This window comes from Apium graveolens, chromosome 2 (assembly GCF_009905375.1).
Source record: "Apium graveolens cultivar Ventura chromosome 2, ASM990537v1, whole genome shotgun sequence".
Lineage (NCBI taxonomy): Eukaryota > Viridiplantae > Streptophyta > Magnoliopsida > Apiales > Apiaceae > Apium > Apium graveolens.
In genome coordinates this window covers 52,565,251-52,637,339 of record NC_133648.1, presented here as the reverse complement: position 1 = coordinate 52,637,339, position 72,089 = coordinate 52,565,251, and the positions used below count along the sequence as shown (strand labels likewise).

Below are 72,089 nucleotides of genomic sequence, written 5' to 3'. Positions count from 1 at the left end.
ACACAATCACACTAATACGCACACAAAAATACACAGAGCACACATATATATATAGGTATATATATATATATGCATACCAACTGAACAAAACAAAACCAAGCCAAACTGGAGTACAGTGGCGGCTCACCGGAAAAACAGGCCGAAAAACCGAGAAGAACAGGCGAACAAGAACCGAGGAAGGAGGAGGGAGAAACGAAAGAAACAAAGAAGAAGTTTGAGAGAGAGAGCCAGAGATTTCAAAATAAATCCCAATTAGTTTTAAAATATCAGATTTATCCCGGAGTACATAGAAACATAATTTTCGAAATTTTAAAACAATTTTTTAAGGTGCACTTTATACCCGATTTTTAATAATTAAACGAAACAACGCGCAGGTGAAATTAATCCCAAAAATTTCCAAAATAATTTTAAAATTACCAGAATATTATAAACTTAGTAAAATATGAATTCCATGATTTTTGAAGAATTCTGGAATTAAATATGGAATTTATAAATAAACACACTCCGAAAATTATTTAAAGATAAATAATTAGTGAAATATTGATTTTTCAATTTTATAAAATCCTAAAAATAATTATTGAAATTATAAAATTATAAAACCGATGTCAGAGGCAATCCAAATATTTATGGAATTAAAACTGTAATAAAATCACTTTTACAAGCATAACAAAACCACATATCTCGATAGTAAATCACAAAAATTCATACCATATATCAATAGATCACAGATAATTAGTAAAAATCAACACACTGCTGCCAAAAATCAATAGACACATTTTATTTAATTAATTATTCAATTATTACACTTTTAAATATTATAAATAAAAAGAAAATACACGAGTCGTTATATCACCAAATGGTGTATTTCTATATATCAAGACTCATAAATTATCAAGGTACAAAATAACATCTTGATAGTTACTCATTAAGTGAATGGCTCAAACTGGTAGAACCTCTAAGAGGAACTGAAATTATTAAAGAACTTGAGTATCTTGTCAGACTCAAAGATCCGATTAGAAAACAACCAGTTTATGAGAAATTCAGATGATCATGTAAACTCAACTCTATATGTGACTGCAAGAGTATATAAAATTTCTACTTTGTAAATTTGTCAATTTTATTTTTAATTTTAGCTTGGGATTAGTCTTGTTATCAGGCATGAATTTGTGACAAGTAATCTTCTCACAAATTGGGGAGATTGTTGTGCAAAACATGCATGTACATAACAAGACAAAGTCACCTTGACAATCCTAATGATAAGTTGTATGATAATCTCATTGTATTATATAATTGTATTTCTTGAGTCTGTAAAAATGCTAAGTAGATTACACTGGAGGATTTTTTTCATGGACAACCATCAAGCTAAAGAATAAACTCTGAAAGAAGATAAATCCTAATAATGCCTCATAGAGAAGTGTAGAAGCTTGGAGTTGAATAATGTTGTTCTAGGAAAAATATTTTTAAGTCGGATATCGACAAGTCACAGATCAAGGAATATAGAAAAGTATGTCGAGAAGTCTAAAATGGCTTGTAGAGAAGTCCAAAGAGATATCGACAAGTCAATCTACATGTAGAGAACTGGAGATATCGACAAGTCAAAAGCTTATGTAGAGAACTGGAGATATCGACAAGTCAAAAGCTCATGTAGAGAACTAGAGATATCGACAAGTCAAAAGATTATGTAGAAAACTGGAGATATCGACAAGTCAAAAACTCATGTAGAGAATTAGAGATGTCGACAAGTCAAAAGCTTTTGTAAAGAACTGGAGATTTCGACAAGTTAAAAAGCTTATAGAGAACTGGAGACCTTGACAAGTCAAAAACCTATGTAGAGAACTGGAGATATCGATAAGCCATTTTACTTATCGATATGAGACATCTCTACACAACAAAAGAGATCTCGACAAGCAACTTCAGAATTCAGAATGTAGACAACTTGAAGATTAAATATTATCAGTCAACAAATAATTCTATCACCGAATTAGAAAGCCTACAAATGCAGCTTAAAGAATAGAAAATCAAGGACCAAGATGAACTGGACAAAGGAGAGTCACATATCTAGTAGATTATGCACAGCTATGCTGCACTAGTAATAGAAATAAACAAAAGAGTTTTAGAAAATGTGTTAGTCTATTTTAGTGCAAGTTTTGTTAACCGTGCATGTTGATCTATAAAACATGTCACGAGTCCTTGTTTAGTTGTAATAAATAGATCTAGAAAATCTTGTAATTCTCTCAAGAGAAGTATCCGAGTTCTTATTTTCAAGAAGACATATTTGTAGCAAGACAAATTTGATTTAATACAAATCAAATAATTTTTTGATAAATTGTTTGTGTGTTTAAATTTAGTATTTTACCACTACAAATTCATCTAGTTGTTTAGTTCCACAAGCCACAAACACTCACAGTTCATAAAGAAAGCAAGAAAACACATTCACCCCCCTCCCTCTATGTTGCACTTCATACCTAACATTCCTTGACAATCATGTTTATGGAAACATATATCTAATACATCATTTCATGTGTCAGGAAACAATAATCCAACATATCATTTCCTTGATATTGGATTTTAACAGAAAATTATGTGGCAGGGATCAGTTACGCAATACATCATTAAGATTAAAAAAGAAAAATTACTCAATTTGCATATTATTTTCGCGGAACAAATTGTATCTTTAGTCATTTCACAAAAATTTTATGAAAAGATTCATTATTACGCATCGTTTGGTTCATTGAGCCCAACACATTAACTCAGAGTTCCTTGAATTTTTCAGAGTTCACACATTTATTTAGATGTATTTGCATTGAAGTTAAGTATTTTAGAGTTCCAATGTCTTTCTAATTACTAAAAAACACCAACACCGTAACTCGATTATCTAGTTCAAGCATAGTTTTTATAAGTTATATAGTTGTTGTCAAGTGTTATTCTCTAATTAATACTACAAAATCATAGATCAAATACTAGAATTATGAAATATATCTTTAAATCTGAACCAAAATTTTATTAAATTCAATTTTTGGTTAGAATATGTTATTTATAATAAAAAAAATATTAGATTCAAAGCAAGTGTTATATTATTTTAACTTTCTTTTTTAAAATCTATTCTTGTCATCATATTTCATATGTAAACTAGCTCTATAGCGTGCGAGACACGAGCATACTCTAAAATATTACATAATTTTTTATTAATTTTTATTTTTATTTGATGTATTAGAAATTCAAGTTAGTGATAAATGTTTCGAGATTACACACTTATTTTTGTGTTATATTTATAGAAAGTTCCAGCATGACTATATTATTGTCGACTTACCAGAAATAATTTAATACTACATAACATGTTATTTGTGTTGTATAAGTTCCTTGCGCTTTGTGGATATGAATTTAATTCAAGATACGCGCATGGCGCAAATGCGATTATATTAGTGTCAATTTGTCACTAAATATTTGATACTACGTGATATGTTTCTTTGTACTGTGTTAGGTCCCAATATGTTTGTAGAAGGGGGGGTTGAATACAAACTTTACCGTTTAATTAAATTTAATGCGGAATAAAAAAGTGAAACAAAATTCAAGTTAAATAAAACTATTATTAAACTTGAAAGGTGTTACAACAACGGTGTCGTTTACAAGAGATTAATCCCAAATAAATTATCACAAATCTAGAATAAATTCGACATGAACTTTTTCTATTTTTGCAATAAAAAGATCAAATTCTATAAGCAATTTGAGATTAAGTTCTAGGGATTTTGATCCGCTAGATAGTTACACAAGAACAAGAGAATGATTTCTAGTGGTTTAGATTTAACTTTAATTGCTAGAAATTAATAATCTGATTTGCGGCAGTTGAGAGATGAAATGCTTAGAGTAAAGCTTCTGCTGCTAATGTTCTTGGTTAGTTGAAGATAATTAATGATCTGCTGCTCCTGTCTTTAATAATTCAACCAACATAACTGAATTGAACTGGCAAGACAATCTAAGAATTGGCATGACTTTCGGCGAGACAATCATTTGAACTAGCAAGATAATTTCATAGCTAATAGAACTATCGGTGTGACAATCTGATTGAACTAACATGAATTTCGGTGAGACAATCACTTGAACTAGCAAGACAATTCTATAGCTGATAGAACTTTCGGTATGACAATCTGATTGAACTATCATGACTTTCGGTATGACAATCTGATTGTCATACTAGTTCAATTGGTTGTCATGCTGAATTAATATTGAATATAAATTCAAAATCAATTATGAAAATTCATAATATTAATTCAAAATTAATTAATCAATTAATCCAATTAATAAATAAATTAATCTTTATAGATATAATTTATTTTCTTAATTAAATTATATGACTTAATTAATTAATAGAGAATTAATACTACTCTTGAATATCAACCATTCTTCTGAAAATCTTCTGAAAATTACTGAAAATATGAATCAATTCCACCACTTTATTGTTGACACTCGATGTACTGTCCGGTTCATGAGTGACTAACTTCCGTGACGTTTCTTCATGTCTTGACTTTGATAACTTGATTTTCTTCAGATTAAATCCCTGTAATTATTTGATACCCTGACAAGATCTCTGTCACTTGATTAAATCCACAATCTTGATTTATATCACCGAGGCTTGATCAATTTCTTGAACTTCTTCCAGTGAAGTAATTCATCAAGTTTGTGGATGAACATTGTTTCTTAATCCTTTGACAAATGTTACTTTGAGAGATCTCTTTGACGGTAGATCCAATATTTACTTGTTACATTATTATTTGAGTTGAGTTAAATCCTCGAATAAACAAATAGGCTATGACATATGACTTTCAATCTCCCCCTATTTGTTTGTTAGACAATAACAACAAATACCTAGAGGATAACTCAACTAACAAATAAGAAAAATATGTAAACAGAAATGCAAAGTAAGTAGCAGAATAGTTCTGGATTATATTTAACATTTTCCAGATTCCAAATAGATGTTCCTCTAGACTGAATATATCTTCAAGTAGTTTCATCTTCATTTCCTTGGTTCTTCAAATCTCTGCCTGATAATACTTTTCAGTCTTGAAGTAATTATCAGCAGCTTCTTTTGTACAACCACATTTCCTGTTGAGAAGCGCATATCACTCTTGCCTCTCCCCCTATGAGAATCAACTGCTTAAAGGAGATCACCTTCATTTACCACATCTCCCGTATAATAGGATCCGCAGATAAAAACCAATGGTACTCCCCTTTTGGAAAATAGCTTATTCCCTTATAAGAATAGTGATGAACAAAACCACTTCTTCTGATCACTAGGAAATCACCCTGTGTTTACCACCTCTCCCGAACAACAGGATCCGTAGTTACAAACAACAATGGTGTGGTGTAGTGTACATATGCTTTACCTTTTTCCTCCTCCCTGCTATTTCTCCCCCTTAGTTGAGGAATCCTCCAAACTATTACTTAAGCTTTTATCTCCCCCTTAGAGAAGGAATGTATGTCGTTGTCTGAAGGAGTTCTCATATTTCACTTGGTTGGAAAAGAAATAACAAGTAGTTTCTCTTTCTTCCTCACTGTGAGTGTGTGATTCTGTTTAGTGTACCTCACATGTGTTTCACTCTTCTCTCCACTCGTGTTTACACTCATTCTCACAAGTGTATCACTCCTCTCATAGCTCCAAAATTCAGCTGTACCTGCAAGGAAAATCACCTTAGCCATCCTTAAGGAGGTCACAGGTGGTGCAATGGAAGTTCGTAAATCCCCATCCTTGTTAAACTCGTCAGATGAATCTGAGTTATAATCTACAAGTTGCTAGTTTCCCTTTTTGGGTCCCAGATTTGAACTATGGGAAGGTAAACAATGATCCAACGAATTTAGCATAAAGATCAAAGTTCCCTTCTAATGTCTGTGAAGACATTTCCTTGTGACTCATCAGGTAATATCTGAATCATTGTCAACAAGTTGTCGATCTGCGCCTATGTCAGATTCACTATCCGCAGATGCATCCAGGGGATTTAAGCCTGGGGAGGTAGACACTGACCACTGACATATGGCTATTGGATCATTATCCTCTCCTAACACCTATAAAGGCAATAGGTCCATTAAAGAACCTTGAACAATCGAATCTGGCCTTAAAATGATCGAAACTCTTGTTTCCGTCAACTCCTCTTTTGTGTGTGTAACATTTCCTTGTGCATCAAGAATTGTTTATGTTTGAGGTGGTGACACTACATCGGATACCCTGGCTGACATGCAAATTTCAATAGACGCACCCTGTTGAGAGTGAATCTAGTAACTATTTTTGTGCCTTTTCAGCCATTACATCTTTTTGAGAAGATGTATGGGGGCTAGCAGTTGTCTCGGTTTAAATACTACTTATCTTTGTAGGAGACAGAGCTGCTGGGTTGACTTCAGAACCTTCCTTATGTGGTGCACCAAGGTACTATCTCCCTCACGCTCATTCATACTTCATTTTAGTGGTAAGAGAGTGTTGGTTGGTTATGTTCTGTGTTTATCTTTACAGTCTGGGATAGAAGTTGTGGGTTTTCAACCTCACGACTGTCAATGAAAGAAGGCCATTGGAGGCTGAACCTGTATCACAGAACATACGGCAATAGAGATAAAATGTACTTAAGACCTATAATGAATGAAAATTATACATTTAATCTTTTGAGAGAAATAATGTATAATAATGATTTCAAAAGATTTTAATGATAATAAGAAATCACTAATGTAGAAGGAAGTTTGATTTTCTCTTAAAACTGTTCGAGTGCACAAGTCTGTTTTTATGCCTAAAAAGATAAATGATTTGATAAGACACAGACTGATGACCTAACAGTATTAAGAAGAGAAAGAAAGATTTTGTCTTTCAATATGAATGAGTTTTTGTTAAAGCATTGATCACTTAAGGTAAAGTCTAAGTAATTCTCATTCATGTCAAAAGCTCCATAATCTATCTTAATAAAATTATAATCAACAACATTGTTTGTTAAAAATAATATTAATAAGAATGACTATGTTGCTGATTTCAAATTATAGTGAATCTTTTAGATATAGCAACTCATATAAATTTACTAGAACTTAAAATCTCACAATTATCTACAACAAAATATTAACAATATATCATTGACTGATACTTGTCAAGTACTTTAGATACCAATAATTATGTTGCATCCTATTTAAAATATTAAAATAAGATATCAATGAATTAAATACCAATTATCTATCAAAAAGATATCAGCATTCAATTTCATATATCATACAATTGTTAACTCCTAACAATTGTAATAAAAAAAACTTAATAACATAGAAATGCAAAATACTTAACTAATATTTACAAATCCAGAAAATACATATAAAAACTTATATTAATATAGCAAAAATACAGAAAATATTTACAAATTAAAAATTAAAATACTCAGAAATAACTATATTTTAGTCCAAAAATAGATTTCTTTTGAATTTTAGCAAATAAACTTCATAGAAAAATATTTTTAGAGAAATAAAATATTCTGAGATATTAAAATTGACATGTTGGATTGATAAATAAGATAAGATAATAAAATTACATAGAATAAGCAAGAAATATGGTATAAATGATAAAATAAATTTGTGAATGAATTTTTCATACATGAAAAATTCATTTGAAAATTCATTCAAGAACAGATCTCAAATATTAACTAGTTTAATCACTAAAACTATTCGACATACCCAATTTACCAACTAATCTGATAAATGTGGATTCATCAAGAGATTTAGTGAAAATATCTGTTATTTGTTCTTCTGTTGGAACAAAAAATATTTCAACAGTAGCATTCATGACATGCTCTCTGATAAAATGATACCTGATGTTGATGCGCTTGGTCCTCGTGTGTTGCACAGGGTGGTTGGTGATGGTTATTGCACTTGTATTGTCACTTAGAATAGGAATTTTGTTCAATACAGAGCCATAGTCCCGTAGCTGGTTCCTAATCCACAAGATCTGAGCACAGCAGCTTCCAGCAGCAATATATTCAGCCTCGGCCATTGAGTTGGAAACTGTTTGTTGTTTCTTGTTGTACCATGAGACTAGCCTGCTACCTAGGAATTGACAACTTCCTGAGGTGCTTTTCCTATCAACAACACTTCCTGCATAATCTGAATCTGTATATCCAACAAGGTTAAAACCAGATTCTTTAGGGTACCAAATACCTATATTTGGTGTTCCCTTAAGATATCTCAAGATTCATTTTACAGCAACGAGATGAATATCTCTAGGATCCACTTGGAACCTTGCACATAAGCATGTAGCATACATAATATTTGGTCTACTTGCAGTAAGATAGAGTAATGAGCCAATCATACCTCTATAGCTTGTGACATCTACCTTAATGGAGTTTTCACATGGTCCAAGCTTGACAGATGTAGATGACGGAGTCCTTGCTGATGCAGAATCCTCTAGATTGTACTTTTTGAGGAGTTCCTTGAGATACTTGGATTGACAAATAAATATTCCATCTAATCTTTGATTTACTTGTAATCCGAGAAAGAACTTCAGCTCTCCCATCATGCTCATTTCAAATTTGTTGTGCATTAACTTAGCAAATCTCTTACAGAGACTATCGTTAGTAGACCCAAATATTATATCATCCACATAGACTTGGACTAATATAGTATCATTCTTATGTTTTTTAGAAAAGAGAGTTTTGTCTATGACACCTCTAATGAATCCATTTTCAATAATAAATTCAGAAAGAGTGTCATACCATTTTCTCGGAGACTGTTTGAGACCATAGATAGCCTTGAAAAGAAAGTAGACAAAATCCAAATGATCTGGATCTTCAAAACCAGGAGGTTGCTCTACATATACCTCTTCATCGAGCTTTCCATTCAGAAAGGCATTCTTGACATCCATTTGATAAACTTTAAAGTTCGAGAATGCTGTGAATGCCAGAAATATCCTGATGGCCTCAAGTCTAGCCACTAGAGCATAGGTTTCATCATAATCAATGCCTTCAGCTTGAGAATACCCTTTAGCTACTGATAAGTGGCATTTTATACCACTTAGAACATCTTATAATGGCTCGAATTGATGTCTTAAAATCAAGTATTTTGTGTATTTGATGCATTTTTCTAGTGTTTGTGCATTTCAGGGTATAACTTGCGTTTTTGGGGAGATTTTATTAGGAATAAGCCTAGGGGAGTGTTTGGCATTGGACGTGGGAAGTTAGGAGCAGAACGCAGCAGAAAACGGGAGCAGAATAATAATTTTTCCAGTAAGCAGCTGGGCGCCCGCTCAGGAAAGGTGGGCGGCCGCTCAGGAAACTGGGCGCCCGATCAGGATTGCTAGGCGGCCGCTCAAGGGCGTAATTTTTTATACTGATTTTTTACAGTCCTTATTCTGTTGGACTTCTAAAATCTGAGATGGCTGGGTCTTGTGGGCTTTTATATAAGTAGTTTTCAGAGACGTTTCACATAATTGTGGTATCAATCAAGGAGCAAGGAGAGAAGGAAGAAGACCGTTTTAGCACATCATAACGAAGAAGAGGAAGCATACATTTTCTTGTGATTCTTTTATTCGTTGTATTAGTGGATGCTAGTTTTCTTTACTTTGAACCTTATTACTCTTGTGACGTACTCTAGTTTTAATAAGTATTTTTATTAGTTTATCTTGTGTATTATTATCATGTTTTCATATGAACCCATGGTGACGATGAGTTCTATCATGGGCTAATCGTGATCATGGGGTCGTAACGGATTTACTATGGAATTCTTTAGTTAGTTGTTTAATACCTTAGTGTGTGATGATTGTATGATATCTAGCATATATTGTGCTTATTCATCTTATGTGTGTCGCGAACATATAAGATAGGGTGTTAATCTCTTGTGAAGCGATGGTGGATCTTGAGGTTTAGAACTTGCCATACTAGCATAGGTTCATGTATGTGTATGCATGATTAGTGGGTAACTCTAACCGTTTTACTTGCCCTGTGTAATCATAAGGAATAACTTGTGCTTAAATCATTATGTTGTCAAATTCTGTAGACATATAGGGTCTCAACATAATTGATGCATATTCAACTTCTATCTTAATTGTAGATGTTTGGTAGAATGGTATTAGACAACGAAAGTTGGTTTTTATCAGTTTCGTGTTATTCGATTAATATCATCATCATTTCATGCTAAGGGTAATAACGATAACTATTGAAGGAAGTAGTAATGAAGTTATGATCTCATGTGTGTTTAATATTGTTAATTCAAGTGTTAATTAAGTGTTTAATTCTCGTAGTTAATTATAGTTAATAATTAGTTAATCAAATCAAAGTGTTATTGTCTTGACATTGAGAAGTAATTATACATTGGTGAGTAAGTGTTAATTGAACATAATTAGTCTGAGTCCATGTGGGAATGAACTAGAATTTATTCTATATTACTTACGAACGCGTATACTTGCGTGAATTATTAGCGCGTGTTTTGTGCCTAACAAGTTTTTGGCGCCGCTGCCGGGGACTCGGCATATTTGTTTAGTTTATGTACTCCCCATCAGTGGTCATTAGGACTCATTGATTAAGACGTGTTACTTATTATTTCCGATTGTGTTTCAGGTACTTTAGCGAGCGTTTATGCAAACATGTTCTCATACTCGCAAGAGGACTTTAGATACGACTGAGGAGACAGACTCAGTTCTTGATATTCCGGAGAAGATAGATTTTGAAGATTCGGATAAAGAGAGTGAGCAGAAAGAACCAATAATCATGGGTGATCGTATAGTTCCGGCAAATCCAGCTCTTATGGAATTTTCTCGGCCTAAAGTTGATGACATTTAGTCAAGCATCCTTCATCCGGCTATTCAGGATAACACTTTTGAAATTAAGTCGGGCACTATTCAGTTGGTGCAGAATTCTGTTTCTTTCGGAGGTGCTGCGACTGAAGACCCCAACATGCACATCAGGAATTTTGTCGAGATCTGTAGTACTTTCAAATATAATGGTGTGACTGATGAGGCTATAAAGCTGAGGCTTTTCCCATTCTCTCTGAGGAATAAAGCTAAGGACTGGTTACATTCTGAACCAGCTGGGTCCATCACTACTTGGCAAGATCTTGCGCAAAAGTTTCTAGTGAAGTTCTATCCAATGGCGAAGACTGCAGCTATGAGGAGTGCTCTTACTCAGTTTGCGCAGCAACCAACAGAATCTATGTGCGAAGCTTGGGAGCGCTACAAGGAGATGTTGAGAAAGTGTCCACATCATGGTATGCCTGACTGGATGGTGATCACTGAATTCTATAATGGTTTGGGGGCCCAATCTCGGCCCATGCTCGATGCAGTAGCTGGAGGCGCCTTGTAGGCCAAAAGCTATACTGAGGCTTATAATCTTATTGAAACTATGGCTGCAAATGAGCATCAAAACCCAACTCAAAGGATGATGCCTGGGAAGGTAGTAGGTATTCTGGAAGTTGATGCAACTACAGCTATTGCAGTGCAGCTCCAAGCGCTGTCTTTGAAGGTCGATTCTTTAGCCACTTATGGAGTCAATCATATAGCTATGGTATGTGAGCTTTGTGCAGGCTCTCATGCTACGAATCAGTGTTCTCTTGTGAATGAATCTGTTCAGTATGTGAACAATTATCAGTGACCGCAGCAGCCTGTGCCAACTACTTATCATCCTAACAATAAAAATCATCCCAATTTCAGCTGGAGCAATAATCAGAATGCTGTTCAGCAACCATATCAGCAGCCTATCTGTAAACAGTTTAATCCACCGGGATTCCAGCAACCACAGCATTACACTCAAAGGCAATCATATCCTCAACAAGGAGGTGCTGCTCCACCTTCTAGTGCTGATTTCGAGGAGCTCAAGCTGTTGTGCAAAAGTCAGGCTGTTTCTATCAAGACCTTGGAAAATCAAATCAGACAAATAGCCAATGCAGTGCTCAATCATCAACCTAGCACACTTCCCAGCAATACTGAAGTGCCAGGCAGGAAGGAAGATAAAGAGCAAGTCAAGGCTATTACCTTAAGGTCTGGAAAAGTTGCTGATCCTGAAAAAGTGAAAGACGGAGAAGCTGAAGTTGTTGATGAAGAAGAGAAGTAAAAGGAGAAAGCGGCAGAACCAAGGAAGACTACTGTTGAACACATTCTGCCTGAGGGTAATACAGGGGAGAAACAGCTCTATCCTCCACCACCTTTCCCTAAGAGATTGCAACAACAAAAGCTGGATAAGCAGTTCGGTAAGTTTCTGGAGGTGTTCAAGAAACTTCACATCAACATACCTTTCGCTGAGGCTCTGGAGCAAACGCCTAGTTATGCAAAATTCATGAAGAGTATTCTTTCAAGGAAGGTGAAACTGGATGACCTTGAGACCGTTGCTCTAACGGAAGAGTGTAGTGTTGTGCTGCAACAAAAATTGCCTCCAAAGCTTAAAGATCCGGGTAGCTTCACCATTCCTTGCACCATTGGCAAGTTGTTTTTTGATAAATGCCTGTGCGATTTGGGAGAAAGCATCAATCTGATGCCATTGTCTATCTTCAAAAAGTTGAATTTGCCTGATCCAAAGCCCACCTACATGTCTCTACAATTGGCTGATCGTTCTATTACATATCCACGAGGCATAGTGGAGGATGTGTTAGTAAAGGTGGATAAGCTCTTCTTCCCTGTAGACTTTGTCATTTTGGATTTCGAGGAAGATAAGAAGATTCTCATAATCTTGGGAAGACCTTTCTTGGCTACAGGCCGTACCTTGATAGATGTGCAGAAAGGTGAACTTACTATGAGGGTGCAGGATCAGGATGTGACATTCAATGTATTCAAGGCGATGAAATTCCCTACAGAAGACGAGGAGTGCTTAAAGGTGGATTTGATTGATTATGCGGTAACTTTAGAACTTGATCATATGCTAGTGTCTGATGCCTTAGAGAAAGCCTTAGTGGGGGAGTTTGACAGTGATGATGAGGATGGCAATGAGCAACTACAATATCTAAATGCTTCTCCTTGGAGGCGAAAGCTAGACATGCCATTTGAATCTCTTGGTACTTCTGATCTCAAGAATGGTGAAGGAAAGCTCAAACCATCTATTGAGGAAGCACCTACTTTGGAGCTTAAACCATTGCCTGAACACTTGAGGTATTCTTTTTTAGGTGATGCATCTACTTTACCTGTTATTATTGCGTCTGACCTTTCAGGTAGTGAAGAGGACAAGCTCTTGAGGATCTTGAGAGAATTCAAATCGGCTATCGGATGGACTATAGCAGATATCAAAGGGATCATCCCTTCGTACTGCATGCATAAAATTCTGCTAGAGGAAGGTAGTAAGCCGACTGTTGAGCAACAAAGACGACTTAATCCTATCATGAAAGAAGTGGTGAAGAAAGAAATTCTGAAGTGGCTGGATGCAGGAATCATATATCCTATTTTTGGCAGTTCTTGGGTGAGCCCCGTGCAATGTGTACCTAAGAAAGGAGGTATAACTGTGGTAGCAAATGAGAAGAATGAGCTCATCCCCACTCGAACAGTCACAGGATGTAGGGTATGCATGGATTACAGAGAGTTGAACCAAGCCACGAGAAAGGATTACTTCCCTCTTCCATTTATTGATCAGATGCTTGATAGGTTGGCCGGTCATGAGTATTATTTTCTTCTGGATGGCTATTCGGGGTATAATCATATTTGCATTGTACCAGAAGACCAAGAAAAGACTACTTTCACTTGTCCATTTGGCACCTTTGCTTTTCGCAGTGTATAGTTTGGCTTATGTGGTGCACCTGCCACTTTTCAGAGATGTATGATGGCTATATTCTCTGATATGATTGGAAACAATGTCGAAGTGTTCATGGATGACTTATTCGTCTTTGGATATTCGTATGATGAATGTTTGAATAATCTTCGTTCGGTGCTCAAAAGGTGTGTGAAAACTAATTTGGTGCTCAACTGGGAAAAATGTCACTTTATGGTGCGTGAAGGAATTATTCTTGGGCATAAAGTCTCTAGCAAGGGTCTTGAGGTGGACAAATCCAAGGTGGGAGTCATTGAAAATCTTCCACCACCTATTTCTGTGAAGGGAATCCGTAGTTTTCTTGGTCATGCGGGCTTCTATCGGCGTTTCATCAAGGACTTCTCGAAGATATCTAAACCGTTGTGCAACTTGCTCGAGAAAGATGTGCCTTTCAATTTTGATAATGAATGATTGGCGGCATTCGAGACTCTCAAGAAGAGTTTGATAACTGCACCAGTTATTACGGCACCTGATTGGACAGAACCTTTTGAGATGATGTGTGATGCGAGTGATTATGCAGTGGGAGCAGTTCTTGGGCAGCGCAAGAATAATCTTTTTCATTTGGTCTACTATACGAGTAAGACTCTAAATGGAGCTCAAATGAACTACACCACTACTGAGAAGGAGCTCTTGGCTATATTCTTTGGGTTCGAAAAATTTCGATCTTATCTGCTTGGGACAAAGGTGACAGTATTCACTGATCATGCTGCCATTCGCTATTTGGTCTCTAAGAAGGATTCGAAGCCTAGACTTATTCGTTGGGTGCTCTTGCTACAGGAATTTGAGTTAGAGATCAAGGATCGAAAATGTACTGAGAATCAAGTAGTTGACCATCTCTCTAGATTGGAGACTCCGGATTCTACTTCACATGATACGACATTGATCAACAAATCTTTTCCAGATGAGCAGTTGTTCACAGTTCAGGAGGAAGAGCCATGGTTCGCAGATATTTTGAACTATCTTGTCAGCAATATAATGCCTCCTAATATGAATGCAGCTCAAAAGAAGAAGTTTCTGCATGAGGTGAAGTGGTACATGTGGGATGAACTGTATTTGTTTAGACAAGGAGCTGACCAGATCATCAGGAGATGTATCCCATTCTGTGAGACGGAAGGGATATTACGAGACTACCATTCCACAGTTTATGGTGGACATTATGGTGGTGAAAAGACAGTAGCTCGTATTCTGCAAGCAAGTTTTCTCTGGCCTACTTTTTTTAAGGATGCACATCAGTTCGTTTTAATGTATGATCGTTGCCAAAGAGTGGAGAATCTTACGAGGAAGGATGAGATGCCGGTAAATGTGATGCTTGAAGTCGAGGTCTTTGATGTTTGGGGAATCGATTTCATGGGACCATTTGTCTTGTCCTGCAATAATCAATACATCTTGCTGGCAGTCGATTATGTCTCAAAATGGGTAGAAGTCAAGGCTCTACCAACGAATGATGCAAAGGTAGTGTTGAATTTTCTTTATAAGCAGATTTTTACAAGGTTTGGAATGCCACGAGTAATCATAAGTGATGAAGGGTCGCATTTCTGCAATCGTAAGTTCACTTCTATGATGCAGCGCTACAATGTGAATCATCGTGTTGCTGCTGCCTATCATCCGCAAATGAATGGTCAAGCTGAAGTGTCTAATAGAGAGATCAAGTGCATTCTAGAGAAAGTTGTTTGTCCGTCAAGGAAGGATTGGTCTTTAAAGCTCGATGAAGCTGTTTGGGCTTATAGAATAGCATACAAGACTCCACTTGGGATGTCTCCGTTTCAACTTGTTTATGGTAAGGGGTGTCATTTACCTGCGGAGCTTGAACATAAGGCTTATTGGGCGTTGAAGAAGTTGAACCTTGATCTAGATGCAGCTGGGAAGAAGCGAATGCTTCAGTTAAATGAACTTGATGAATTTCGACTTCAAGCGTATGAGAACAACAAAATGTACAAGGAAAAAGTAAAAAGGTGGCACGACAGGAAGCTATTACCTAAGTCATTTGTGCCGGGGCAACAAGTTCTTTTATTCAATTCTCGTCTCCGACTTTTGCCTGGAAAGTTGAAATCAAGGTGGTCTGGACCTTTTATTGTCAAAACTGTGTTTCCACATGGGGCGGTAGAGATTTTTGAGGATGATCTGGGTCAAGCATCCAAGGTTAATGGTCAGAGATTGAAGCATTACTATGGGGACACGGAAAACCGGGAAGTGGTTAGTGTCGTTTTATTGTCAACTTGATCGAAGTACTCTACGTCAAGCTAATGACGTAAAAGAAGCGCTTCTTGGGAGGCAACCCAAGAATTGTGACTATAGGGACCCTTAGAAGTTAACCACCTATCCAAAACCATAAAAAATCATAAAAATTTGGGCAAGAAAATTTTTTTCCAGAGACCCCCTGGGCGCCCGCTCAGCCTTGTTGGGCGACCGCTTTCTTTTCCCATAACCCACGTTTTATCTCCCAAAAACCCCACTCCTGCTCAAATTTTAACCCTAATTCCTACCCTATATATACATACAATTCCTCCATATACATTCTCATATACTTTCAACCTTAAAATGCTCTCCTATACTCAAAACACAACTCTTAAACACTTTTTCTCAGTTTTAATGGCACCTAAGAGATCCCGAACTATTGATAGCAGCAGCACCGTTCCTACTGCTGATTCTTCGAGGGGAACTACTGCGAGACCTCGTTTGTTGGATAGGGCTGCTGAGGAGGAGTATACTAGGCTTCTGGCTAAGCCAATTTTGAAGGAGAGGGGATTTTTACCATCGGGGAGGGATGGTGAGTTGTTGCCGATGATTGCGGAGAAGGGGTGGATTTCTTTTTGTGAGTCGTCGGAGGCGGTTCCAATAAGTGTGGTTCGTGAGTTTTATGCGAACGCAAAGGCGGACAAGAATGGGTTTACTGTAGTTCATGGGCTTACAGTTGATTATCAGCCCGCGGCGATTCGTCATGTGATTGGACAGCGACAGTGGAAGCCCACGAAGGAGAATTGGAATGAGAAGACCCCCGAGGACTTTGATTTGGATTTGATTTATGCTACTCTCTGTCAACCGGGCACGGTATGGAGGTTCAAGACTGGATCTAACGAGTATCATTCTTTTCTAGCGATTGCGATGAATAGGTATGCCCGTGCATGGAATGCCTTTATTTGTGCTAATATTTTGCCTACTTCATATGCACATGAGGTTACAGTTGAGCGAGCAAGGTTGTTATGGGGGATCTTGAATGAGGAGTACTATGTGGACCTTGGTGAGTTCATCTACCAAGGGATTCTGAAGTTTTTGAGGGGAGCTAGGCACATGAACATCCTTTATGCATCTACTGTCACGAAGCTGTGCCGAGCAGTGGGAGTTCATTGGCCTTCTCACGAGCAGTTGCAGATACCGGCCGCTCCTATTGACTCAGCAACTCTGAATACGATGCAGGAGTGGACGGGTGGAGAGCCCGAAGAGCATGGTTTGGGATATCATCTTCCAGGAGGACGTCCAGCAGCTGGTGCTACCATGGCTAGGCCTAGTCAGGGTCGTGATGAGGCAGGCTCTTCTAGAGCTCAGGAAGGTGCTGGGATGGCTGATACCCAGTATAGGAGGCTGTCGAGGAGGATGGATGCGATGTATGAGTCGCAGAGGAGGTTCGCTCAGGAGCTCACCCTTGTACTTGGGACTGCTTTCAGAGGCCTTGGAGCTGACATCCAGTGGCCCAATTTTGGTGAGGACTCTGCTTATCCGCCTCCTGATACTCCACCCTCTGAGGGTGATGATGATGATTTCTCCGAGTAGGTATACCCTGTGTTCCTTTCTACTACCTTCACTGGGGACAATGAAGATTTTAAGTTTGGGGATGGTAGTTAAGGAATATTTTTGTGTGTGTGTCATGTAGTTGTATATTCATGATAGTTTAGTTCATATAATTGCATATTTTTGCCATATAGTTTTTTTTATTTTATTTATCATGTCATTTAGCTCACGCATATACCATGATCCCTTTTGCGTTGTGTAATAACCCCCAAAATTTTCAACTTTTTGTAACCCTTATGAATAGTGTTTTAGCTGAATGAGAAAACTTTTCATGCCACACTATGTAGGGGTTCTGTTATGGATATTCTGATATTTTATTAGTACTCTACATGGTATATAAGTGTATGTAAAGATCGTTAGAATCCAATTCCGAACACTTTGATTTTTCCCGAAAATCCATTAGATACGGAAAGAATTGAGTATAAGGTAACAGGATAAAAAGGATTTAAATTAAAGGATTATAAGATAGGATCATAAAAGGAATATAATATATTGAGAAAGGTTAAGGGAACCTAAGTAATAAGATCCCGGGTATGATCCCTCAAACGATAAACGAAAACGAAAGTTAAGTGAACCGTATAACAGATCAGCGGTCATTAGGCAAACAATTAGGAAGTTAATCAAAGGGATTAGAGAGGATGATGTCACCCAGCCAATGAGAAGAGGACAAGGAAGGGAAGATGACATCATAGCATGACATAAGCATGACATGGGAAGGAAGGAGATGTGGTTGAAGTAGAACCACACAAAGTTAAGGCTAAAAAGTTAATTAACCAAAACAAAAACAAAATTACATCCACCAAGCCAAACAAATCATTTCATCAAAACAAAAGAAATCTATTTCTCTTCAACAAAAGCTTGCTCTCGGCTTTTTACAATTTCAAAGGAAAGAATTTTCAAAATCCAAGATCCAAGCCTCCTAAATTGGTAAGATAATTCCCTAGTGTTCCTTATGCATAGATATGGCTATATTATGAGTTTAAGCATCCCATTCATTCTCTATCTTCTCCAATAAATCAATGAAGAAGACAATGAATAGTGATTTCAAGGTTTTTAACTTGATTTTTTTCTTGCTTTTCCTTTAAGATCCAAGCTTTCCTAAGACTCCTCAAGGCTTCCTAAGGCTTCCTAGCTACTCACACCACTTCAAGGAAGGTATATCATCTCCAAACCCTAGCTTTAATTTGTATATTAGGTTGATTTTGGTTGTTAGAGTAAAGAATAGCTTGAAACTTGTTTGTTTAAGAGTTTGGGTTGGAATGGTGGAGATTGGAATGTTGAAATCTTATGATTTGATTAAAGAATGTAGTATAGTTTAAATTCAAGTTTTAGGATTAAGTAAATTGATTATAATGAGTTGATTTGGGGCTGTTGTAAAGTAATATGGATGGAGTTTTGATTGGATTGTGAATTGGGGTTGAATTGTGGTGGATTTGGAATGGTTTAGATTTGGGAAATCGCGTAAACATAGCCGTCGTAATGTCCGATTTACTTTAGACTGCTTTTGTTCATAACATTTGGACCCGAGAATTCCCTGCTAGATTATGACCATTGCCATGTTTAGATAGTTCATGTTACGAGCCTCGTTTTGATATGTAGTTCGTTTGATTCCGATGTAAGGTTTAGGAGAAACGACCGTTTTAAGTAACGGCGTTTCACGAACGAAACTTTTCCCCTCGCCTTACTTTGAAACATAGGTTAAAGACCAAAAAGGGTTAATTAGTGTATGAAACAATTATGGTAAGAGTGTTAGGCAGTTGGTAAGACACTCGCGAAGGAATCGCCTTAAAACTAGTAATGGTTAAATTATTAAAAATGGTGGAGCCGAGGGTACTCGAGTGACTTAAGAGAATCAGTAAGCGCAAAACGAGCGTTAGAGTTTGAGTTGGTTAGAGTATAGATTTACAAGTGACTTTGGTTTAATTCCAACTTACTTGTTGTTTATAGGTTACCAGACTCGTCCCGAGCCATTCGTAACCCTCAGTCGCTCAGGCAAGTTTTCTACCCGTTATACTGTTGTTGTGATGTATACACTTGTATATGCATTATCTTGTAATAGATGCATGATGGTTATATTAGCAAATTCTTGCAATATATTGTAGCATGTGATATGATACATATGCATTCCTGTTTCGTATTCTTGCCATATATATCTGTTGGTTCAGTTGATAATACCTATGCTAGAGAATAGCGGTAATTTGCATATACCCTTAGTATAGGGACCCAAAGGTGAAAACATTTTCTAAAACCGGGAGTCGAGGATCCCGAGTAGATTTTATATATATATATTTATATATATATGGTTATAGTTTTCAAAACTATTAATCGAATAAGGTTTATTCGATAACTTTATTTTATTAATGAATATTATCTTGAATATTCATTCGAGGACTTATGACTCCTTTATATTATTTATTGAATATTACTTGGATATTCATTTCAGGATGTATGACTCCTTTATTTTATTTAATGAATATTATTTATAATATTCATTCGAGGTATTATGACTCCGCTTATTATTTATTAATATTCTTTATTTATTAAAGAATAATGTTCGATAATCAAACTTACTTTTGATATTCAAATAAAGATATTACTTTCATATAAGTATATCTTTGATTATTTACTATTCATTTCAAGTATAAGTTTTCCAACTTCTACCTCAATTATTCTTTATGGGAATATTATTTAAATAATAATATTCAGATATTTCTTTATATTGAGACTGATTTACTTTATTAAATCAGCATTATTCCAAACACTCTTTAAAGTGTTTTCAAGTCTTTAAAATGATTTTCAAAAGTTAGAGCGGATCCCAAAACTCATTTTTATATTTAAGATCTTCCTTTTAAAAAGGGGATTTAAATACTCGCTCAAAACTGGAGGGATCCGGCTCTGTGGTGTATTTTATATTCGCAACAAGGTTGTTGTCTTGATAAGAGAGTTTTTGATTACTTACCCAACACTCGGGAAGTAAAATTCTTGGAACAAGTTAATCCATTAACAGGCATCGCCTGGGAAATATCGGTGAGTTTTCCTTTCCAATTAGATACGACTTCTTGGTGGAGCCGTATCAACAAGTTTCTACTTGGGGAAAGTGGGGACGAGCTTTACGTTTCAGAGTCATGGATTTCATCTGAACTAGGAGTGGTGTAAGTGGTAGAGTAGCGTCGGCCCAGCCTTATTATATTGGCCCAAATGGCCTGGAAGTTCCGCTAAGGTGGTCCATTCCTTAGGAGTTCAGTGTTCGGTTGACAAGTAAATCCGACAGGTTCTCCTCTACATGTAGAAAATGGTGGGGTTGCACTACTACGACTGATCATCGTAAGTGGTCTTCCTGGCGCGGCAAACTCCCGTAATGAGTTCATCATCCAATTGGATATTTCTGCAACACTACCCAGAGCACTTCGATAGAAAGGCTACGGTTGGGCGATTGTTGAGTAGGCAGGGCCAAGTTTTTAAAATGATGTTTGCATCAAATGAAGTATCTCGTAACTTCATTGTATTTTGATGATATTTTAAAAGATTTAATCTATTCAAATCTGGTCTTGTAGTCTCATCTATGTGATGAACTTTTGAAACTAATTATAACTTGAACGGTGGTAGTTCAAGTAGTATTTGGAAAAGATATAAGTATATTGGAGTATCTTGTAACTTCACCGTTTTAAACTTATATCTAGTTAATGGTTGTCTTATGAATGACAGAGACTTTCAGAAAAACGTTGAGACAAGGTTAGATATATGAGATCACCTTGCAATGATAATTTTTTATATATACAGTTATAAACTGGAACTTTGTGTATATTATGCATGGAAGAGGACTTCCAAGATTTTGAAAAGTATATATGTATATATACTGAATATTTTGCGACTTCATCGCATTAAGATATCAACTTGGTTCATTTCTTTTGACCAAGACTTTCATGAGTACTATGAGAAGGCTCATATATTGTTAATCATATTATATATTATTTTGGTGGGCTTGTCCCTCACCCTTGCCTTCTTCTTTCATCACACAACATCAGATAGACAAGATGAACAGGACCAAGCTCCCGATTCGCAAGCGGTTAGAAAACGTTCTGCAGTCTTCGGGAAGCGTTGATGCCGCTGTAGCTGAGGTAGGAACCCTTATAAATATTATGATAGTAACATAGTTCGTTCTCGTATAGGGCAGCGGGGCACCGAACCCTGAGGTTCAGGAGCATCAGCATGAGGATGTTTTATTACAAGCTGGATATCAAATTGTGAATCCGATGGAGTACCCTAATGAGGGACCGGATGAGATTCATATTGAGAATGTTGCGGTTGAGGATGTTATTCCGGAAAGGATTGTGGCTGAGGAGGATCTCATGGAGGATCCTGATGAGAATGAAGAGAGGACCGCTGAGGAATTGATGACCATAGTCAGGGCGACTACCAGAGCAAGAATGGCCGCGAGGGTGGCACTAGAGGATGAAGAGTTACCAAGGGCACAAAGGTTAATGAGGGCAGAAGGAGTGGGGCCTTCCACGACACCAATTATACCAGTATCAGACCCTCTTGCAGAGGTTCCTGTAGACATCCATGAGGTTCCACCAATTCTTGTTCCATCTCCGGTACAGAGCCCAGCACCTACTGAGGAAATGCCACCTTTATCTCTTGTACCATTGTCACCTGATACCGTGCTTGGTTATCCATTTGGATCTCCTGGGTCTGCGCCACCTGCACCCCATGGACTGCTAGATGCTACCACTCAGGCTTCTCTTATCGCCAATTATCATATGACTTTGGGTGGCCTGTCTGAGGCCCGTAATGTTAGGAGTGATCTGTTGGATCGACTTACTGCACCAAGGATTGAGGGTGGGGTACTTCCGGCAGGATTAGCTCATAGCATGGAAAGGATTGAGGCTACCACCCGTGTTACAGCTAGAGGCCATCTTGAGGGTCAGATTGATCCAGCTCTACTTGCAACTATCCTAGACCTCATCACCGCTTTAATGGAGCAGGTTAGGGATGTCGTGCGTGCCCGCATTTCTTGATCCATAATAGTGTGCAGAGTCTGAACAATCTGACAAAAATTTCATGCAGCACCGCTTTTGGAGGATTAGCCTAAGTTATGGATGATTAGTTTTAATGACTAGATGATTATCTATGGTAGTACTTTTGGGTTATAAGCGATCAAATCAAATGATGTAATTCTCTTTAATATGTTCAGTTGTTGTACCCTCGAACAAATGGTTATGTATATATCCGTTAATTTCAGTTCAGATCAGTTTGTTTGTGATAAGATCGCATTGTTAATTGCACTATTAACACTTAAGAGAGTGTCATGAAGTTTATCGAACTTAAGAATTCATAATTTGCAATCGTGCAAGGACTAAACGAGGGAAAGACTTAAGCAAAGTAAGTAAGACAAATATCCAGAGATTCTCAAAAAATTTCCAAGTAATATGCCCCCACAAGGAATAAGATTAGGGTCAAACCTTGAATGTGATAATCAGGGAGGTCGCAATTAAGATATAAGGAACCCAGAATATAATAAAGTGAAAAATGAGGATTTTAAATTAAAAGATGACCCCAATTATGGGGAGTAGGAAGAAATATTTAGACTAAGAAAATAAAAGTCGAGCGAGATAAGGAGACCCGAGACAGTACTCCTATACGGAAATTCATGGACCTGTCTAAGCAGAACTTATACTTTATTCCCAACCACCACCTTGAGGGAAACAATGTAGTGGGAAATTCTTTCAGGACCTTTAAATCGCTAAGCTCTCAGTGTTCCAAGGAACAAGTTGACCCAGTCGAGGCAAGAGCCTGGCTAAAGGAAATATAGGAATCATTTATGATTCGAAATGATTGACGAACCACAAAAGACTATTTTTGTCACTTACCCTTCTAAGAGAGAGACCACCCGCTGGTGAAAGACCAAGGAAGGCACGGAGCAAGAGATTATAATAAACTGATTTAAGTTCAGTCAATTATTTTCAGGAAAGTACTTCCCAAGGTTATGGAGATAGTGTAAAAGCTTTAGAGCCAGAACAAAGGCAGACGAGTATGATGAATTATGAATCTAAGTTGTAAAAGTTGTCAAGATTCGTTCTGAGGACACGAATCCAGAATGACGGGATGTTTGAAATCGATGCTTATGTTGGGTTGGTTCATGAAATAATGATAAGAGAAAGGAAAAAAAAGAAACTGAAGTGGAAAGGAATATAAAGGCAATAGAGTTTGAGGAATGATAAGGAAGTTGGGTATGAGGAAACCCTAAAGACTCGTAGCAATAGAAATAGAAAAGTATGTAATCGTCAGGATGAGGGTGATTCACCATGAGTTAAATTGATGGTTGAAGGAATAAGAGATACATATATTTTATCCCCTGTAAGTTGGGAGGATTTAAGGAAACCTTGAGATAGTTCGAAGGATAAATATTGAGACACGGATAGACTGAGGAGACAAGAAAGTAAGAAATTAGGAAAATTGGATGAAGGAAGTGACCCTCAAGAATGTGAAGTGTAAGACCGGTGGCTTGATACCCAGAAAGGGAGACGCCAGGTATGAAAGATATCCCAACATTGAGATGACTGTTGAGATAAACAACAAAAGTAAATAAGGAATTATTAAGAAGAAGTTCACGTTGAACACGACCAATATCTTTCAGAACATCCTTGTTATCGTTACCAAATTAGGCAAGAAAAGCGGATAACCGTTGTTATCTTTTGGAGGCCATATTGATTGACCTCATTTTGAATACAGATGTTATTGTGAAAATTAGGCATATACTATCGAGGTGGGAATGATTGAATAAGACACCCTTATCAGGGATATATGACTTGATTTATCCATGGAAGAATGCATGTACCTTTTTAAAGGTGGAATTAAGGATAGAACATCGGTAACTTAAAACGAATCCTAGGAGAATGCATAAAGGTTGGCATTTCACCCTTAATAGGGATAGTATGAGTTTTGACAGTATGAATTGGAAAGGATTAAGGTAATAACAACCTTTAAGAATCAGTGGAGAAATTTTTTCAGAAGTATATAAACAATGATTCTGGTATTAATAAATGGTATCTTGATATGCCCTATATCTAGGGAATACAGGAGGAACAATTCAAGGATAACCTTAGAGGTTTTACAGGAGAAAGGTAATATTCAAAATTCTCAAAAATAGAAATGTTGATAAAGGAAATATGACGTAATTATAATGATGCCAAGTGGGGCACGTGTTAAACCACGAGAAGGTATGGATCGAACCAGTAATGGTCGAAGTTGTTCAGGGCAATTAGGACTTAAGATAAAAAGATGTTCTAATTATGATTGAGAGTCAGTCGTGACAGTGATTAACCTCTAAAGACTGAGGCAATAACTTATGGAAAAATGGTAATATTTTTTTTTTACTCATCAGATTTTAAGGAAAACATCTTCACATAAGCTATGATTGAAATAAGGTAGAAAATTTATTTGGAGGTGGTTAAAATGACATTGACTGTAAGGAAATTTTACTATCAGGAAAGGCCAAAGAGGTGGCCGACACCTTAAAGGTAAGAGGATAATTATAGACGCTTGTGCCAAAGGAATACAGTGATGATGGTTAAAGCGATGCAGGTTGTATTATGGTTTGGAAGATTGACATTCCTTCTGATGACTGTGCAATACCCAACCGTAATAGTAGTTGGTAAAGGTTTAATTCGTGTAATCGCCATGAGCGGGCTATCTATCTCAGAAGATACTATCTTGAGATAAGCCAGGACCATGTTTCAAAAAGGACTAGACGAACCTTCGAGTTAAGTCTTCTATTGAAGGTATATGATTAAGAATGGTATTAACCTGCTATCGTTACTTTGATTGAAACTCTTCTGCAATTTTATCTGCTTCATATCATGTATATACATCAGGAATCTAGAGTGTTCTTCATGAATCATGAATGGAAATTATGTTACCTCCTTAGGAGAATTCTATACGACATGTATGGACTCTGTATGGTTAGATATTAAGATTTCATGGAAAGTGAATTACGACAGTAGGTCAGTGGTGGACCATAGTAATGCAGCAATGATTCTGTGAGTAATGAGTCGATTACAACCATGAGAGTTGTATTGGAATGAATGTTGAGATTGAGTACCACTAATCGGGTCGTGGTGGTGTATAAGTTATCATTGATAGACTAATTAAGTAGATTATCTACCTATTGAATATTTATTCTTTCTTATCAATAGAGAGTCGTATTATTATACGAGGAAGGTTGCGGTGCAAGCATAGAATTCAAGTAACGATGATGTCTAGAATGAGATCCCAGGTTCGATTTTCGATATCAAGGGAGTTTCAAAGGTGATTGTGTATAAGCTCGAGGAAGAGCATGGGTCCATAGAATGATGGACGGAATAGCAAAAATATTTAGGCATGTGAAATACGATGCTACAATACTTGATGTTGATATAAATATATATATATATATATATGTTTTGTTCTCTTATGACAAACCTCTATAGTTCAGAGGTAGATTCCAAGCCAAATATTTTATGGCAATAAAATTTTTACGAATATACAATTCTCTTCAGTTCGTTCTTTTCTCTTCTTTTCATTTCATGTAAGCTGAGAAGAACAACCCTTCCAGAAGGGGAGGTATTGCCGAATGACTATCTATCTGTGTGATAGAAGCCTAGTAGGATACCATTTATTGTTTAATTGTTTGTCAAGTACTAAAGGCTGGCTACCTTCTGTACTAACTATGCGATATAACAAGTGTTCATGATCATAGTGATCTCTCAACAAATTCATTTACTTCTATATGATTGATCAAACTTTGGGAAATAGAAACAGCTGAAAAAGGAGTAATAAAGTTGTGGTAGTATTCGGAATGGAAACACATTCGTGATACTAAGGTTGACGTGGTTATTAAAAGGTTATAGAACGCTAACGAGCAAAAGTATAACCAGTATAATATTAAGAACGGAAGGTAGTAACGATTTCGAACTGGAAAAGAATGGGTATTGAGACGCCAAAGCTATAGTGCTAGAAGCTGTGATAAAATTCCATGCAATAGACTTGAAAGAATTTGGAATGATCACTTAACGCGGATTGAGTTATCTTACGACAATAGATCATATGTCATTATCGAGATATCGCCTTATGAGATCCTTGAGGGAAGACAATGTCGATCTCCCTTATGTTAGGATGAAGTTGTAGAGCGCAAGATACTCGGACCAGCAGTGGTCCAAAGGACCAAGGATTTAATAGATTTAATCAGAGGACGGCTGGTAGTAGCCCAAGATGGACATAAGAAGTATGTTGATTTGACACGAAAGGACAAGGAATGGGAAGTAAAGGACCTAGTGTTGTTAAAGGTATTCCCTTGGAAGGGATTAATGAGGTTCGGAAAGAAAGGAAAACTAAGCCCAAGGTACATTGGACCTTTTGAGATATTAAGACGGATTGGAAAGTTAGCTTACGAGCTAGCCTTACCCCCTAACTTGCAACAAGTTCATAATGTGTTCCATGTGTCAATGCTAAGGAAGTATCATCGGGATGCCAGACACATAGTGGAGTACGAGCAGGTGGATATGCAACCAGATCGGACTTACGTGGAGAAGCCAGTAAGGATTATAGATAAGAAGGAGCAGGTGCTTCGGAACAAAGTGATCAAGCTAGTCAGAGTACTATGGCAGAATCATAATGTAGAAGAATCAACTTGGGAACTAGAGAGCGCAATGCTAGAAAAGTACCCCCATTTATTTTCTATTTCATTCCGGGACGGAATCCTTTTAAGGAGGGGAGACTGTAATAACCCCCAAAATTTTCAACTTTTTTAACCCTTATGAATAGTGTTTTAGCTGAATGAGAAAACTTTTTATGCCACACTATGTAGGGGTTCTGTTATGGATATTCTGAGATTTTATTAGTACTCTACATGGTATATAAGTGTATGTAAAGATCGTTAGAATCCAATTCCGAACACTTTGATTTTTCCCGGAAATCCATTAGATACGGAAAGAATTGAGTATAAGGTAACAGGATAAAAAGGATTTAAATTAAAGGATTATAAGAGAGGATCATAAAAGGAATATAATATATTGAGAAAGGTTAAGGGAACCTAAGTAATAAGATCCCGGGTATGATCCCTCAAACGATAAACGAAAACAAAAGTTAAGCGAACCGTATAACAGATCAGCGGTCATTAGGCAAACAATTAGGAAGTTAATCAAAGGGATTAGAGAGGATGATGTCACCCAGCCAATGAGAAGAGGACAAGGAGGGGAAGATGACATCATAGCATGACATAAGCATGACATGGGAAGGAAGGAGATGTGGTTGAAGTAGAACCACACAAAGTTAAGGCTAAAAAGGTAATTAACCAAAACAAAAACAAAATTACATCCACCAAGCCAAACAAATCATTTCATCAAAACAAAAGAAATCTATTTCTCTTCAACAAAAGCTTGCTCTCGGCTTTTTACAATTTCAAAGGAAAGAATTTTCAAAATCCAAGATCTAAGCCTCCTAAATTGGTAAGATAATTCCCTAGTGTTCCTTATGCATAGATATGGCTATATTATGAGTTTAAGCATCCCATTCATTCTCTATCTTCTCCAATAAATCAATGAAGAAGACAATGAATAGTGATTTCAAGGTTTTTAACTTGATTTTTCTTGCTTTTCCTTTAAGATCCAAGCTTTCCTAAGACTCCTCAAGGCTTCCTAAGGCTTCCTAGCTACTCACACCACTTCAAGGAAGGTATATCATCTCCAAACCCTAGATTTAATTTGTATATTAGGTTGATTTTGGTTGTTAGAGTAAAGAATAGCTTGAAACTTGTTTGTTTAAGAGTTTGGGTTGGAATGGTGGAGATTGGAATGTTGAAATCTTATGATTTGATTAAAGAATGTAGTATAGTTTAAATTCAAGTTTTAGGATTAAGTAAATTGATTATAATGAGTTGATTTGGGGCTTTTGTAAAGTAATATGGATGGAGTTTTTATTGGATTGTGAATTGGGGTTGAATTGTGGTGTATTTGGAATGGTTTAGATTTGGGAAATCGCGTAAACATAGTCGTCGTAATGTCCGATTTACTTTAGACTGCTTTTGTTCATAACATTTGGACCCGAGAACTCCCTGCTAGATTATGACCATTGCCATTTTTAGATAGTTCATGTTACGAGCTTCGTTTTGATATGTAGTTCGTTTGATTCCGATATACGGTTTAGGAGAAACGACCGTTTTAAGTAACGGCATTTCGCGAACGAAACTTTTCCCCTCGCCTTACTTTGAAACATAGGTTAAAGACCGAAAAGGGTTAATTAGTGTATGAAACAATTATGGTAAGAGTGTTAGGCAGTTGGTAAGACACTCGCAAAGGAATCGCCTTAAAACTCGTAATGGTTAAATTATTAAAAATGGTGGAGCCGAGGGTACTCGAGTGACTTAAGAGAATCAGTAAGCGCAAAACGAGCGTTAGAGTCTGAGTTGGTTAGAGTATAGATTTACAAGTGACTTTGGTTTAATTCTAACTTACTTGTTGTTTATAGGTTACCAGACTCGTCCCGAGCCATTCGTAACCCTCAGTCGCTCAGGCAAGCTTTCTACCCGTTATACTGTTGTTGTGATGTATACACTTGTATATGCATTATCTTGTAATAAATGCATGATGGTTATATTAGCAAATTCTTGCAATATATTGTAGCATGTGATATGGTACATATGCATGCCTGTTTCGTATTCTTGCCATATATATATGTTGGTTCAGTTGATAATACCTATGTTAGAGAATAGCGGTAATTTGCATATACCCTTAGTATAGGGACCCAAAGGTGAAAACATTTTCTAAAACCGGGAGTCGAGGATCCCGAGTAGATTTTATATATATATATATATATTCATATATATATGGTTATAGTTTTTAAAACTATTAATCGAATAAGGTTTATTCGATAACTTTATTTTATTAATGAATATTATCTTGAATATTCATTCGAGGACTTATGACTCCTTTATATTATTTATTGAATATTACTTGGATATTCATTTGAGGATGTATGACTCCTTTATTTTATTTAATGAATATTATTTATAATATTCATTCGAGGTATTATGACTCCGCTTATTATTTATTAATATTCTTTATTTATTAAAGAATAATGTTCGATAATCAAACTTACTTTTGATATTCAAATAAAGATATTACTTTCGTATAAGTATATCTTTGATTATTTACTATTCATTTCAAGTATAAGTTTTCCAACTTCTACCTCAATTATTCCTTATGGGAATATTATTTAAATAATAATATTCAGATATTTCTTTATATTGAGACTGATTTACTTTATTAAATCAGCATTATTCCAAACACTCTTTAAAGTGTTTTCAAGTCTTTAAAATGATTTTCAAAAGTTAGAGCGGATCCCAAAACTCATTTTTATATTTAAGATCTTCCTTTTAAAAAGGGGATTTAAATACTCGCTCAAAACCGGAGGGATCCGGCTCTGTGGTGTATTTTATATTCGCAACAAGGTTGTTGTCTTGATAAGAGAGTTTTTGATTACTTACCCAACACTCGGGAAGTAAAATTCTTGGAACAAGTTAATCCATTAACAGGCATCGCCTGGGAAATATCGATGAGTTTTCCTTTCCAACTAGATACGACTTCTTGGTGGAGCCGTATCAACAAGTTTCTACTTGGGGAAAGTGGGGACGAGCTTTACATTTCAGAGTCATGGATTTCATCTGAACTAGGAGTGGCGTAAGTGGTCGAGTAGCGCCGGCCCAGCCTTATTATATTGGCCCAAATGGCCTGGAAGTTCCGCTAAGGCGGTCCATTCCTTAGGAGTTCAGTGTTCGGTTGACAAGTAAATCCGACAGGTTCTCCTCTACATGTAGAAAATGGTGGGGTTGCACTACTACGACTGATCATCGTAAGTGGTCTTCCTGGCGCGGCAAACTCCCGTAATGAGTTCATCATCCAATTGGATATTTCTGCAACACTACCCAGAGCACTTCGATAGAAAGGCTACGGTTGGGCGATTGTTGAGTGTTGGCAGGGCCAAGTTTTCAAAATGATGTTTGTATCAAATGAAGTATCTCGTAACTTCATTATATTTTGATGATATTTTAAAAGATTTAATCTATTTAAATCTGGTCTTGTAGTCTCATCTATGTGATGAACTTTCGAAACTAATTATAACTTGAACGGTGGTAGTTCAAGTAGTATTTGGAAAAGATATAAGTATATTGGAGTATCTTGTAACTTCACCGTTTTAAACTTATATCTAGTTAATGGTTGTCTTATGAATGACAGAGACTTTCAGAAAAACGTTGAGACAAGGTTAGATATATGAGATCACCTTGCAACGATATTTTTTTTTATATACAGTTATAAACTGGAACTTTGTGTATATTATGCATGGAAGAGGACTTCCAAGATTTTGAAAAGTATATATGTATATATACTGAATATTTTGCGACTTCATCGCATTAAGATATCAACTTGGTTCATTTCTTTTGACCAAGACTTTCATGAGTACTATGAGAAGGCTCATATATTGTTAATCATATTATATATTATTTTGGTGGGCTTGTCGCTCACCCTTGCCTTCTTCTTTCATCACACAACATCAGATAGACAAGATGAACAAGACCAAGCTCCCGATTCGCAAGCAGTTAGAAAAAGTTCTGCAGTCTTCGGGAAGCGTTGATGCCGCTGTAGCTGAGGTAGGAACTACCAGTAGACTAGGCTTTCAACTTTTGATGTACCCGACTCATGTATAATATGAATTGTAATAATGGCAAAAAAAATGTAAATTTATTCAGAAAACCTTTTAAGGTGTATTGGCAGATAATTGTGGAATAAAATGACTTGTGATTATTTTTTTTGATGTTCATCTCTGAGACTATAACTCGTGGTGTGTGTGTTTATTGTGGGGTCACAGTACAGAGTAGTTGATTAATTATTAAGATTGGGTGTTATTAAGGGAAATGGAACTCGTGACAACCCGGATCCCCGACCCCGGATTTGGGGATGTTACACGTTGCTTTACCGATTGATTTGTGATATTGATGCAAGTGTAGTGATAGCGTTAGAGTGATGATTGAGTCTTGTAGGTTGACATGCATGCTAGAAACACTTGTAATTTCATTAAGTCTTAGAGTATGCTTAAGTACTAGATGGTTGTCATGGTTTGATGGTTTTTGAGGTTAATCTATTGATTATGCTTAGAATTTATGATAGGCTCTTAATGATAAAAGGCATGAAAAGAAAAAAAAATTGGAGTAAAAATTGGAATTCATTGCTAATTGTGGCTAGGCGTTAAATGGCTAGTAGTCGGCTCATATTTTTATGCGAGTAGTCTAGGGTTGAGCAAGATGGAGCGAAACGCACTTGCTCAGAAATTTAAAAAGAAAAAAAAGGAAAAAAAATAAAGAGTTAATGCATAATTGATCATGAGTGGGCTCTTTGGTATTCGAGTTATTAAGTTCTTAGAGGACTTTGTGCCTAGTGACCTAAGGCTTTTATAGTCTGGGATCCACTAATCTAACGCTCGCTAAATGGATGCCATTGCATAAGTCTTTTGTGGACCTCACTCATTGCACGGTCAAGTAAGCATTTGTTGTTGTGTTGAATAAAAGCATGATTCCGTAATAAGCTCCAGTGATCTTGAAGTGTTATAAGTCATTTTGTGCCTAGAATTTATTCTTCGTATAATCATGTGATTGCCTTGAGGATAGTCGAGTTATGATAATTGATCTAGTTTCGAAGCATATCTTTTAAGCATCCGCACACACCACGTTTCTAGTTGTATGTTAGTGTGCATGATTTGATTGATCTTTATTCGCCTAATTGCATTTTTTGAGATGTCATGAGTTGGTTGGTTTAGTCATTGTGAGGGGGATCGCTGCAATTCATGTAGTTTGCATTCATGCATATTTTTGTTTTGTTTTTGAGTTTGTGACGCTTGAGGACAAGCATCGATTTAAGTTTGGGGGTGTGATAAGTGGCATTTTATATCACTTAGAACGTCTTATAATGGCTTGAATTGATGTCTTGAAATCTAGTATTTTGTGTATTTGATGCGTTTTTCTAGTGTTTGTGCATTTCAGTGTATAACTTGCGTTTTTGGGGAGATTTCATTAGGAATAAGCCTAGGGGAGTGCTTGGCATTGGACGTGGGAAGTTAGGAGCAGAACGCAGCTGGAAACGGGAACAGAATAATAATTTTTCCCGTAAGCAGTTGGGCGCCCGCTCAGGAAAGCTGGGCGGCCGCTAAGGAAGTTGGGCGCCCGCTCAGGATTGCTGGGCGGCCGCTCAGGGGCGTAATTTTTTAGACTGATTTTTTACAGTCCTTATTCTGTTAGACTTCTGAGATGGTTGGGTCTTGTGGGCTTCTATATAAGTAGTTTTCAGAGACGTTTCACATAATTGTGGTATCAATTAAGGAGCAAGGAGAGAAGGAAGAAGACCGTTTTAGCCTATCGCAACAAAGAAGAGGAAGCATACATTTTCTTGTGATTCTTTTATTCGTTGTATCAATGGATGCTAGTTTTCTTTACTTTGAACCTTATTACTCTTGTGACGTACTCTGGTTTTAATAAGTATTTTTATTAGTTTATCTTGTGTGTTACTATCATGTTTTCATATGAGCCCATGGTGACGATGAGTTCTATCATGGGCTAATCGTGATCATGGGGTCGTAACGGATTTACTATGGAATTCTTTAGTTAGTTGTTTAATACCTTAGTGTGTGATGATTGTATGCTATCTAGCATAGGTTGTGCTTATTCGTCTTATGTGCGTCATGAACATATAAGATAGGGTGTTAATCTCTTGTGAAGCGACGGGGATCTTGAGGTTTAGAACTTGCCATGATAGCATAGGTTCATGTATGTGTATGCATGATTAGTGGGTAACTCTAACCGTTTTACTTTCCATGTGCAATCATAAGTAATAACTTGTGCTTAAATCGTTATGTTATCAAATTTTATAGACATATAGGGTCTCAACATAATTGATGCTTATTCAATTTCTATCTTAATTCAAGATGTTTGGTAGAATGGTATTAGTACAACAAAAGTTGGCTTTTATCAGTTTCGTGTTGTTTGATTAATATCATCACCGTTTCATGCTAAGGGTAATAACGATAACTATTGAAGGAAGTAGTAATGAAGTTATGATCTCATGTGTGTTTAATATTGTTAATTCAAGTGTTAATTAAGTGTTTAATTCTCGTAGTTAATTATAGTTAATAATTAGTTAATCAAATCAAAGTGTTATTGTCTTGACATTGAGAAGTAATTATACATTGGTGAGTAAGTGTTAATTGAACATAATTAGTCTGAGTCTCTGTGGGAATGAACTAGAATTTATTCTATATTACTTACGAACGCATATACTTGCGTGAATTATTAGCGCATGTTTTGTGCCTAACAGCTACCAATCTTGCTTTGTTTCTTGTAACCACACCATCTTCATCTAATATATTCCTGAATACCCACTGAGTACCAACAACTTTCTTGTGTGTAGGTCTAGGTACCAGTTTCCAGACTTGTTGATGTTCAAACTGATTGAGTTCATCTTGCATAGCAATCACCCAATCTGGATCAGTCAGTGCTTCCGCAATATTCTTAGGTACCATCTCAAAAAGAAATCCTGAGAACAGACATTCATTTTGAGTAGCACGTCTAGTTCTGACTCCAACATCTGGATCACCAATAATCAACTCAAAAGGATGAGCTTTATTCCAGACAGTCTGTCTTGGAAGATTTGATCTTGATGATTCGCCTTGAAATACATTGGGATGTTGTGTCCTAATAGTTGATCCTTCAGCATTTCCCCCTGAGTTGTTGCCAAGTTAACTTGATGATTCTCCGTCAGTAGCACTGGTATCTCCATTGTTGCCAATGTTTCCATCACCATTACCTTGAGTATCATCATTATTATTTGGTTCTTCACCAACAGCAACCTCAGGATCTTGATCATTATCTGATTTTGAATCTGACATATCATCAAACTTCAGTTTCTCAAAAGGATCTTCAGTTTGGATACTTAGGAGTTTAGTGTCCTCAAATGTAACATTGACACTTTCAGTTACTCTATGTTGATCAATGATATACACCCTGTATGATCTTCTTCCATAACCAACAAAAATACCCTCATATGCCTTTGCCTCGAACTTGCCACGATGATCATCTCCATCCTTGAGCACGAAGCATCTGGCACCAAATACATGAAAGTATTTGATAGAAGGTTTCTGTTCATTCATAATCTCATATGGAGTCTTCATGAAATCCTTGTTGATTAGAGTTCGATTATGAGTATAACATGCATTATTGACAGCTTCAGCCCAAAATTACATTCAAAGACCTGATTCACTTAACATAGTTCTTGCAGCTTCAATCAATGTATGATTCTTCCACCACTCCATTCTGCTGAGGGGTTCTAGGAGATGAATATTGTCTGGTAATCCCTTTATATGTACAGAATTCATTGAGAAGTGAATTCTTGAATTCTGTTCCATTATCTGACCTTATCGCTCTAACAGGAACATTAGAATCTAACTCGATCAACTTAATATGATCAATCACAGCTTGTGGAGTTTCATCCTTGGAGTGAAGGAAGAAAACCCACGTATACTTGGAATATTCATCAACTATCACAAGACAGTAGCACTTCTTTGACATCGAAAGAACATTAACTGGTCCAAATAAATCCATGTGCAATAACTGAAGAACACCAGTTATGGAGGATGTGTCAGTGCCTTTGTGACTTGCTTTCTTTGACTTTCCTTTCTGGCATGCCTCACACAGTCCTTCTGGGGAGAATTCCAGTTGAGGCAGACCTCTGACCAATTCTCTCTTGACAAGAGAATTCATTGTTTTGAAATTGAGATGGGAAAGTCTCTTGTGCCATAGCCAACTATCATTTGACGATGCCTTTGCATAGAAACAATTGACTTCAGGACTGCTTCCAGAGTTCATGTCAGCTACGAATAGATTTCCTTTCCAGATTCCCATCAAGGAGGGTTTTTCACTTTTCTTATGCAGGATCCGACACTTCAGCTTGTCGAATAAAACATAGTAGCCCTTGTCACAGAACTGACTGATACTAAGTAGATTGTGTTCAAGTCCTTGCACAATATACACATTTTCAATGATAACATTTCCAGCTTGCAAGCAGCCATATCCCTCAGTTAAACCTTTGTTGTTATCTCCAAAGGTAACCACTGGGCCAGCTTTCTCAACCACATTTGATAGCAGGGCTCTATCTCCGGTCATATGTCTTGACGATCCGCTGTCAAGAATCCACACTACGGTTCCACCTGCTGCAATACAAATGGATTAGACCTTCTTCGGAACCCAAACTTGGTTGGATCCGGCATACTTGTAGAATTGGCCTTTATCAGGCAAAACAAGATTCTTAACTTTTATGTGCTCAAATTTCTCAATGACTGGACATTTGACCTTGTAAACAGCCTTAACAAATTTCTGTTTAGGCTTAGGCACAAATGTCTCCTTTCTAGCCTTAGGAGGACTAGCAGTCTTAGACCTATCATGCTTCATATTATTCACATGCTGACGAGGAGTAGTCTTATCACTAGAAACATGCTTACCATTAAAATAAGCATACATCAAATTAAAAGCACAAGACATACAATTAGGAACACCACATACTTTATGAGAGGGATTAACAACAGGAAAATTAGGCATGGTAGACATGGCATTTTTGTTATCCAACTAATGTGTATCAGAGTTAGTCTCAGTTGCTTTCACAACTTTGACTGGAACTTTTAACACACTTGGCTTGGAAACAACCTTCTCATTAGCAAGATCTTCAGCACGTATTTCTTCTTGAATAATAAAGGAGGTCTCATCAAATGGTTCAGCAATTGATTTTTTATAGAGGGTTTTATCAACACCCTTAAGCACATGTGGTACTTCCCTACCTTTAGCACATACATGAGGATGGGAGTTTATGTCTAATTCTCCAATAGAAACATTGTAATCAAAACCTATTCCAGATGTTTGATTAATAGCTTGCTTATTGTAGAATTCTTTAGCCTTCGAACAAGAATTAAAGTAAGCTTTAACCTTAGTCTCAAGACCGGTGATCTTGTCTTTGAGAATAGTTTCGAGTTGTCTATAACAGTTAACTCTATTCTCTAGAAAAGATACTTGTTCTTTTAACTTGTCTTGATTAATGTGCACAAGTTTTAATTCATTGACCTCTTTCTCAAGGTCTTTGATTTGTTGAATTAATATTTCATTATCATGATGAGCACAATCTAAGGAACCTCCTAGATGATAAACTAATTCAACACCGGTAAATTTTACCTCTTTTCTTGACGATGAATTATTTCCATCAATAGCCATAAGAGCAAGATTCCCAACTTCTTCATCTTCACTATCAGTATCATCCCAGCTTCTTCCATTTGCCAAATAAGCCCTTTCATATTTACTCTTCTGATTTGAATCATAAAGGTTCTTCCTTACTTGTTTTGGCTTCCTGCATTCTGTGGCAAAATGTCCCAACTCATTACAGTTAAAACATCGAATGATGCTCCAATCAACCATCCATGTTTTGTATCCACCACTGCTGGTGTTAGAGGATGAAGATCCACCTTTCTGAAATCTGTTGTAGTTGGACTTGTACTTGAACTTGGGATTCCTCTTGAATCTGACATTGGAGAATCTCTTGACAATCAGGGCCATTGACTCATCTTCCAATTGCTCCAGCTCTTCCAAGGAGTAAAAATCATCACCGGATTGATTTGTAGTAGGAGGATCATATTCTGCTACTATCACATTCTACTATCCAATTTCATATGTAAATTTATATTTAGTCTTTTTTAGTTTTAATTAATTAATTTAAATTATATTTTTTTATAACTCTATATGTCTTTTTATTATAATTTACCATGTTATAATATATAAAGACATATATTATTATCCTTCATAAAATTCTTTATTTATTTATATAATTTAATTTTATTGTCATTGACTTACGGATTCATGTAGTAAACACGTGACTTTTATTCACAAAAGAATTACATATCGGTAACCTAAATTCATAATTTAAGGTTACGGTGTAACTATAAGCCTTAACTGTTTTCGCTTATTATAACCGCGAAAGGTCTTAATAAAATACTAAATATGAAATCAAACTTGTTGAGTAATTATATTTTCAAATTTTAAGAACCGCATCTTTGGATGATTATCAAGGTGATTTTATGGCGATTTCTTGAAAAATTGACAACATACACTCTATTCCATTCGTTCTTCATCGATTTCAATTAGTTTTCTACACAAAAGTTCATTTTTATCTGATTTTTCACCATTATTTCGGGTTCTAGGGTGAGGATTCGAGTTTATAATTTATAATTGGGTAAGCATTTATTTATAAATGGTTGTAGCCGTTGTCTAGGAGTATGATGTTAAAAGTCAGTAGAAGAACAAATTAATTTGTTTTTGAAAATAGGATTTAAAGAAGTAAATTTTGATTTTTATATTTAAAGTATAAGAGCTCTAGAAAAATAAATAAGATACGAGCGATCTTAGAATTGCCGAAAAATTTCCTTATATATATATTTATATATATATATATCTATATATTGATATGGGTTTAAGGTTCATAGAGTTAATTATGGATAATTATCTAAAGGTAGGTCAGTTTTTAATGCATAATGAAGACTATTTTTGTAAATACAGTGAATTAATTCTATTATTACAAAATGTCATTCAATTTTTATATACAAAACCCTAGGTACTTCAGGTTATTTTTGTAAAATCAAGTTTGAGGATTGTTTTTAAATAAATTATTGAACACTACTTTTTTAAGTTTGTTCACGATTTTAGCATATTTTGAAAATAATTCCAAAAATACAATTTGCGACCAAAATCAACCACCTATGAATTTTTTTTGAAAAAGTATTGATTTTTTTTATTGTACTTGAGATTACTCCGGGTTGCATTTCATATTGCATCTGGTTGAAGTGAGTTCCAAAATCGTATTTTTACAAAAAAAAAATTGAAAAATAGTATTTTTACAAATTAAAACATAAAAAGTCATATTTTTTCAAAAAAAATTCAAAAAAACGTATTTCTGAAAAATCATTTAACAAGATCTTGAACAGATACAGTAATTTACAAAGAAAATGAAAAATACAAACAAGCAAAAATCACATCAAAAACGTATATTTTTACGGGTGATTACCTAAAATATCACTTCGAGGGTGAAAAATGGTCAAAAATGTCAATTTCGAAAATAATGTTCCAAAATGACACTGCACCATGCTACTTCTTTTAGCGTTTTGGCAAAATGTGATTTCGTTTAGCATTTTGTTTTTTTTAATTTTTTCCCCGTAATGCTAGATCAAGTAGCATTATTATTTTTAATTTTTTTCCTTTTTTCTTTCCCATGCTAACGTGATATAGTGATGTATGGTTATCGCCCAAAATACTTCATCTAGTGTTTCGCACATATTTTTTTAAAAAATATTTTTAAATCTAAATAAAAAATTGTAAATCCTAAAAAATTAAAAAAATATATTTAAAATTATTTCTAAAAATCAAGAGAAGATTGTTGAATTATAAAATGTTAGAAATTATTAAATTAAACTACACCCTTAAATTTTGAAATTATTTAATTTAAAATTTACATTTTTTTTCCAGGGTTTAGTACCTAAATTCTAAATCGGTGTAATATTTTATAATTTTTTTTAGTTAATATTTATAAAATCCAAAAGGGGATTGATAAAATTTAAAATGTTAAAAATTGTTAAACTATGGTATATCCTTAAATTTTAAAAATATTTAATATAAAAAAAGAAATATAAAAAAGAAATATAAAAAAATGTAAGGTGTTCCGGGGCACCTAAAAAATACTCTAAAAGAAACTCATAATAACAAAAAATAAAAAATAATTATAAACGTTACTTAAAATAATGTTTTGAAATTAAAAAATAAAAAAGGACGTTTTAATTTGTTTTCAAAATAATACACATTTCGAAACATTTTTTAGTGATATTTTAATCCATTTCTCAATTTTCTTACACCCTTTTCAATTTCTTCGATAGAAAGCAAAACAGTGAGCATAAGCACAGGTTATCAAAATTTGAAAAACCAAAATGTCTACCATTTGGGAAAATCTGCCCAAAATACCTATTGACGGGATGTTCCGTCTTTTTTACCCACTGAATACGCATTTGGGGATGCGGATTTAGTCTTTAACTACGCATGTTCAACATACATATTCATTTTTTGTTTTTTTTGAAATTTTTTGTAAAATCAAAAGTGAATACGCATGTTTACGTATTCTTTGTTACAATTTAAAAGGCTGAATACGCATTCCTGACATGCGTAATTCGTGGATATTTTGGACGGTTCGCGCGCATTTTGAACGGTTAAAGCTGGAAAGTGGTGTATTGTGGGCCTTCTTTCTTTTCATAAACTGTGAGGATAAGCGACAGGTTATCAAAATTCGACCTCTGTCAAAATAGATTTCCACCTATTGATTTAACCCCAATCGACCTTTTTTTAAGTTTTGTTCAAACACTTGAATTTATAGAAGGGCACTAAAACCTGAAATGGCGGCGGTTGAAGAAGAGCAAATCGTGAATCCATGGGAAGTGGCTTCAACTCAGGGCAAAATAGATTACGACAAGCTCATCGACAAGTTCGGCTGTCAGAGACTCGACAACACCTTAATCGACCGCGTCGAGCGGCTTACTGGTCGCCCTGCTCATGTTTTTCTCCGCCGCTCTGTCTTTTTCGCTCACCGGTTCCAACTCCCCCTAATTCATATACCCTTTCTTTTTATATTAATCTTTCTGTTTTTTAGTTGATTCATTTTGGGGGTTTTAATTGGCAGGGACTTGAATGATATATTGGATGCTTATGAGAAAGGGGATAAGTTTTATTTGTATACCGGCAGAGGACCGTCTTCCGAGGCGCTGCATCTCGGTCATCTTATTCCCTTTATGTTTACTAAGTATGTTTTATTTTGCGTTTTCATGTTTGTATCTTGTGTTTATAAACTTTGATTTAATAAATTTTAGTTTAGGGTACAATGTAGGTTCGGGTACTGGGGGTTGTAACTTTTAATGTGTATAATCTGACTAGAACCTGACTAAATTGAGGGCACAATTGTACAGATGAAACAGTAATGTGACACGAGTTAATTAACACCTAACACCTAAAAATTGATACTCGTATTTAGTATTTACTATTCTTATATGTTTTTGCAGTAATGTGATAGTATTTTAAGAGACAGTAATGTGATAATAAAGTGACATGGGAAAGACACCTTTTAAAAATACAGACCAAAACTCGGAATTTTAGTTGTAGAAAAATTTAGTTTGACAATGTAGTTTGAATATGATTTCTGATATAACGTTTGAGGAGCGAAGTGTGTATATATATTTTTCCTATTACTCTAAGATCAAAAGGGTGTAGTAAGAAAAATGAAGGACTTTATTTTTTAATTGTTGGCAACTTTCTAAATTCAGTTCCTTTTGTTAATAGAAATAATAGAAAACTATGATCTGTATATAATATGACTATATATTTGTCCTATTTATTTTGTTAGGCTGAACTGGTGTTCAGATAGCTTCTGCCTTTCTTGAATGGAAAAAGCACATCTCTTCCCCTGCCCCAAAATTCTAATTGGATAGAGATATGTAGATAGACTTATTTTTATTAGAGAAACATAAATGATCACGATGGCAGCCTCAGATAATAATTACAGAGATGCATTGAATGCACTTTACAGAAAAGTAAAAAGCTTGTTAGTCACGTTCTCATGACAAATTTATGGTACCATGAATCCAATCACGTAATCAGGCCTTGTATGGAATAAAATTAAGCTGTTTTTATATCTCACTATTTGGGAAGAAACATATTTCTGTGATAATGAAATTTGTGTAATGCTGCTTGCAGATATCTGCAGGATGCGTTTAAAGTTCCTCTTGTGATACAACTGACTGACGATGAAAAGTGCATGTGGAAAAATTTATCTGTAGAGGAGAGCCAAAGATTGGCTCGTGAAAATGCTAAAGACATCATAGCATGTGGCTTTGACATATCAAAGACATTTATCTTCTCAGATTTTGATTATGTTGGCGGGTGGGTAATATATTTCAAAAAGAATCAGTTACATTGCAAATGAAAATAGTTTTGTAACTTAGCAAAAAAAAAGTTTTTGCATACAGTGTTTACTACCGTTGTTTTGCTCTTGCATTACTTCTCATATGCAAATATCTAGTGCAGTGCCTTTTACAAGAACATGGTGAAGGTTTCCAAGTGTGTAACATATAACAAGGTTTGCTTATAGATCTTTAGGAACCGTAGAATAGGTACTTTTTTGTCTGTTTCTGTTTCCTGTTTTACATTTTATTTTGAATACCGTGCAGGTTGTAGGTATTTTTGGCTTCACCGGAGAGGATCATATTGGTAAAATAAGTTTTCCACCCGTTCAGGTTAATTTTTATCGTGTTGCATGCCTGTTTATGCTTACCTTTTCTAAGTAAAAATCATTGAATTGAAGTCTAAATTATTTTTGCTTCCTCGAAGCCTTGTCCTCTTGCTTATTTTTTTTGTCTGGCCTAATATCACTTGTACTCTTTAATTATGGTCTTTAGATACTATGACAATGACTGATTTAAGGATTGCTAAATTTGCATAATTACAGGCAGTTCCATCATTTCCAAGCTCATTTCCACACCTCTTCCCCGGAAATGATAGTCTTCGCTGCTTAATTCCATGTGCAATTGACCAGGTTTAGTTTGAAATCTAATGTTCATGATATTTTTTTTTAATTTATTTAACTAAGCAACTTGCATACTGTCATTGTTAGTCTAGCCCGTCATTCGATCAACTCCAGCAGAAAAAGTTAGTGAAACATTTTTTGGTAACTTCGATCTAAAAATTTTAACCACTCCTGTTGTACCACATTGGTAATTGGCATTCCACTTCGAGGGTGAGCTTGGTCAGGTTTTATAGCATTAACAAATAAGTTGAGCGATAATATTTTTGTTGTATATATTGGTGATTAGATACCACATTACACATTTAGTTATTTAGGTCCATACATAAATATTGGAATTAAGGATGAATAAATTTCAAATTTTATAAATTAAATGTAATGTAGAACGCTTGAAAACAAATTTATATTCTGCTAAAAGTTCTGAAAACACATACAAATTCGGGTATTTCTAAAGACCTTGTCAATTAGGAAAGTATTATAGATTTTATATGGACAACATACTTGTATTAGTCCTAAATCCACAACTAAAGGGTTCAAATACTAAATAAAAGAACTTGCAGCTCAATAGGTGTATTATAGCGCATAGCACTTCTACCTCACCATTAGAAATCTTTCTTCACCTTTCTTCTTCTTTTTATGAAATTGCAGTAGAAGTATATGTATTTAATATATATACATCCCCTTAGTTCTTTTCTTGTGGGCGATAACTTCATCTGATGATGTACAGGATCCTTATTTTAGGATGACCCGTGATGTTGCTCCCCGACTAGGTTATCAAAAGCCTGCGTTGATTGAATCCACGTTTTTTCCTGCCCTTCAGGTATTTTATAACAAAAATCAAGTTATTTGGATTGGAGTTGTACTGTAAATGTTGCTGCTTTGAATAATATAATCTCCCAATAGTATTTGTTCCTGTGTTTACTTTTGCAATAAGAATTAGAGTGCTTTGTGTCCATATATGCCAATATGTAGTATCATGTGTAAAAAGTTCATGACAGTTATTGAAGTTAAACATCTGAATCCCTAGGATAACATTCATATTCTTGGTTTGCCAATTTATAGGTATTGGTGCCAGGAACTTCTGTGAATACTGTATTGAATTGTACCTGCATTGCATTTTTATAGCATTTAAATTGAAAATACCATATACTAATTCCATATAAATATCAGGGTGAAACAGGAAAAATGTCAGCAAGTGATCCAAATTCAGCTATATATGTGACCGACTCTGGGAAGGACATCAAAACCAAGGTACTTGAAATTCTCTATTTTGTAATTTCCCATTTATTCCAAGTACAATATAAATTGAACTAAAAGTATGCACATAAATAACGGTGCATGTTGACGAGGAACTGCATTGAAAATAAAAAAAGAGCTTTAGATTATCTATTAATATAGGTTTTATATATGTAAATTTTGGAATAGTGTGTATAAAATTATTCCTTATGTGCTTTAGAAAACCTTGGGTTATATGGTTAATCCACCCAAATATATCTTTTATCGTTTTAGTTTCATATTTATATATTTTCGTATGTCTGTCAATCTGCATGCATCACATATCTACCTTCCCTCTGCATCTTGTATACCTATTGTAGCCAGTAATAATTGATGGCATATTGGCCATGATTAATGGTAACATGCATCCTTTATCACAAAGTGCACTCCTGTAAAACCACTTTTATGCACTTTTATGTAGAAAGAGGTGAAAACAAAACTTGTTTATATTCCTATTTGCATCTAAACTTCGGTCACATACTTAAGTCGGAACTATGTGGTTGAATATTGGAACTAGTAAATTTATCTGATTGCACTTTTTAAGTGTACGAGTTTCTTACCGAGAATGACTGGATGCAGATAAACAAATATGCGTTCTCTGGTGGGCAAGATTCTATAGAAAATCACAGGAAATATGGAGCCAATCTCGAGGTACTTTTATTCATGTTATTGGACTTTTCTATTGTAAATGTAAAAGTGTATCATGTTTTCTAATTTAATTATACCTTACAAGATTTGTGGCAGCTTCAAGTATATATGGTGGTTTCTTGATTGCCATGAGTTTGATTATTTGTATTTGTGTGTTCCAGTAAAGTTTTGCATTTTTTGCAAGTCGTTGTCAAGATTTTCAACCTCCTTTTGTTATTATCCTGAGTTTTAACTTCGATTTTTGCCAAAATCTGATTCAGTTCATTTGTTGCATAGTGTTGTAATTATATATTTGAGTTCAGAGAATGCTAGAATAGAAACCTGCCTAATCTCTTTTGTCTCCGTGTCTGTGTGTTTGTATGTGTATAGGTTGATATACCATTTAAATACCTTGGATTTTTCCTAGACGATGATGATGAACTGGAGAATATAAGGACGGTACGGTGGTTTTTGAATTATTTATACAGTTGCTATAGAGATTTCCTGTGACTTTTTTCTTACAGAATCTATAATTACTCTAAAATTAATGAAGTTGTTGCTTTTCATAATCAGGAGTATGGTGCTGGCCGGATGCTTACCGGGGATGTGAAGAAGCGACTTACTGAAGTTCTTACTGATATAGTTGAGAGGCATCGCGAAGCTCGCGCAGCGGTTACTGACGAGGCAAGTAAACTGATATGTTTTGGGATTTCTTGTAAATCTTGCGACTATTTATTTATCATTATGTTACTGTACTCATGAAGGTGTAAAGAGTTTTGAGGGAACATTATTATGCATGCTTTATTAATTTGTTTACCGACCAATGCTCCTAGTTATCCTTCATAAAAATTTGTTTTACCTAGAGGTCTCTTATTTTAAGAAACTGCCACGGAATATATGACATACTTGTCTTTTGCAGATGGTTGACGCATTCATGGCAGTAAGACCTCTTCCAAATATGTTCAGCTGAAATCTGAAAATTTGAATATGCTAGCAGCATTCTCCTTGTGGATCTTTTGTGGGCTTCTCTAGTTATCTCCCAAGATTCCACATGAAATTGATCGTAATCCTTTGGAAGCCAATATTTTGTTCCAAAATATTCAGTGACAAGATTAGATTGGTACTTCAAACATGCTTGAGGTGAAATATGGAAACCATGTAAAAGTTTTCTTGCAAAAGGCATTTTCTTCTGCGACAATTACAATATTCATGCTAAAATTTTTGTAATTTTTTTTACTACTGAAAATCTGCAAGCAGGTTATGGGTGAGGGTCAAGTATATTTATGACATCAAAATTTACCATCAAAAGAGTTCTAAAAATCCAATAACATATTTAAAATTATAAATTAACAGTTGAAGGACTAATATGTATGTTTTACGGTGTTTATTTTTTATAGTTTAGAATCTCATTTATTTATTTAGTAGCATTCTTTCCCTTGGAAAAGAAAAATATGTTGAAGTTTCAGATTGTCCATTTTCTGTTGTAGAAGTTGTAATTACTTGGTAACAATAAATTTCTTTGGTTTCACATTTACTAATGTACTTCCGTCAGTCTATCGTTGTCACTTTTCTATTTATGTCGGTCATTAATTAGATATTAATAAATTTTAGTTAAAATTTGATTAATTTAATTAAACAAAAGTCAAATATGACATTTAAAAAGAGAGTATAATGTAAAGATTTAAAGACCAGTCACATCATCATATAAATTTCTTTTAGTCAACAATTCTAAAAAATGATATACTCCCTTCGTCCCCATTTTGTTGTCCAGTACTATCATTTTCCCTTGTCCCGAGAATGTTGTCCAATTTAATAAATAAAAGATAAACCAGAGTAAATAAAAGGAAAAACAAAATGTTCTAATTTTATATCATTATATTTGATGACTGAATAAAAAGTGGATTTACATTAATGGACAAGAAAAACGGGACATAACAAATGTGTTTACATTCTTTTACAGACTTGCAACCTCTCCTGTACAAGTATTCTTCTAAAAAATAAACTGTGCCTATAATTTTGTTTACTGAACACCTCTATTTCATTGAGCTGTACAAGTATTAGCTCGGAATATTATCCATCTTTTTCTATTACTCGTGGAAATTGAAGGGCACCTAGACTGGTCTGTACATTTATAGTTGTGTTGACTGCTATTTTACCAAGACTGCATGAACAGTACCCTTGCTTGAAACAATTATCCATGCGAAGATAAACCTTTTGAATGTCTGGAGTGACGGGAAGATTGTTCTTGCTCAACTGATGCTCTTGGAGAGGGTGCTGTGCTCTCAACGATGCCTGCCCGAGCATTTGATGACCGAGGTAGTGGGTTGCATCCAATTCTTCCGCCAAAAAAGCGCTGAGAAGCAAGAGAACTGTGTGATCTGGTCACTCTTTTGACCTTTTGCTTCATTCTGTTAAATTTTTCTTCAAGTTCCCCAACTCTAGACCTCATACTATCCAAGTCGACCTTTAAGACCTGATTCTCGCGTACAACTGTTACCCATCCATCTCTCCGTACAACCCGAGTCGCCAAATCATCAGTGCCAGTAGGTTGATCAGCAGGGGCATGACTTCCATCATCGAAGGCATAAGAGCCCGCTAGAGCTCTTCTTAACTGCATCTGCTCAAAGAAAAGGACTTGAAGAACAATTCTAAGTGGCAACCTTTGATTATGTGAAGCGTGGGCACAAGCATCAACAGAGAGCTTCTGAAAGTCAATGATGGTGCAGAGTTGCTCCTTCTCTTTATCAGACAACCAAGGGTGCGCCTGCATCATGATTGCAGAGTTCTTTATTAGTGCAACAAAGAAACTTGATAACTAACTTTGGGGGCAGCGCAATGCGAATTCACAAAATATTAACATATTTGTGAATGTCAAGGTAGAAGTTGCAAGTTTGAGACTAGAGGAATGTAAACATGACAAACAAAAGTAATTCTCCAATTACCTTTGTCAACGCTTTTAAGGAACAGGCTAAAGGTTCATTTTTCCCATAAAGTTTTGACTACACATAGGTCTTTTAATAGAAATGTATAAAATCAAAACAGATCAGAAAATCCAATTAATATAGAGTTTGATTTTCCATATAAAACAAATAAAAGTAAAAGATAGGTATCTAGCAATGCTCCTAAAGATAAATAGAACTCCATTATTTCAACGAACCTTGAGAAAAATATCCAGTGCTCTGTATATTCCATCATGAAAACTTCTTGAAGACTCTGGAAGGGATTGGGCAAGTGAACGAATCTGTTCAGGTTTTAAGTTCATGTCAGATGCAACTTCTGCGATATAGCCATCAACCAGTTTTGCAACTTTCTTCAATGGTCCAGATGATGGAGAGACCTCTAAGTTCAAAGACGATGGAGAAAATGAAGTTGCCCTTTGTTCAGAAGATATAAAGTGATTAATAATTCGTTCCACACAGTCAGTATTATATAATGCATCAGAATCTGCATAAGAAGGCATTAGAAGACTATCTAACGTTGCCAATTCCAACTGCATCCCTATTCTCCTCTCCAGGGAATCCAGGCACGTAGGACTAGCACCTAGTATGAATGCAACACGAAGAAGTCCCAAAAGAAAACGGCAAAAAGATTTACTCTTCTTTTCAGGAAGCAACTTCTCAACAGTTTCCAGTAAATTCCTCTCGTCAATGGCAGCAGGTGTCATGCTAAGACTAGCAAGAGTTCTTGTTTTGCCACTCTGTCCACCCTGCCATCGGCCCAATCCTGGAAGGTACTTTTTAGAATAGTATATTATTGCACCCACCAAAATTTCAGGTCTTATCCTTCTTGCTTCCATTGTCTGTATAAGTCTTTTAAATAAAGCTACACTTAAATATGAGATGTCTTCAAACCACCAGTTGGATTCTGAACTCTGGATTCTTGCACCAGTATTGATTCCGTTCCATAATATGCTGCCCCCAGGGCTCTGTAAGCTACCATACATCAACATAGGCCATCCGAATAAACTAGGATCTGTGCAGACCATCACAGATATAGAATGCAAACATTTATTGACTATTTGAAGCTCTTCAGCACTTGGTTTAATGGCTTCACAACTTTGAAGAGCTAAAACGCAATCCTTCCAGTTTCTCAGCACATTCTTGTGGAAGTAATTATCTGCTGCGAATAATAAGTTAACTTCCCCATAATCATCTGTCATATCAAGGTAATTAGCTGCACAGTAAACTGTCACAATGTTCCTTGGGGTATATTCCACCCTGAGTTGGTAACAGAATTTAGCTGCTATTAAAAATGCATCAGCACCGCCAGGAAATTCTTCAAGAGATATAACGAAAGTCCTGTCACGAGTTTGTTTAGATTCTTTGACAATATTTGCTATCTTCCCGCATTTTGATATTAGAGGAAACTGGAAAGCCAATGTTACATAATATAAGGATGTTTAAAAGAACATAAATTTTATTAGATCATATTTAGTTACTTGAAAACAGAAAAAGAAAATGAATCACATGCAGCAATGCTAATCTTACAAAACCTATGTGGTAATCAAGTTCTGTAATATGAATGAAACCTACATTCTATATATGATCAAAATCCCCACTCACAAAAATGTATTTCATAGCATGTAAGTTTACCATAAAAATTCATAAAATTAATTTGGAACTTAAGGATAGCCAACAAAGCAATTTTTAAGTGAAGAATCCAAATACTGATAGTAAAGGATGGGAAATCCCCTGTCTAGACAATGAGATCAGATTGTTTAAATTAGAGAGACGGGAAATGTATTATAATAGTGTTTATAATTAGGAGGATATAACATGTGGCATGTGCTATACTGACCAGCATCCAAAACACTCCAAGTACAGCATTATACTGCCAAGTTCTGCTACAGTTTCAGAAGTCCCATGAGGCATGAACTATTGAACTTACAAAAACTATTTTGAATTGGAGACAGATTATTTTTTAAGTCCAACAAGCATCCCCATTGGGAAAACTGGAAAGTATTATTATGGTTGACATGAACACATCAGGGCTTGTAATTTACAAAACTTAGCTTAGGAACTAACGTTATACTCCACACAAAGCAAAATACAATTTAATATGCTGAATAAGTTAAAGGGCCCTCATTCTCTCGTAAGGATCTTGTGTTGACACGAACTGATCAAGATAGTTCAGTTAATTTAAAAAGATACATACTTTGTTGCTTGCATACTTAAAGAAAAAGTAATACTCAAGTGAAACAAGAAGAAAACATTAATCCCTCAAAAATCACTTCTTCACAGGGTAAACACTACAAATACGGAAGACAGAAAGAGTAGAAGCAATACCATGTGAAGGTGAAATTTTACTCCATCGACATTAACAGTGATATCACTAGGCAAAGTTGTTTTGCAGAACCTGTAAATGCACATTCCAATATAAACATGTCTCTTTTATAAATAATTTACATAACCATAAAAATTGTAGAACACTTGCACTCCTGCTGTGCAAGATTCTTATTTTTCAAAAACAAGTTACATCGTTCACCCATCTCAGAATCTACTAACCTATCATGCTTAAAAATTCTATCCACATACATATTACTTAACACGGATAAAAATCTATTCGGATATTGAGCCCATTCAAGAGGCGGGTGATTGACTATATTCAACATGCTAAATAGGGGAGAGAATCAAAACCCCGGTACTCTTTTCATTTCACTAAAGAAATCATCAGCTCATCTATATAATTACCAACATAGGATAATAATTCAGTAGACTTGAGAATGTTCAATTTGTGCACTTGTAAATACTAAAAACCGTAAATTTTGAAACTTATTAACAAAAAAAAAAAACTAAGAAGAAATCGGGAACAGCACTGTACCATTCATTCCCCTCTCGATAAAACCCTGAAACCTTCCCAGCTGGAGACATAGCTGAATAGGCAAAGTCCAAAACTTTAATCTCCCTCTCCTTCAGTACCAATACAAAAGAAAGAAATATCAAACACACATATAATATCACTCAATAATTAAATATACAATCTCGAAAACTAGTAGTAGTAGGTCACCAACAAACCCCATTACACAAACACCAAAATTGAACACAATAAATCAATACAATCATATGGGTCACAAAGTTATAGAAAAATACATAGTGGGAATTTACAGGTAAGCATGTTTGTGCTTATATATATATAACTGAAGATATCAACAAGATTAGCATTACCCCAAGAAGAGTATTTAAACAACAGCAACAGCAGTGCATAGCATGGCTCTTTTGCTTTAATATTCATATGGTGACGCACAAAAGATTCGAGAGTTTTGAGGTTTGAGTTTGACCCATTAACGTCAAGGCAAGAACCATATAAAAATCAAGAAATGTACATGTTTTATGTGACGAGATAAAAAAAGATTTGAACTTTAGGCCGGCTGAACAGACAAGTAAGGATGATGAAAGTGAAGAGAAGGGAAATGATTTTGTGTGTGTGATAATTGTGAGGTTGTTTGGGTCAGTCATTTTGTCGAACAGGTTAGGTGCGTTGAGTTTAACTGGTAGAGAGTTCTTGATGATGGGTGTCATTTTGCTTTTGGAGATGTGGGGTTCTGTTGTGCTGCCCACACCTCCTTGTAGGAATGTGTACTGCTTTTTATGTGCCCCCCAATTCTCGAGTTTTCCCGGATTTTTTAAGTGGGAGAAAAATAAATTGTTTTGTGCATGTGTTTTCAAGTTATCTATCATTAAAGAATTACATAAATAAAGTGTGTAAGAGTTTATTTTCAATCATTTCAGGTTATGACTTGTGAGTTCATCAGTTAAGAAAAGAAGTAATAGAAAATTAAATTTAACATTAAATTTTATTTTTTTTAAATAGAAAATGTTATTTATTTTTAAAAAAATTACATATATACTTATTAAAGTGGCACTTTGTCCATTGGTTGATTGTGAAAAATAACTATGACGGCAAGGGAGACTTGTGTGTTGCGGTTGTGGTATGGAAAGCTACATAAAATTTAAAGGATTACTACACAAAACATGTACTCACAAGCAAAATAAACCAAAAACAAATTAATTAATTAAACGGGGGTTCTAGTTGTAAAGTTGGTCATAATAATGCAAAAAAACTTTACTAATGTATGTTGCTTTGCTTTCAAGGGAGGTTACGAATACTGAAAGTGTATCGAGAACTGTGAAGATAATCTTGTACAGACTATATATTCTCTAAAATAAGAGAAGATCGGGTGTGTTTAAAAATTAGCCGTAAGTTTTTTTTTATTATATAATCTCGAACATTATTTGTATCCTAATATAATAATGATAAAAGAGAATCTCGTAAAAGGGGTTAAATACGATACTCACTAAATTTTAAAAAAAAAATCTTTTGTGGATAGATAATTTAGTGTTCGATTAGTGGTTCCGGTGAATAGTGTTTAAGAAATTAACATAAACAAAATAAGATATTCGCGAAAATATATATTCATATATAAATTCTCGAGTGGTGTTGCTACACTCCGGTGAATAAATCAACCGGCTACAATTCAAAAACAACAATGTTCTTGTTTTTACAAAGATATATAAAATAAAACTTATACAATGGTCTAGTTTTTGTTCGTCTAAAGATCTAATTACCGGATAACGATTATAATGTCCCTTATGAATATACAAGAGTTAAACCGTGCATTATAACGTTTTTCCGGTGAGAAGTTTAACGAATACTCAATAAGTTTGAGTTTCTCAGTATCTCTTTGTTTATTATTTTATCAGCTCTCGTTCGAGATGAGGATAAATAGAACAATAAATATTGCTTGCTTAAGTTAGTGGCTCCTAGAAAGAGTTCTGGCACTTAGAATCTTCAAGAATTGCATTATGTTGCGCCTCCTAGGAGCCAAGGGGAAAGTACTTGCGCCTACATAGAGTTAAGGGAGCATTTGTCTTAGTTTCTAATGTTACTTGCGCCTAGAAGGACCAAGGGGAGTGTTACTTGCCCCTGGAGGGAACATTAAGTGATTTTGTCTTAGTTTTTGAAGCTTTTTGCACTTCCAGGAGACTAATGAGATGTTACTTGCACCTAGAATGGTACAAGGGAGCCATTGCCTTAGTTTCTATAGCTATTTTCGCCTACAAGGTACCATGGAGGGGGGTACTTGCGCCTAGAGTGACCAAGAGGCACTTCTGACTTAGTTTTTGAGCTCATTTCTTTCATGTTACTCCTACTAGGCCAAGACCACTTCTAGTACTAGTTTTTAAGCCATACTATAAGGTAGTAGCTCCTATTAGGTAATAGAGTAGCCTTGGTGACTCCTACCACTAGGTAGTAGCCACTTTTACTTAGCCTCCGTAGAGCACTTTAACCCTTTAGTTGTACACCATAAACACCTTTTCTCGTACTTTAAAGAATAGACGTTCAATCAAAGTACGTTCTTCATCTTAACAATTTTTGTATTGATAATACTCAGATTCATTTCACGAACCGCTGACGCCTAGTGCAACTGGTCTGGTTGACAGACAACTAACTTCGATTCAGGTCTTCGTATTATAGCCTTAATTACATTGTTAATCTTGCAGCAACTTTATCGCTTCAAACACTAATTGTCGATAAACAAATGTACTTTCACTAGAATCTTTTCTGGTACTCAGATAACATTTTTATTGTTACTACAATCTTGAATACTTCATTCTCTGTTCTTCACTGATGCTTGAACATATAAATGAACTCCTTTCAGTGAGTATAACTTCAAGATTGCAGTGGTCTTCTTTAACCTTTGTCTTACCCTGTCTTCAATTATTCATATTCCTATTCGAACACTGTTTATATCCTATCAATGCTAATACACTGAAATCTTCTTATGGCACTTTTACGCTGAATCTTCAACAATTCTGAAATCCTAAAAGTCTTTAAATCTTATTTTTTTCACTGAGGCATGAACATATGAATGAACTTTTTCCAGTGACCTGTAATCAGACTTTAAAACTTCTTCTAATATTTTAATTCTTTGTATTTTCTTTGTCTTCATTTCTTCCTGATTTCTTGTGTAGACGTAGTATTATTTACATGTCCAGTTCTAGTGTTGAGTTCGCACGTCTACTGTTCATACAACTTCACAATCTCACCAACAAGTAGTAATATATTTTTATTACTGTTATATGTCCAACCAATCTGAGCGCCACAAATTTGTACCTTGCTTCCGGTATGAATATCTGACTTACTACAAGCTATATAACTGTGTATTGGAAATATAAATTATTTATATAATTTTATCTATTACTGTGCATTCCCGTTATAATCATTAACAATCACATTTATAGAAGATGTGATACAACACTCCCCCTTGATTGTCAAGTTTGTCAAATGTGAGTTATTAAAAGATTGTCTGTCTCGTTAAAACCCTGAAAGGAAAAATGGGATAAAAACCTTGACGAAGGAAATAGAATACAACATCCCCTAAATAAAACGTCTCACAATATGACTTCTTGTTATAGCGACGATTTCAGTCTTTGCATTCCAAAAATGTTTCGCAACTTTTCAAAAGTTGAGGTAGGTAGTGACTTTGTACGTAAATCAACCTGATTATCACATGAACGTAATTTGTGTACATCAATGTCACCATTCTCTTGTAGTTCATGCGTGTGAAATTTTTGGCAAGATGTGTTTAGTTCGATCCCTTTTGATATAACCTTCCTTTAACTGTCTGATACAAGTTGTATTATCCTCAAACAAAATCGTAGGACTATATGAAATACTTGATAATCCACACGATTCTCGAATATGTTGAATTAAATATCTTAGCCATATGCATTCCAAATTTGCTTCATGAATTGCAAGTAACTCTGCGTAACTAATTTGATAAAGTTGCTGCCATAGTCTATTTTGTATACTTCCAAGAGATAGCAGTGCCGCAATATGTGAATAAATAACATGTTTGTGATCGTCCAAAATGAGGATATGACATGTACTTAGCATCCGCATATCCAACTATATGCGATGTTGAGCTTTTTGGAAAGAATATTCCAAGATCAATTATCCCATGAAGATATCTGAATATATGTTTTATCTCATCCCAATGTCTTTTAGTTGGATCAGAACTGAATCTCGCCAAAAAATTCATAACAAAAGCAATATCTGGTCATGTGTTATTTGCAAGATACATAAGAGCTTCAATGGCACTAGAAAATGAAACTTCAGGTCCAAGTGCATCTTCGCATTCTTTTCTAGGCCGGAATGGATATTTTTCAACTTTGAGTGATCGGAAAACTATTGATGTCGATAATGGATGAGCTTTGTCCATGTAGAACTGATCAAGAATATTTTCTGTATAAGTTGATTGATGAACAAATACGCCCGATGATAAGTGCTCCACCTTTAAACCTAAACAAATCTTGTATTTCGAAGATCTTTCATTTCAAACTCAATTTTCAAGTAAGCAGCAGCGTTAGTAATATCTTCAGAAGTACCTACAATATTCAAATCATCCACATATACAGTAATAATAACAAAATTGGTTAACGACCTTTTGATAAACACACATGGACATACTTGATTATTAACATAGCCATCATTTAATAAATATTCACTAAGCCTTTTATATCACATACGACCGGATTATTTTAAGCCATATAATGATTGTCGTAAGTTTCCTAATAATCAAATTCAGGCCTTTTAGAGAATCCATGGGCTACATACAAGTCGGGCCTTATATTTCACAGTTTTATTTCTCTTATTTTATTTTCGTACAAATATTCATCTATTCCCGACGGAGATCACACCATCTAGTGTTTGGACTACAGGTCTAAATACATTTCTGTTAAATATTGAGTGCAACACATAGGAGGGGGGGTGAATGTGTTTTCTTAATTTTTAGGCTTTTTCAAACTATCTGGATATGGTAAACAAGGCAATCTAATTTGTAGAGATATTGTGTTCTACAAAATTAACAAAGCATGCAGAACAAACACAGTATTTTCAAAACCCGCTTAACTTTGTATTAAAATTAGGTATGTCTTGCTACAAAATTCTGGGTTCTTTGTAAGTAAAGAATTCAGCTTCTATCTTGAGAGAGTACTTCAAAATCTAGATCTGTCTTGTTACTTTTAAAACAAAGGATCAGTGTTTACTTTATAGATTAGTAAACACGGGTTTACACAGCATGTAATAAGATGTACTAAACCCTACTTTAAGTTATCTCTAAAGCTTTCCATTTCTGGCATAGTGAATCCTTGCAGATCTTGTAGGTCCGTGACCTTCCTTTGTCAGTTAATTTTGGCCCTTGATCTTGTACTCTTCAAGCTGCTTTTGTAGACTTTTCAATCTAAGTGATTAGATTATTTGTTGATTGATAATGTTGAATCTTTAACTTGTCATATCGAGATCTCCAGTTTGTTGTATAGAGAACTGACATCTCGACCAGTATAATGGCTTATCGAGATCTCTGAGTTCTCTATAAGTGTATTGACTTGTCGAGGTCTCTGAGTTCTCTATAAGTGAATTTGACTTGTCGAGGTATATGAGTTCTCTATAAGTGTCTTTGACTTGTCGAGGTCTCCGAGTTCTCTACAAGTGAACTTGGATTGTCGAGGTCTCCAAATCTCTGCATGTAGAAATGACTTGTCGATATCTCTGAGATCTCTATATGCATTTTGACTTGTCGATATCTTCGAGATCTCTAATGAGAAATTGAATTTTAAATATCTCCAATCTTCATATCTTAATTTGACTTGTCGATATCTCTGAGTTCTCTATATGCAGAAATGACTTGTCGATATCTCCAATCTTCACATCTTTATTTGACTTCTTGATATCTATGAGACTTCTCTATAAGCTAATTTGGCTTCTCGATAAATCATTCTGGAGTTCTCGAATGACTTCTCTACATGACTTGATATTTGACTTGTAGATACCTTGACTTAGAAATTTTTTCCTAAAACATATTTATTCAAATTCAAACTTCTTCACCTTTTCAATCGAAGCTGGAAAGTAATGTATTTTGAACATTTTTTCAATAAAATTTCCCAATTTAAATTCAAAATCGTTTGCTTGAAATATTTTTTTAAAAAAGATTCGAAATAATAAGGTCAGGTTCACGAGTAATCTGTACCAAATTTAGGGATGACAAAATAATGTGATCCGATGGATACCCGATCCAAAACCCAAAATTTGGATTTACCGAACCCGATTTTTTAGATTTTGATTTGGATATGGATTTAATTTTTAAATCCGAAATTTTTTAGATTTGGATTTGGATATTAGGTATACCGATCTGAAACCCGATCCGAAATCCGAAACTCTATCCGAATCCGATCCGGACCCGAAATCCGAAATCCGAAAAACCCGAATTATTATATATATATATATATATATATATATATATATATATTACGCAATAGAATTATATATATATATTATATAATATACATTATACACATTATTATATAATTTTTAATATATATATTTTTATATTTATTTTAAAAATTAACTAATTATAAAGTTTAATGAAATATAATTATTCAATCATTTAGACATGTAATAATTAACAAAATATCTTTTAGTGATAAATCTAAAAAATTGGATATCAATTGAGTTGATTTTTTAAATATCAGTTATACATATAATAACACAATTAATGACGTGGTAAAGTGGTTGAAGATGACACGTTAAAACTCTTTCCATGCGTGTTCGATCCCAAGCACTTGCAATATCAATAATTATATAAATTTTCAGATTTCGGGTTCGAGTTTCGGGTTCGGGTATGAATATTTAATTCAAAAAAAATTCGGATTCCAGGATCTGAAATCTGATGGATCGTGTTCGGGTATTCATTTTCGGGTATTTTTCGGGTTCGGTTCTGGTCCGGGTATGAATAAATTTTCTGGGTTTGGATATGAATTCTGCAATACCCGACCCGATTACCATCCCTAACCAAATTCTTAGCTCTTTTGTACTAACCTTTAGGTTGTGTTTGGTTGGGTGAATGAAATGAAATTGTTTTAATTAAAGGAAATAAATGGGAGTTGGAGGGAAAATTTGAAAAAAATAATTAGATGTACAAAATTGTTATGATAAGAATTGTGAAGAAATGAGATTAACAATAAATGGAGCATTCCATCTCAAATTGAGGGTGTTTAATTATAATGTAGGCAGTTAGGAATGGAATGGATGAAAAAATGAAAATTTTAGAAAATTTAATTATATTTCACTTAAAATCTCAATCCATTCCATTTATTTCATTCACCCCAACCAAACACAATATTATTGGATTGTTGGGTACAATATGAATTTCATTATAAATTTGAATATTATAAATATTATTAAGAAGTTGATACAGAGTGACACTGACGGGGTTCAAATTCAATAAGTGTATTTGTAAGTTGGACGAGAATATCAAGCTAATAACACGGGTGTACACTCCGCATTGGTAAGAAAAAAGTATCCAGGTCTTTTATACGTACAAATATGAAATACCCCTATTAGTTATCCCAGAATTAGAAAAAAGATATGAAAAGAAATTGTAAAAAAAAATATTTTCAAAGTATTTTGTTTCTCTCACTAAAAAAAGATCTATACCTGCAATTTGCAACTTGGGACGGTGCAAGTTTGGACACTACATTCCTACCCAAACGGGCTCTAATTTTTCAATCTAGGTAGCCTAATTGTTTCTGCAGGCCTTGACATTCATTTGCAAGGGTTTGGGTTCAAAAAATATCAACTTTGGTTAGCCCAATTTGTTGCAGGACCAGCCATTCACTTACAAGGCAAGTCAAATTGAGCCTATGGTATTCTACGATTTAGGATCAAATTGTAATGCTAAAACAAAAAGATTATATTAATTATTCCCTCTGTTCCCGCGAATTCTTTATGTTTGATTTGAACACGGAGGTTAAGAAACATGTATAAATTAGTGAAAAAGAGAAAGAAAAGTGGATGAAATAGTAAGACCATTTGATTTTTAATGTATACAAGAGAGATAGTGAAGTAAAAATGGCGTGATAAAGTGGTGAGACCCATTAACTATTTTTAGTAAATTTTGAAATGTAAATAATTAGATGCAACCGTAAAGAAATGGTTGAGATAGAGAAGTAGTAAAAACCATTTAGGTTAATCGAAACTAGGTTAAAAAATTAGCAGGCACGCGCCGGAATGGGAGTGGTCTTGGGTAATCCTCAATGTCCTTGCATTCTAGATTGGGCTAGACTTTTGTTTAAACATGTCGGTGGCGAATAATTACAGCTTTAGTTTAGCAAAAAACAAAAAAAAAAAGAATAATCACAGGTTTTGTCTATAAAACGATGCAACTTTTTTTTTTCTTCAAATTCCTTGGAACAGTTCAAAACAGTTGCATAAATTATCACTCCAATTTTTAGCACATAATTTCAAGAAATTTTAAATTTAATCATACAGTAAAAACGACTTTTCCATTTTTTAAACAAATAGAAATGTATTTTTTAATTTATATAGACGGAGAAAATTTAAAAAGTAAATTTTTTTATGTGATCAATAAACCTCAAAGTTTGTGAGAAATAAAACTGTTGGAGTATTTCTTTTACTATCCGGAGAAGTAACCGTGTCTAGCCCTGTCAATGGATCGGGTTTGGATTGGATCGACCTAAATCTATATTCATATCCATTTATTTTTTTGGATTTGGATTCGGATCGGATCGGTTTCAGAATTTTTATAGGCCGATCCATATTCAGATCCGCTGGGATCACGAATTTCTGGTCGAATATCTGCTGCATTTATGTATATTTATTTTTTTAACTTAACTTATTACAAAATTTATTTATGATTTACAATTCCGAAAAATATTAAAATATAAGCAGAATACAACAAAATTTAAAGATAAATTACAAACTAAAATTCGCTTTTCGAAATAAATATACCGAGTTGTACAATATTTTAATTCTAACTATGAAAAAATTGATGTTGCAAAATGGAAATATTTTAATTCTAACTATGAAAAAATTGATGTTGCGAAATGGAAGTGTTATATGAATTGAGACTTTGGGTCATGCCGCTCTAAAAAGTAAAAGAACTAGGGTCATAAAAATGAGGTTATAAAAATGGATTTTACGCTTGAGACCGAACCGAATGAAATATAGATAATGGAACTTGACTCGAGGATAATACGTTTAAAATTAAAATTATTAAAAAATATTTTTATTATATATATATAACCGGATCGGGTTATTAACGGATTGGATCGACCTAAATCCATATCCGCTCCATTTATAATCGGATATTTCTTATCGGATCGAATTTCAAATCAGATTTTTAATAGGTTAATCCATATCCGCTAAAATAACCTCGGATCGAAATGGATCAGATCGACTTTTCGCTCCATTTACAAGCCTAACCGTGTCCTGCAAAATTACAAATTTTAAATATTTTAGAAACACAGGTTTCATTAGGTCATACAAGCAATCCCAGTTGTTGCAAATTATTTTGAAAAAAATTATATTAAACTCCATATATATTAAACTAGGAGCGAGTGTGTAGGAGACTTTAATAAACTATGCTGATTAACTTTAAGTAAGTCGTGGCTTTAAAATTTTAAATCGTTATATTCTTAATCTAGCATTTCAATGCATGACACTATTTTAATATAATTTTAACATTAAAATGATATAAAAAGTACATTATTTTTACATTCAATTTTAACTCATATGCATTAAATTTTACAACATTGTTAAGCTATATTATTTTATGAAGTAATAAAATCAATAAGATACAAATAAAATAATTTTATTTTAGTTGAATAGTACAAGTGTATTGTTAAAATAAACAAAAATTGTAAAAATTTGGTATAACATCAAATTTGATATAATTTTTGGTATAATATTAAAATAATATAAAATTTGAAATATTAATCAAATCACGAAAACTCATTTTTAAAATAATAATTTATTTTTTATATCACGATAAATTATAAAAACTATTGAGAATAGCAAAGAATTAAATGTGAGTCCACTAGTCAATCAAATTGTTGGAGCAAGAAACTTTTGGAAATATTATATCAGTAAGTTCATAGGTTGTTCAACTTGATAGCATCACTCCTCCTTTATTGGCTGACTCGTAACAATTTACTCACTCTTTCCCTCACCCCGGCATTTTCTTATCAGGATTGTCCCCATTTCAAAAATTTTCAAAAATATAAAGTTTTCATAATATAAAAAGTAATTATATTTATTTTATATATAATATTAATTCGTTACAATATTTTATTTTGCTCACTTTTTAATTTTTTTTCCATAATTTATCATTTTTTTAAACTCCGTCCTCAATCTAAATGTAAATATTTGGGAGGGTGGATTCATTTGTGTTTATATGCATGATACCTACAAACGTATTGTAAATTCATAATTAATTTTAATCAAAAAGCAATTAAGCCAATTTTAATTTGTTAACCACTTAAGTCGATTTTAAAATTACATACAATTGTATTATTGCTGGAACAAATTTTCAATTCAATTATATAATATCTCAAAAATTTCTATAAAACAAGTAAAAGCAGCAGTTGGGTCGATTATTTTCGCCATATTAAGAAAAATATCCAATAATTTATAATTAAATATTCAATGAAATATAGCCGTGCAAAGGTAGAGCACAAAATTAAACATATAAAATTAAAATGCATAATGTTGACAAAACGGAGGCACGTGAAAGTGAGGAATACACAGCTCATTTATTTCCTCATCAGTTTGACATTGACAGTCTGACAGTAAGCCAACGCTCTACTCCCCTCTCAGCCTCGTGAATGATAGGTGTCCAATCGTTGATTTTTTATTTTAACATCATCGCAAACTAATGAGTTGGTATTATGTCGTTATTTATATTGTTTTGTTTAAAGTTCTTTTGTGGATAAAAAGGTTCACTTGGTACGTGTTCGGTTGATATGTCAATTCTTTTAAATTTAGTAAATATTAACGAAACTGTTTGGTTTGCATAAATAGATAAACTCCACCTTTTATTTTGGACAAAACCCAATTTCGTACTCATTAGGAAGCATCAATCATCTTCCACACATGTCGCGGAGAAGACAAAATATCAACTTAACTATTAACCTTACATTCAATACGAGCTAACAGATGAATTACCTTATTTGCAAATCATAAATATGATGAATTTACTAATTAAATAAATAAGTTATTTTATTTGCTAAACGACAAACATAATGAATTTACTAATTAAACTATTGCTACAGACTATCATTTTACGTTCAAAAAAAACATGGCCAACATTATGCATTTTAATTTTATATGTTTAATTTTGTGCATTTATTTAGGGCCTCGGATACAGACGAGAGAAGTGTGGTCGATTATATGCATAGTCCGATGAAAATGGAGCATAACAGCCAATTTCTACGATCAGTAAGCAAGAAGGAGATTAAGAATGCGTTGTTCCATATGCTTTCGAATAAGTCTCGAGGGCCGATGATATGAGCCATGGCTTCTATCAAAAACACTGGCATATTCTTGGGAATAATATCACCCTGACAGTTCCTTACTACAGGCACATTTGAAGAGAAGGTTACATAATATAGTCTTGATCCCAAAAAAATCAAATCCTATGACAATGACAGATTTAAGACCGATCTCTTTGTGTAATATAATTTATAAAGTAGTTTTTAAGATCATGGCTAACTGGTTAAAGGAGGTAATTGGTCTAATCATCTCCGAAACCCAAAGTACTTTTATTCCATGACGTTTAATTACTGATAATGTCATGATTACTCATGAGGTGATGCATCACACGAAAAGGAAAACGGTAGGGAAAAAGGGTGGATGACATTAATGAGTAAAGCATACGATATAGTGGAGTGGGGATATTTACGTGCGGTTTTGAGTAAAGTGGGGTTTAATGAGACACTGGTGGATAAGTTTATGCAGCGTGTTACTTTAGTCAAATATAGAATCAACCATGCAGTAGAGAATTGGGTGATAACACTCCTAGTAGGGGTCTGCGCCAAGGAGACCCATTATCCTCTTATTTATTTTTTCCTTTGCACGGAAGGTTTCTCAATGATTATGCAAAGATTTGTGAATAATGGCTTAATAGGAGGCATAAAGGTTGCTAAGGGAGCTCCGGTTATTTCCCATATGCTTTTCACTGACGATTCTTTATATTTTCTGTAAAGCTACTAAGGAAGAGGTGACACGAGTTATGCACATATTGAATATATTTAAGAGGGCTTCGTGACAAAATATCAATCGGCATAAATCAAGTGTGTTATTTAGCCGCAATGTCTCTGATGTATTTAAATATGAAATTTGTAATACCTTACAGTTTGCAGAAACAAAAGTATGGAGCCACTATATGGGTCTACCTAATTTTATAAAGAGAAAAAAAAATCATCTACGTTGGGTTATTTGAAGGAGAGATTGGACAACAAAGTGAACAACTGGGATGGTATGATGTTAACAAAAGGGGATAAGGAAATCTTTTTGAAATCACTAGCACAAAAAGTCCCTAACTACGTTATGTCTGTGTTTCTGCTACCATTGGATATGTGTAGAGAAATGGAGAGAACCATGTGCAGATTATGGCGGAGACAATCAGTAAAGAAAAATAAAAGCATACATTGGATGTCATGGAAACGTATGTGTCAACCAAAAACAGCATGTGGGCTTGGATTTAGACACCTACATGATTTCAATATCGCTTTATTGGGTAAGTAAGCGCGGAGGTTATTAACAAATCCTAACAGTCTAGTGGCAAGGGTGTTTAAGGCTCGATACTACCCAAGTAGTACTTTCTTATCTTCCAAAATAGGCGGAAGTCCAAGTTTTGTGTGGAGGAGTGTGTTGGAGGCCCAGAATGTCATCAAAATGGGGGAAATAAGAAGAACAGGCTATGGTACATCCGTCAACATCTTAGAAGACCCATGGTTACCAGATACAAGTAATCCTTTTGTAACCACAAGGAATGAAGCTCTTCGTAACAGTACTATGTCAGCATTATTTATAACATGGGAGAACAAGTGGGATGAAGATCTAATTAATGATATGTTTGAGGAGCGTGATGCAAATTTGATCATTTCGATTCCTCTTAACATGAATGATAGAGATATTTGGTTCTGGAGTAAGGAGAGACTAGGTAATTACTCAGTAAAGTCAACATAAGTTTTAATGCAACAACAAAAGATTCAAAATACCCGGATTGACAATCCTCGAGTATGGAAAAGATTATGGGCATTAAAAATACCCCCAAGGTAAAGCATTTAATATGGCGTGCTGCTACAGGATATTTACCAGCAAAGGTACAACTTCAAACTAAATAGGTTAATATAGATTGCATATGTCCTCAATATCAGATGGATCCAGAAACTATATCACATTCTTTGTTAACATGTTCTTTTGCTAGTAATTGTTGGTATCATATGCATGACTACGTGGTAGGCTCCCAGACATCATTCTTTGATTGGATGGTGTCGACGTTCGATAAATGAAATATTGAACAACGACAAGACGCATCAATGCTATGTTGGTCAATATGGAAGGGGCATAATGAATTGGTGTGGAATCAACGTGGCCTGGAGGTCGGAGAAATTGTAGCTTCTGCAAGAGTGGTTCTTAGCCAATGGAGGCAAGCTCAGGACATTTCATTTGATAAGTTTCTTAGCCTAATGACTAAGGAGGATGGTCTTGAGCACTGGGTGTTACCTAAGGAAAAAATGGTTAAGATTAATTGTGATGCTACAATCTTCGAATCTTCAAATTGCTACAGTTCACCAATGGTTGTTTGTGATAGTAGAGGGGAAGTAATTGAAGCTGCGTCAAAGTGTTATTCGGGCAGCGTTCCCCCGGAGAATACAGAGGCAATGGGGGTTCAAGTGGCTTTGAGTTGGACGAAAAAACATCGATACAGTAACGTGATGATAAAAACAGTTTGCTTGGTGGTAGTACAAGCCTTGCGGAGCTTTGGCACTCTCAGATCTTACCTTGGCAGACTCATTTCAGAGTGCAAATCATTGCTTGTGGAGTTGAGTTATAGAAAAGTTTGTGTTCATTTTGTTAAACGGTCTACGAATAAGGTGGCCGACTTCCTAGCTCGATCTACTTATTCTCTAACTGATCGTATCTGGTGGGTGAATGATAATCAACTAGAGTTCATTGATGTATTGATGAACGACTTGGTTTATTAATGAAATCAGCTTCTTCTTTGGCAAAAAAAACATTGCCAACTTTTAGCTGGTTTTGGGGACTCTGAGAGTCCTCAGCTATAGCTTGAGTTGCAACCAGAGAGTCAGTATCTAACTCCACTTTTACATATGTTTTTGATTTAATTCAGGTCAACGCTTCAAGGATGCCTTCGGGGACAAACAATTTTCCCTCCCAATTCTCATCACCCTTTCTGCAATGAATAAACCTTGATGATCTTGCAAAACCATGCCTACTGCAAAAGTGGAATCTCCTTCAACCACTGATGCTTCAACATCTCTGTCATGAACAATTCTATTAAAAATTTTAGATAATTTAAATCCAATTAATTAATGCTTGTAATCGAAAGTTGGTTTTCATATTAAAGTAAACAAATATTTAGTTGAACGGAATTTTTAAATAATATCAAAAAATTATGAGTGCTTAACAAAGTTAAATCACGATCTTATTCGTGAAATATAATTTAAGGTGTTGTGCAAGACATGCCTGTATTATAACAAGACTAAGTCACATTTAAAACCCTAAGATTTAATTGTATGATAGTCTAAATCTGCATTATGTATTGTATTACTTGAGACTGAAAAAGGTTCAAGATTAGACAAAAGTTTTTTTCCAGTGAACAGTCTCAAGCCTAAGAATAAACTCTGAAAGAAGATCAAACAAATACCATGCCTCGGAGAAAAGATGAAGAAGCTTGGAGTTGAATAAATCTGTTTTATGAAAAATATTTTTAAATCAAGATATCTACAAGTCACAGATCAAGTCATATAGAGAAGTCATTCGAGAACTCTAGAATGACTTATCGAGAAGTCCAAAATGGCTTGTAGAGAAGTCTCAGAGATATCGACAAGTCAAATGAAGATGTGAAGATTGGAGATATCGACAAGTCAATTTATCATTAGAGATCTCAGAGATATTTTCAAGTCAAAATTTATATAGAGATCTCAGAGATCTCGACAAGTCATTTCCGCATATAGAGAACTCAGAGATATCGACAAGTCAAAATGAAGATATGAAGATTGGAGATATCGACAAGTCAATTTCTCATTAGAGATCTCAGATATATCGACAAGTCAAAATACATATAGAGATCTCAGAGATATTGACAAGTCATTTTTACATGCATAGATTTGGAGACCTCGACAAGCGAAGTTCACTTATAGAGAACTCAAAGACCTCGACAAGTCAAAGAAACTTATAGAGAACTCAGAGATCTCGGTAAGCCAATATACTTATCGATATGTTAGTTCTCTATAGAATAAAATGGAGATCTCGATATGAACCTCAAGTACAGAATGCAGGCAAGTTAAAGATTCAAGATTATCAATCAATAATGATCTAATCACTTAGATTGAAAAATCTACAAAAGTAGTTTGACGAGTACAAGATGAAGGGCCAAGATTAACTGACAAAGGATAATCATAGACTTGCAAGATTGTGGAAAGATTTACTAAGCAAAAAATAGAAGAATTCATAGTTAGCTTAAAAAGGGGTTTATTACATCTTATTGCATGCTGTGTAAACCAAAGTTTATTAATCTATAGAGTAAACACTGGTCCTTTATTTTTAGTTGTAACAAACAAGTCTAGTTTTTCTTGTACTCCCTCAACAAAGAAGCCGAATTCTAATATTCTTAAGAACCCGGAAATTGGAGCAAGACCTAACTTAGTTTTAATACAAAATTAAGTGAGTTTTGAAATACTGTATTTATTTTGCATGTTCTGTTAATTCTGCTAACATAGTATCTCTAAAATTAAACTGATTTGTTCACTACCTATCCAAATAAGTTTTAAAAGGATAAAAATCAAGAAAACATATTCACCCCCCCTTCTGTGTTGTAGTCAATATCCAACATAAGGGACGTGCTATATTGAAAATTCTAACAATTCTAGAAGAGTTTGCACTGTATGAATTTAAAGGAATTAAAAATGGAAAATTTGCAAAATAAATTAAATCTCTGTCATTTTCCACTAATTGAATATATATTTTTTTTAAAAGAAGAAGAAGTTGATTTCATTAATAGATCAAATTGTTCATCAATATATCAAAAAACCTTTAGTTATCACACACCCACCAAATCCGGTCAACGATAAAATATGTAGACCTAACTTAGAAATTGACTACCTTAATCGTAGACCGCTTAACAAAATTAATACACATATTTTTATCCCTCAGTTCATGAAGGAGCTTCTTACACTCGTTTATCAGTCTTCCGAAATATTACATGACCACTCAAGAACTCCTCAATGTTTGCACTACAATGAGGTAATTCGTCTTCACTACTACATTATTGTACCGATGTCCCACGTCACATACGCTCATAGCCTTTGCATTTTCCTAGACTACATTACCCATATAACAATTTAATCTAGCCTCAATCAGCTTTCCCTTATGATTCCTTGCAATGAGGGATAAGCTGTTGCAATTCGAAATTTCAAAAATTGTCATTTTAGAATTAACATCAAGTATATTATCGCTTGAAAGCGTCCAACGCTCATTTTCATTTGTATTGGTCATATGACCAATAAAATTGTCAAATATTTTATCTTGAGCATGTTGTCATTGGTTAATAATCGCTTTTACTGAGGCCATAACCTCTACCACCTATGTATCACATTGATTTCATACTAATCAGTTTTTTATTTTTATAAGTACTAACAAAGCATCGTTGCATCGTGTATCTGATTAGTGTCTCAATTATCGAAGGTGGATGAAAAATAGTCAATAAACAAAACTTCGGGATTACTATCACTGACTTTATGTAATTGATGTCAATAATCCCGATCAAAGGAACATGTTAAAAGAGCATGATTGATTGTTTGGTTCAAATTAGCATTACAGGCACAATGGATCGATATTAACATGTTTAGACTGTAGTTGAGTTTTAATAGGCAAACAAACTATTGTCGCACGCCATAATAGGTGCTTCGCCTTAAGGGAAACTTTTAATGCCCCTATCCCCTTCCAACAACGATCACTAACATTATATTAGCTAGTTTTTTTAGTTCTTGCATCATCGCACGTGTAAACTTAACTGAATGGTTATCAAGTCTACCATGTTTATTATGGTTAAGATGGATCAAAAGGAATAGATTAATATCTCGCTCTTTAAACATAGTATAATGCAAATTCTCATCCCATTTATTTTCATATGTGACTAACAAAGATGACACATAACTATCTTAAAAAATACGTTCTTTATACTTACAAAAGTATTATATGTATCAGGCAACCATGGATCATTTAAAATATCAAATAACTCATTAGACCTCACTATGCAAGTAGCTCCAGCTCTATAATGCTTTGAGCTTACAAAATACTTCTCGATAAAAAAATTGAATTTACACTAATTTTAGCTGCCATGAAATTATTGTGGTGGTAATAACGAGTTTTAGAAATTTTCGTCAATAAACTCTCTAGCTTTGTCAGGAATCTTCATCCTTATTTTTTCAATAAAGTGATAATAAAGTTGTGTAAGTGCTTAAAACCAATCCCCATGCAAATTTAGGTTGACATATACATTCCTATGATATTTGATAAATATTTTCAATTTTTCTTAGTAGCGGACCTCCACCGAAACTTACACATTGTTCTATTCATTTCCTGTCACAGAATGTCATAATAAGTGCTTGCTTCATTTAGAAATTTTTTAAATGCTCCCAGCCTTTTTCCAACAACAATCACTAACACTTAAATTAGCTAAATTCTTTTGTTCTAGCATCATCACATATGTAAAAGTGATTTAAAGGGTTAGATTACCATCTCGTTCATAAAACATATCAAAGAAATCAATTAAAAATTGACTGACAAAGATGACACAAAATAAGCTGTTAGGTCCAAAAGGTACATACAGAGGGAGTTGAATGTATATTCTTCGTTTTAAAACTATTAATATAGTGGAAATTGAAACTTTAAAAAGAAACAAACAAACACAGGATATTTCACGAAGTCATTCTTATATATAAATAAATTAAACCGCAAAGAGTTGCTTACACCTTTGAATATAGATTCAAAGTTATAGAAGAAAAGAGCTAATACAAATATAAGCTATCAATGTGAATGGTTTCTTTCTATCACTCTAAAAATCTACAGCTCTTATCAAATGACAAATAATACAATCAAAGAAGTTATAAATGATGAGTGTATCTAATGTATAAGGCATTAATGGTGTCATGGAATTTCGGAAGCACTTCTTCTTGTAAAAACCTTAAAAGAATCAAACTAACTCTCACAAAAAGAATTATGTAGAGTTTCGTTACTGAAAGTTGGAGAAGACTGCGTGTTCCTTGAATAATTTGATGGATATATACTTATGTGACTTGTTGGAGAAGATAGGGACATGTGGCTAATTGTGGTCCATATATTTGATTTAGGATTACCACAAATCAGCATAAGAAAGCTACAAATCGACCAATGCATGATGGAAATCGATAATAGATGCTTTGCAAATGCTAGAAATCGATAGTATAACTTCATTTTACTTAGAAATCGACAAAATGATGGGAGGAAGACTTGATGATGACTTGTCCTTTCCTAGGGATCCATAAACCGACTTCTCTCTCTCTTCTATGGATGAAAATTGAAAATATAATATGAAAGCAAGCTGAAAAACGGAAATGCAATCTTGCTTAGTCTAGAAATCGACACTAGTTTGTTCAATGCACCTAGAAATCGATAATATGCTTAGATTAAGCTATAAATCGACACATGGGACCCTATTGTGCTACTAATCGGCTTCATTCCTCTTTATTTCTTGGAAATAGACAATGAAGGGTTTAACAATGCTAGAAATCAGCCAAGTGATGAGAGAAGGGCTTGATGTTGACTTGTCATCACCTTGGGAGTTACAAATCGGAATTGAGCTTCTTTTAAGTGAAAATTGACAATATAAAAGTGCATTGCATTCTACAAATCGACAATACAAAGCACTGCACTTGTACTTAGATTGTTTTCAAGCTCTTAACCCAATCCTGTATGCCTTGAGCTGTAATCTTCAATATCTTCAAGTCTTCGGTCTTCTGGTCTTCATAACCGAATCATTTAATAATTAACCTTGATTATGAATACCACTTAACAATCTTTCTGAGAATAATACTTAGTTTCCCTTCACGGATCATTGAAGCCTAGTGCAATAGTCTGGTTCATAAATGACTAGTTGCACTCTCAGGCCTTCGTATTATATCCATACAAACCATTATTAATTTTCTACTATATCTAGTCAGCCTCACTAAAAATTTTTTGGTCTTCAAACTAACCCTAATAACTTCTTCGAATGACTTCAATCTTATTCCTCTGTTTCCTGAACATATTAATAAACTTCATACGGAATTCTGTTGGTGTTTTTATTCACTGCAGCTACCAAGGTCATTATGCATATACCAAATCCTGATTCTGAACTGATTTTAGTGGAATATATATTATTTGTAAGTCCTCGTTTTATTTTGAGTTATCCAAACCAGTATTGTTGAGTTAGATATTCTACTTGATACTTGCTCACCAATTCCCTCCTTATTTGACTGTTACACCTTGCAGTCAAATAATAATGAAGAAATAAAAGTTTGGAGGATAATTCAACTAACTCCAACAATAGATCTTCAATTAGCTTTTAATATTCAGCTATAAACTTGTAAATAATATTATCTTATACCTACTGCATCTTCTATAAACCCTTCAGCTTCAGCAGAGAACTGATTCTTCTCTTTCTTATATAATATTGCAGATGGATACGTCTTACAATCTTCCAAATAATGTCTTTAATCTTCAAATTTTCCCAAAGAGCACATAAACAACATTTTAGAACTCAGAACCAATAATTTATCCTTTTAAGATGAAGAACGTCCCCCTTAGTACAATATGAAGAAAATATTATATACTTGATGATAAGTTAAATAAAACACATTAGTAGATTTAATTTAGTAATTTTGTAGCTTTTAACGGATGATCACTTTAAAATCCGTTGAAAGAGTAGCTTATGTATCAATAAGCCTTGTAACACATTTCTGCATTCTACAATGCCCTAAAGATCTAGAAGTTGTAGGATATTCAAAGTCATGTTGACTACTGGTGTGATGCAAAATAGGTTGGCTAATTGTAAATATTAGATGCCTTGTAATTTTGCATAAGTGAAATAGAGTTAACTGCTATGGAAGAATTTCAACGGATGATTCTACAAGGCTTCGACAGATGAACCAAGTCACATTCAACGGATGATCTGGTGAAGTTTTGACGGATGATTCAACACAATTTCAACCGATGATCCAATGAAGTTTCAATGGATGTTTAAATTTAAATAACAGTTGATAGTGACTTGACAATCACATGGGTTGATTAGATGTAAATGGAATGGGGCAACCTATTTACAGGTTTTAGAGAACAAAGAAGCATTTCCATTTCCATGCTAACCTGAAGATATTCAAAGGTGCTGGATAGAGAAATGAAGAAGCATGTAATTAGACTAAGAAATACTTTTGTCTTATTTGTTTGTCTTTTTATCATGTAACTTGGTGTTATGTAAACCAAGGGTAGCAAGTAGAACAGTAATCAAGTTAGTAAGCAATTTACCAGAGAAATAAATAAAGCAGAATCTGTAAAGAATTTCTCTTTTCTTTGTAAGTTCTACTTATAAGCAGCTGTGTGCAAACCTTGCATCACACAGTTCTTGATTTTATATATATCTTTGGTGGAAAAGTTCAATCCTCTAGAAATTTTTTAAATACTTGTATTTGATTACTTTGTGTTTGATTTCTCCAATACTTGCATTCCGCACTTTAACCAAATCAAACACAGTTATATATTTAAGAACGTATAGTTCTTAAAATAAAAAAGATACATTCAACCCCCTTCTATAATTCTTTGTTAGATTGTTTGGGAATAACAATTGATATCAGAGCAAGCTCTTGAAGAACAAAGAGTTTAAATATCACATCAACTAACAAGATGAGCATAAAAAATGTTGGAGTAAAGATTCCATTTGTGGATAAAGACAATTATCACCATTGGAAGGTGAAAATGCACCTGCATCTCCTCTCTCAAGATGAAGAATTTGTTGACTGTATTGAGAAAGGTCCGCATGTCCCTATGAGAGCTGCTATAAGAAATGAGCCATTTATCCCAAAGCCCAGAACATAATGGTCTGTTCCAGATATTGAGCAAGTTTATAAGGATGAGAAGGCCATGAATATTTTGTTTAATGGTCTTGATGGTGACATGTTTGACAACATCATAAATTGCAAAATTGCTAAAAAGGTATGGGACACTATTCAACTTATATGTGATGGAACTGAGCATGTAAGGGAAAACAAAATGTGACACTTGATTTAACAATATGAGCATTTTCATAGTGAAGAAAGTGATTCACTCACTGACATATTTAGTAGGTTTCAAAAACTACTAAATGCTCTAAAGCTGCATGGAAGAGTCTATCAGACAAAGGACTCGAATCTCAATTTCCTTAGATCTCTGCCAATGGAATGGAAGCCTATGACAGTCTCACTAAAAAACTCTCAAGATTACAAGGAATTTACCTTGGACAGACTGTATGGGATTCTAAAGACCTATGAGCTTGAAATAGAGAAAGATGAGAAGTTGGAGAAAGGAAGGAAGAAAGGAGGATCCATTGCATTGGTTGCTGAGCAAGAGAAAGAGAAAGATATAAAGGTTGAAGATGTGGAATCTGCACCAAACCCTAGAGTTTGTGAAGGCAAAGAAAAAAGGCTAGTAGCTGAACATGAAGATAATCTTAGTCAATATGATATGGATGATTTAGATGAGCATCTAGCTTTTCTATCCAGAAGATTTTCCAAACTCAAATTCAAGAAGAATTTTGGAGCATCCAAGCCAAACAGAAACATGGTTGATAAGTTAATGTAGA

General features: G+C 34.7%; 3 protein-coding genes and 1 non-coding gene across 5 annotated transcripts; 2 read left to right on the top strand and 2 right to left on the bottom strand.

The window, feature by feature from the left end:
* Positions 1-11,102: 11,102 nt before the first annotated feature.
* LOC141709881 (small nucleolar RNA R71) lies at positions 11,103-11,209 on the bottom strand. Its single transcript, XR_012570435.1, has one exon. It is a non-coding gene; the product is annotated as a small nucleolar RNA R71 (small nucleolar RNA).
* Positions 11,210-39,931: 28,722 nt separating this feature from the next.
* Positions 39,932-45,409, top strand: LOC141707423 (tryptophan--tRNA ligase, cytoplasmic). The gene is made up of 12 exons (XM_074510580.1): positions 39,932-40,249; positions 40,340-40,459; positions 41,407-41,592; positions 41,737-41,788; positions 41,880-41,945; positions 42,158-42,244; positions 42,960-43,052; positions 43,403-43,483; positions 44,087-44,158; positions 44,525-44,593; positions 44,708-44,818; positions 45,054-45,409. The coding sequence occupies exons 1-12, from the start codon at positions 40,056-40,058 to the stop codon at positions 45,102-45,104; spliced, it is 1,182 nt and encodes a 393-aa protein (XP_074366681.1). The 5' UTR covers positions 39,932-40,055; the 3' UTR covers positions 45,105-45,409.
* A 908-nt stretch (positions 45,410-46,317) lies between these two features.
* LOC141707422 (BTB/POZ domain-containing protein At3g44820) lies at positions 46,318-50,727 on the bottom strand. Of its 2 annotated transcripts, XM_074510578.1 has the most exons (5): positions 50,299-50,727; positions 49,955-50,043; positions 49,420-49,489; positions 47,292-48,500; positions 46,318-46,898 (listed from the first exon to the last, which is right to left on the bottom strand). In XM_074510578.1, the coding sequence occupies exons 1-5, from the start codon at positions 50,335-50,337 to the stop codon at positions 46,326-46,328; spliced, it is 1,980 nt and encodes a 659-aa protein (XP_074366679.1). In that variant the 5' UTR covers positions 50,338-50,727; the 3' UTR covers positions 46,318-46,325. The 2 variants fall into 2 exon arrangements, with proteins under 2 accessions (XP_074366679.1, XP_074366680.1); XM_074510579.1 differs by lacking the exons at positions 49,420-49,489; positions 50,299-50,727.
* A 12,807-nt stretch (positions 50,728-63,534) lies between these two features.
* Positions 63,535-64,203, top strand: LOC141689684 (uncharacterized). Its single transcript, XM_074494045.1, has one exon. It carries the CDS (start codon positions 63,535-63,537, stop codon positions 64,201-64,203), a length of 669 nt encoding a protein of 222 aa, XP_074350146.1.
* The last annotated feature ends 7,886 nt before the right edge of the window (positions 64,204-72,089 follow it).

Excerpts from the sequence above, each read along its gene's own strand:
- LOC141707423 (XM_074510580.1), top strand. The coding sequence starts at position 40,056 with ATGGCGGCGGTTGAAGAAGAGCAAATCGTGAATCCATGGGAAGTGGCT. Across the intron at positions 41,946-42,157 it reads TAAGTTTTCCACCCGTTCAG|GCAGTTCCATCATTTCCAAG; the intron begins GTTAATTTTTAT and ends GCATAATTACAG. Across the intron at positions 43,053-43,402 it reads CGTTTTTTCCTGCCCTTCAG|GGTGAAACAGGAAAAATGTC; the intron begins GTATTTTATAAC and ends TATAAATATCAG.
- LOC141707422 (XM_074510578.1), bottom strand. The coding sequence starts at position 50,337 with ATGCACTGCTGTTGCTGTTGTTTAAATACTCTTCTTGGG. Across the intron at positions 49,490-49,954 it reads TATCGAGAGGGGAATGAATG|GTTCTGCAAAACAACTTTGC; the intron begins GTACAGTGCTGT and ends GTGCATTTACAG. Across the intron at positions 48,501-49,419 it reads TAAAATTTCACCTTCACATG|TTTCCTCTAATATCAAAATG; the intron begins GTATTGCTTCTA and ends TTGGCTTTCCAG.
- LOC141689684 (XM_074494045.1), top strand. The coding sequence starts at position 63,535 with ATGCTATGTTGGTCAATATGGAAGGGGCATAATGAATTGGTGTGGAAT.